Source organism: Cervus canadensis, chromosome 21 (genome assembly GCF_019320065.1).
Source record: "Cervus canadensis isolate Bull #8, Minnesota chromosome 21, ASM1932006v1, whole genome shotgun sequence".
In the NCBI taxonomy this organism is placed as follows: Eukaryota; Metazoa; Chordata; class Mammalia; order Artiodactyla; family Cervidae; genus Cervus; species Cervus canadensis.
In genome coordinates, this window is record NC_057406.1 from 2,491 (window position 1) to 70,177 (window position 67,687).

The 67,687-nt window shown below is 45.0% G+C and overlaps 3 protein-coding genes and 1 pseudogene across 15 annotated transcripts in view; 1 reads left to right on the forward strand and 3 right to left on the reverse strand.

Annotated features, from left to right (window-relative positions):
- Nucleotides 1-29,785: 29,785 nt before the first annotated feature.
- Nucleotides 29,786-47,326, reverse strand: RABL2B (RAB, member of RAS oncogene family like 2B). Of its 13 annotated transcripts, none has more exons than XM_043440792.1 (9): nt 47,031-47,326; nt 45,215-45,373; nt 35,524-35,553; nt 34,344-34,423; nt 33,769-33,848; nt 31,773-31,869; nt 31,338-31,465; nt 30,909-30,992; nt 29,786-30,718 (listed from the first exon to the last, which is right to left on the reverse strand). In XM_043440792.1, the coding sequence occupies exons 2-9, from the start codon at nt 45,319-45,321 to the stop codon at nt 30,635-30,637; spliced, it is 690 nt and encodes a 229-aa protein (XP_043296727.1). In that variant the 5' UTR covers nt 45,322-45,373; nt 47,031-47,326; the 3' UTR covers nt 29,786-30,634. The 13 variants fall into 13 exon arrangements, with proteins under 13 accessions (XP_043296727.1, XP_043296725.1, XP_043296724.1 ...); XM_043440790.1 differs by having other exon boundaries at nt 31,773-31,884; nt 47,130-47,325; XM_043440789.1 differs by having other exon boundaries at nt 31,773-31,884; nt 47,095-47,325.
- LOC122423836 lies at nt 46,300-54,899 on the forward strand (annotated as a pseudogene).
- A 1,328-nt stretch (nt 54,900-56,227) lies between these two features.
- LOC122423452 (mitochondrial import inner membrane translocase subunit Tim8 A-like) lies at nt 56,228-57,463 on the reverse strand. Its single transcript, XM_043440533.1, has one exon. The coding sequence runs from the start codon at nt 57,410-57,412 to the stop codon at nt 57,122-57,124; it is 291 nt and encodes a 96-aa protein (XP_043296468.1). The 5' UTR covers nt 57,413-57,463; the 3' UTR covers nt 56,228-57,121.
- A 6,643-nt stretch (nt 57,464-64,106) lies between these two features.
- Nucleotides 64,107-67,687, reverse strand: part of ACR (acrosin) — a 7,451-nt gene continuing 3,870 nt past the window's right edge. The window contains exons 4-5 of the mRNA XM_043439784.1: nt 65,273-65,418; nt 64,107-64,747 (exon numbers count right to left, since the gene is read on the reverse strand). Of these exons, the coding sequence (XP_043295719.1) occupies nt 64,208-64,747; nt 65,273-65,418 (686 nt within the window). The 3' untranslated portion in view covers nt 64,107-64,207. The remainder of the gene's footprint in view (nt 64,748-65,272; nt 65,419-67,687) is intronic.

Here is a 67,687-nt window from a genome sequence, read left to right on the forward strand (position 1 = left end):
AAATATCCTGGAGACAAGTAACATTTCCTACATTGTACTCATGCTCTCCTGCAAATTAATGATACTAGAGTCTCTCCCAAAAGGAGGTTGGATATGAAGGAGAAGGAGAAAGCATAACAGATCTGAGTGTTTAAACGGGGCGAGTGACAGGGAGGAGCCAGCCCTTCTCAGAAGGCAGCACCAAGACCGGTTGCCCTTTTTCCCCTGGCCTGTTAGAAAGGATGGACCGTGGGAGTCAGGTTTTATACTGAATGTATGTTCTAAAGTCAGTGTGAAATCGCGTCCAGTGAAAATCACTTTTGAAAATCACTTTAATCTCCCATTAAATGCAGTTCTCTTCCATGTCTGAAGAAGTCCAGCATCACTGTGCTTCTTCAAGCTTTTCAAAAATTTTTATTTAATGGTTCATTTTTATTTTGGCTGTGCGGGGTCTCCGTGGCTGCTCTGGGGCGCCCTCTAGTGCGGGAGCGGGAACTGCTCTCCCATTGCCGCTCCGGCTTCTGCTGTGGGGCTTCTCTCGTTGTGGCGGCCGGGCTGCAGGCCTCCGTGGTGTGGCTCCCAGGCTTAGTTGCCCCGAGGCACATGGGATCTTCCTGGACCAGGGGTCGGATTGGTGTCTTCTGCAAGGCAAGGTGGATTCTCGACCACCAGACCCCCAGGGAAGCCCTCTTTTTCAAGCTTTACACAGACACACAGATTGCTACTTCTTTAGCTGAGTCCCATGGTTGTCTGCTGCTTGCATTTGGAGACTGAGTGCATGAGAAAGGCACACCCAGAAGTACATTTCTCTGCAGCCAGATACTCCAGAGTACAAGAAAAATGGTGTGTGTGGGGGCGGGGGGAGGGAGCTAAATCCAACTCAGAAAACAACAGATTTCCTTTCTTGTCTCACGCTTGTGCTGGGTCATATGTATTAGCGGTGGGGGTGGGGGTTACACACCATTTAAAACTGTTCTCTCAGTCCTTTCCGTATCTTCTTTTTTGGTCTAAGTGTCTGCACAGTCAACCGATGCCCAGCTCTTGGCCGCTGTATTCATCTCCCTCCACCACGGGTGAGGACCTGAGTGAGGAGGGGGCAGAAAACCATTGTGAACGTTAGGGTATCCTGGATCCTCGGGTTCCAGATCAGAAAAGTGAGAGCAATTCAAGCAAATCACCAGCTGGAGCTTTTTCTCAAGTGACGTGTCAGGTGGATACCGTAGCTTCCATTTTGATCATTTCTCCCTCTTCTTCTCAACAGGCTGGTCCATTCCGGTCCAGGAAAAGGATCACCCCAGGCTGGTGTGGATCTGTCTTTTGCAACGCGAACTGGTACTCAGCAGGGAATTGAAACGCATCTCTTCAGGGCCGAGGTCAGCAGGGACCTCTCACACTGGACACGGAGCATAGTACAGGGGAGTCACAACTCGGCGGAACTCACTGCGGAGGTCAGCACAGGTGCGCACCCGGCTTTGGGCTCCTGATGTCACAGCCTTATGGGAGGGGGCACCCTCCACTGCATCATGGCCTCATTGTAGATTCCATTACTGGCTCCTCTTGGGGTACTTAAAATTCCAGAGGTAAACTTAAATTTCAGAGATACATTTCAAATTCTTCTAAATTAAGACACTAGTAATGCCCTACTAAAATGGGACCTAGAGAGCAGTCCCTCTCACCACATCTAGAGAAAGGCCAAGAGTAGCAATGAAGACCCAGTTCAGCCAAAAATTAATTAATTAATTAAACTTTTTTAAAAGCTTAAAAAAGAACAGTGATGCCAGGCTTCTTGAGACATGGGAGAGAACTACACTTTATGGGAGATTAAAGGGATCTTCATGAGTGATTTTTACTGGATGTTATTAGTACATTTAGTAATGCTCTACTAAAATGGAACCTAGGGGTTTGATTATGAAAAGTCTTATTTCATCTTCCTACAGAAAAAAGTCATCCACTGTTTCCACTGTTTCCCCATCTATTTCCCATGAAGTGATAGGACCAGGTGCCATGATCTTAGTTTTCTGAATGTTGAGCTTTAAGCCAACTTTCTCACTCTCCTCTTTCACTTTCATCAAGAGGCTCTTTAGTTCTTCTTCGCTTTCTGCCATAAGGGTGGTATCATCTGCATATCTGAGGTTGATATTTCTCCCAGCTTGTGCTTCTTGATTCCAGCTTGTGCTTCTTCCAGCCCAGCGTTTCTCATGATGTACTCTGCATATAAGTTAAATAAGCAAGGTGACAATATACAGCCTTGACGTACTCCTTTTCCTATTTGGAATCAGTCTATTGTTCCATGTCTAGTTCTACCTGTTGCTTCCTGACCTGCATACAGGTTTCTCAAGAGGCAGATCAGGTGGTCTGGTATTCCCATCTCTTTCATAATTTTCCACAGTTTGTGGTGATCCACACAGTCAAAGGCTTTGGCATAGTCAATAAAGCAGAAGTAAATTTTTTTTTTTTCTGGAACTCTCTTGCTTTTTTGATGACCCAACGGATGATGGAAATTTGATCTCTGGCTTCTCTGCCTTTTCTAAAACCAGCTTGAACATCTGGAAGTTCACGTATTGTTGAAACCTGGCTTGGAGAATTTTGAGCATTACTTTACTAGCGTGTGAGATGAACTTAAAAGTAAATAAATAAAAGACGGGTTACACATCAACATGCAGCAGGGTTTCTCCACATTTCCTTCATTTGTGCAAACATGAAAAACCAGGTATTTTGTAGACTTTCTACTGCAGCATCTCTGAGATGATCAACATCTTTTAAAAACTATCCTGGGGCCTCCCTGGTGGCTCAGTGGTGAAGAATCTACCTGCCAATACAGGAGACATGGGTTCGATCCCTGGTCCAGGAAGAGTCCATATGCCAAGGAGCAGCTGGGCCCATGCACCACAATTCCTGAGCGTGCGCTCTGGAGTCCGGAGGCCACAGTCCTGAGCCCCGTGCTGCACCTACTGAAGCCACGAGCCCGCGAGCCTGTGCTCGGCAACAAGAGACGTCCCGCGATGAGAAGCGCTCATGCTGCCAGAAGGAGCCCCCGATGAGAGGCGCGCAGGCTGCAAGGAGGAGGAGCCCCGCTCACCGCGACTGGAGAAAAGCTTCTCAGCCGCGAAGCCCCCGCACAGCCAGAAATCAAGCAATCAATCAATAAAGTTATTTTTAAAAGTTATCATGAAGATGGTTAGTACTCCCAATATTTTCCAGCATTTTTGAAAATGTTTCTTGATGTGTCACTGAAGTTTTCATTTTTGATACGTATTTTGTCTGGCAAGCAAAACTAGAGTTTTGAACCTGAGAAATGGTAAAGGCTCAAGTCACCTGAAAACGAAATTTCCTGAAGTTGTATGTATGCTAGCAGAGAAGTCCAGACTCCTAGCAACAATCAGGAGTGTTCTAGGAAAGAATAAAGTGGCCAGAGGGGGTTGGTTTAGTTTACAGTCCACACATTTCATAAAATTCTCTCTATAAGCTGAAATCTACTTTGACAGAAAAACAATGAGACTGTTGATCGACCAGCCCAAGGAAAACAACAAAGAATTGTGCAGCTTGAGCTAGCGGAACGGTGTGAGAGGAGTTATGGAAATGACCAAAGCCCAGTTTCAGATGCAAAGATGCCTGCAGGGAGCTGGAAGGAGGGGCTGGCGTTTTCATCAGAGCCTCAGTTAGCTTGATAATGCGTTCAATTTATCCTGTGTAGATTAAGAGCGCCTTTAGATAACCGATTCCATTATCTCAAGGCCACAAATACCACTTTGGGTCAATTAGAATTAAAAGGAATCACGATCAGTTAATTAGACCATCCAGTGGCATAGCTTTAAAGTTCAAACATAGAGGAAAGGGGAAAAACACGTTTAGAGCCCAGTTGCCCACATTCTGCAACGTTAAACGGTGTCAAAAATGAAGATTCAAAGCAGGAAGCCGTGTATAGATGAACCTGTGCGTAGGGCAGGGACAGACACACACGTGGAGAACATCCGTGTGGACACAGCGGCGGGGACTAGCCGGGAAAGCGGCTCTGACACATGCGCGCGCGCACACACACACACACACACACACACACACACACACACACACGACTGTGTGCACGCCGGGGCCGCTGAGAGCCTGCGCTCTGCTCAGGGAGCTCAGCTGCGTGCCCTGCAGTCAGCCAGGCGGGTGGGATGGGGTTTGGGGGTCGGAGGAAAGTCTCAGAGGGAGGGGGGTGTGTGTGTGTATAACTGATTCACTGCATTGTACAGCAAGAAAATAATGCAATGTAGAGCAGTTATACTCCATTAAAACAAACATAAAAAGATGGGAAGCCATCACTGTAGCTGTGCTGCCTCCGCGCTGCGGGCTGATCATCTGTGAAGCAGACGGGCGGTGGAGGTCCAGGGCCCCCGAGAGGACATGTGGGAGCTGCCACGGGCCTGTGCCCAGGACTCGCAGCTCCATTAGAGAAGACGTCTTCGGAAAATGTCAGCCCTTAGTTACAAGTTGAAAGATGGGCTTGAAAGGAAAGGGTATATGTTTTAACCAGTTAAAAGCCTCTTCATTCTGAGAGCGGAGAGATAGCCTGTTTGTCCCACCGCGTTAAGACCCGGAGCGTCTCTCGCGGGCATCCCTGTCCGGCCCCTCCGCATCCTGCGCCGGAGCAGGACACCGGCGTGGAGGGAAGGGCTGGATCCGGCATCGGAACCGCCGGGCTGGGACGTGCTCACCTCTCTGAGCTTCGCTTTTTTCACTCATACTAAGCTTCCCAGGGGCGGTAGGGTGAAACTCACTTCGGTTTATAAAGCTGAGCTAGTGATGGTGTAGAGTAATCAATACTGTCTTCATCTTTGCGCCTCCCTCAGAAAGACGTGTCTTGGTTTCCCTAAAGAGCTTTCAGATGTATATGAAGGCCAGAGCCAGTTGAGTTACCAGGGTCTGTTCAATGTGGTGTTTTGTAAGACAAAAAAAAAAAAAATCCAATCTGCTCCTTAATCACCTTTCCCAGAACTCTCTGCTTTATTTTGGGGGCTGTGCGTTTTGAGGGATCTTATTTCCCCAATCAAGAATCGAACCCTCAGCCTGACAGGAGACCTAACCATCAGACTGCCAGAGAATTCCCTCCAGAACGCTTTGGTGGAGGGTTTTAACACTCACAGGTCTCCCTAACAGAAACTTGGAATTGGGAGGCAGGCCCGCTGCTCTTAATCGGAAAGGGCTGGTCTCTTTTCCTAGAGGCAGCGTGGGCCACGGATGAGTGCTGGCGCATGACCTGATGGGGAGGTTCTGTTGTTCTCTGGGATCGGGGGCCCCTGCGCACAGCAGCCGAGGCTGACTGCACCCTGGGCGGTGGGGGACGCGGCTCCTTCTAGAAGCTGCTCCTTGCACCGCGATCTGCAGCAGACTCCTGTCAGCTTGAACTGAACACCACAATGTCCCAAAGCCGAAGCCCCAATGAGTCCTCAATGGCCAGGTTCCCATATCCCTGAACTGAACTCCAAAAAGTCCCAAAGCTGAAGCACCAGCAGGTCCTGAGGAGACCAGACACCCACTCAGCCTGAACTAACCCCACAATGTCCCAAAGCCGGAACACCAATGGGTCCTGAGGAGACCCATCTCCTGTCAGCCTGAACTGAATCCCACAACGTCCCAAAGCTGAAACCCCAGTGGGTCCTGAGGAGACCAGCCTCCTGTCAGCAGCCACACGCAGGTGCTCAGTCAGAGCGGGATTTCCGCTTGGGGTGGGGGTGGGTCAGGGAGGCGGGCTCCTCGCTCCCTGCCAGCCAATGAGAACTGCAGGTCAAGCCTCCCTCACTCGCGCAGGCACAGCTAAGCGGAGACTCCGCCCCTCAGGGCAGTTCTGCTAGGTTCATTAAACTATGGAAATTCAAGCTGAAATATTGCCAATATCCAAAACTTCTCCAAAATAGTTAAGGAATAATTAACTTGAAACTGTATAGAATGAAATGTAGTCACCAAATTCACTCAAATTTATTAACAAACATTTAAATTTTGAAACTGTCAAAATTGTGGACATAAACATAGAAAATCTACATGACCCTGGGTTTGACCTATATGTCATGAGCTTTGAGTTTAAACACACAAGTTATCAGTCCACAAAAGAAAAATATCGTGGACTTTATAGAAATAAAGATGTCTATTCTGAAAGACCTCATTCAGAAAATCAAAATACAAGCCACAAACTGGGAGAAAAATATTTGCAAATTTTATATCTGATACAGGATTTGGACACAAAATAGACAAAGACCTCTTGAACAACCCTATAAACAAGAAGTAAAGATCTGAATAGACACCCAGCCAAAAAAGTTATACAGATAGTACAAAACAGAAACACACTCAACACCATACACAATTAGAGAATTACAAATTAAAGTCACGAGCTATCACACTACACATATTAGGGCACATTCCTGGGGGAGAAGGTGGGCCCTCACATGATTGCAAGGAAACCCTAGAAGAAGTTTATGCCAGCAGATCTGACTTGAGAGACCAGCCAATCCCGGACCCAGATTGGGTCCTGTACCCCAATGGCACCAGCCTGGTGAAACAAGGACAACGACTGCCGGGATGTGCAGTAGTCATGGAAGAAACCATCGTTGAAGCTAGCTCTCTGCCATCACACTGGTCCGCTCAACAGGCTGAACTATATGCTCTAACCCGGGCCCTCCAGCTGCCAAAAGGTAAGAAGACAAACATTTACACAGACTCCAGGTAGGCTTTTGCCACACTACGTGTACACGGGGCTCTGTATAAGGAGAGAGGCCTTTTGACAGCTAGTGGAAAAGATATTAAAAATAAGGAAGAAATTAAGACCCTATTAGATGCTGCCTGGGAACCAGAAAGGGTTGCAGTCATATACTGCTGAGGACATCAAAAAGAGGATACCCCCTGGGCTCATGGAACAGACTGGCAGATGAGACCACTAAACAAGCAGCCAAGGGCTTGGGGGTGACAAGTGAGGCCCCTAATAAAGCTCTCATATTGGCAGAGCTGCCTGAGGTAGCTCTGGACTCTCCAAAACACGCTGAAGCCCAAAACCAACTAGCCAAAGTGGAAGGGGCCATTGAGACTGAAAAGGTATGGTGGGAATTGCCAAGTGGCAAATTATTGGTACTGGAGGAGCTGGCACCCACTCTGGTAAGCCAAACACACCAAGCAACCCACCCAGGCCATGATAAACTGGAAGAGCTAATTCAAAAATATTTCTTGGTTCCCCGCCTGTCTTCCCTATGCAGGACAAAATCTCATGGGCACATTCCTACATGGACTTCCACAACACCTCCAACTGCTGGGTGTGTGGGGTTATGCCTCTGTCTGTGGTGGATGGACTTCCTTGGTGGGTGTCACCACTCCGCCAAGATTTTAAATCACTCTACTCTTTTCTGGGACAACAAAAAGAGACTTTCCTTTCTCTTATCAATCATAATCTCTCTCTGCTCTCTTGGTGTAAGCCAGACCTACAGTCAATAGACTCGGGTCATGGGGTTACATTTGATGGAAACACCAGTTTCATAGGAGTAACAAAAGCCTATACCTCATATTTAAAGAACAAAAGGAAAAAAGCTCCCTGACCAGCAAGGGAGGACAGGCCTCTAGGTATGTTGAACAATTCTACCAAGTCTGGGATGAATATTTCTGGATGACCCCAGAAAAGGGTCAATTAATTATTCCTGCCACTATATGCTGGGAACATAAAGAACAAAGGGTAGGGTTTGGTGACCTCCATTAGACCCAAAAGAACTAAAATATATGGGGTACCTATCCTCCAAACAATGTAAATGAACATTTGAGGCCACATACCACCCCAACCAGTCCATTCACTGGCCAGGCTCTGATTGGAAATATAACCCTGGAATCTGCTGGATGGCACCCAATGGAACCCAATGGCTTTGTGGGCCTAACCTTTGGCCTTGGTTACCAATCGGCTAGGTAGGCCACTGCACAATGGGATTCACTTTTGCCCATGGCAACATAAAGCCTAACCTACAACAAGCCCTGGTAAATCTACCTTATTTACATGCTAGGTGGACAAGGTCTGTGTTTCAATGGTATGAGTATATTGCTGCCTTATTCTTACCTTCTATAGGGACAACAGATATTATGATTTAAGTAGAAGCTTTGACTAATTTCACAAAACAGGCCCTCCTAGATGGTGCTAAAACCATCCAAGCCTTAAATGAAGAACAAATCCAAATGAGAAAAGTGGTAATTCAAAATAGAATGGCTTTGGACATGCTTACAGCTGCTCAAGGAGGGACCTGTGCTATAATTAAGGTTGAATGTTGTGTATATATTCCTGATTTATCTGGCAATGTATCAGCTGCTTTAGATGACATGAAAAACCAGGTAAAAGCAATGTCAAATGAAAACATTCCTTTCTGGACTTTGATCCTATCTTGGGTGAAGGGTAAGCGGTGGAAAACTATATTTACCATTGTCACAGTTGCCTTGATAGTTCTGCTTTGTGGACCCTGCATTTTACAATGTATTATGAACTTTGTAACCCAAAGGTTGGTGTCGTTCTCCCAAATTGGTGGTCAGAGAGCCAGGGTGCAATATATCCCTATGAGTGATGCTCATACTATGAGTTAAGAGCATCAAGAGGGGGGAATGAAGGAGGACACAGAACAGGCTCTATCTTGAAAGCAGGACTCCATCTGGGGCCGGACTGTGGACTCTGAGCTCTATGCCCAGTATCTATGGAAACAACATAGCAACTGGAAAACCAGACCCCCTCCCCATGGAAGAGCCCCAGGGCTCGTAGGTAGACTCTCCATCTCTAACCCTAAGAGAATACCCTAATTATCTGTGTAACCAAATAGAATCATACATTCTATTATGCTTATTGGGGTATGACCACAGGCCTATTGATAATTGTCCACTGTTAACTACCTTGGCTTAAGGCACATGAATCAGGGGTTAACTTTGACTGTATATTTCTTTTCCTTTGTTTGGACTAGTTTCAGAGAATTTGGGGAGGTGGGTTTGAGCACGTATACTTAGGGATATAAGGTTTTCACAAAAACTGGTCGGGGTTCTTGGCTAACAGGAGACTCTGCCTTGGGCCCGCTGGTGTGATAAACTGCCCTCCACTATCTGCATTTTCCTTCTGAGTGAATTTGTTTCCTGGAATGCATGGCTACAACAGCATCTCCTGCACTGCAGACAGATTCTTTACTGTTGAGCCACACCAAGGAAGATCCACTCATTATTAAATCAATGCTAATCAAATCTGCACTGAGGAATCCCCTCCCACCAGTCAGAACAGCCATCATCAGAAAGATCTCCAAAGAATAAATGCTGCAGAGGGTGTAGAAAAACTGGAATCCTCCCACATTCTGAGTGGGGATGCACAGGCATGCAGCCACGATGGAAAATAGCATGGAGGTTCCTGGGAAAAGGAAACAAAGAGGAGCCATGGGACCCGGCAACCCCACTTCTGGGCTCAGATCTGGAGAACATCACAATTTGAAATGACACGTGCACCCCTGTTTTCAGGGAAGCACTATTTACAACAGCCAAGACATAGAGTCCACCAAAATGTCCAGCAACAGGAACATGAAGACTGAGTGGTCCATCTATACCCTGGACTACTCCTAGGCTCTGGGGGTGGAATCAGGATGGGAGAATGTGGCCTCTGACCAGCAGCTGGTTGGAAGAAAGGAAACTCCTGAGGGCAGAGGGTTCCCTGAAGTCTGTGGGCCCCAGGGCCCTGATGGGTTTCATCCCCAGTGGGGACATGGGCAGGGCCTGAGCCCCTTTGATGAAGCCACAGCAGCACTGGGCTCAGAGGTCTCCTGAGGGTGTCTCAAACTCTGACACTGTGTTTTACAAAGGAACAGGAGAATGAAGCTGAGCTCCTAAGGGCCAGTTCTGGCTCTGACTTGCTTCCAAAAGACCACTATCACCTGCATGGGGTTGGCTGTGATCCACCTGCCCCCTCCTGGCCTTCCCCCTTCCTCCCTGTGATAAGTCCAGTGACATTTCCAGCCTGCACCCCTCTCCCAGGCCAGGTGCATCTATCCATCCATGGCCTCCCCATCTCACCCTGGGGGCTAACAAGCCCCTCGAGGACTGCGATCCTGCTGCTCCCCATGCCCAGGAGGCAGCCCCAACTTCTCCAGCTGCTGAGCCCAGACACCTGGTGTAACCAAGGAGGAGCCTGTGGGGCCCTCCCAGGACAGACCACACCCTGTATCCTCTGCTGCAGCTCCTCTCTGAAGTATGGAGATGACAGCATCTGATGCACACTCTAGGAGTTGTTTTACAGATGCTAAAACCCCCACTGAGTGTAAGAAGGTAACTACTTGATGAGCATGAACACGTCACCCCCAGAGCATCCAGTGCCTGAGGGTTTGTGAGGTTCACCACCTGTCACCTCACCAACCAGAGAACCGTGTACAGTGGATCACACAATCTGTGACCCGCCCCCCCACCCCCACCCCCACCCCCTGCCCTCATGCAGCCTATAAACTGCTTTCCTGAACCCTTCAGGAAGTCCAGGATTGAGAGCTCTGTGACCCCCTCCCTCATGTGGCCTGTAAACTGCTTTGCTGAAACCCTACAGGGAGTTCGGGGTTGAGATCACAAGCCACCTATCCTCTTTGTTTCGGTACTTTTATAAGTATCACTTCCCTTTCCTTCACCACAACCTGGTGTCGTAGACTGGCTTTATTGCACTCAGGTGTGTGGATCCAACTTCGGTTCAGTAACACGGGGGCCTCCCAGGCTCCCACTTCCTTGTGCCCCAGTGACTGTCAGCACCTCCTCCAGAGCCCACGGCCAGTCCCCACACTAATTCACCTCTACCCCTAATCCCGTATTACTGGTTACATCATGGTATTGATGATGACATCTAGAAGAGCCAGCTTTGTGAGGTAGACACTTCTGGACTTGACACTGGGCCCCTTCCCATGGGTAGGATGGAGTGACTGCTGTCACAGGTCCTATGGTGGAAGAGCTCACCTTCTGATGAAGCCAGGCCTTGATCCTTTCCAGGTGATTCCATGGTCCTCATTCTCCCCAGAACCCCACACATGGCTGCTTCTGTGTCAGTTTATATGGGACCTTGGTAATCTCCTAAAATAAGCATGATTTTGGAGGAGCCAAGATGGCGGAGGAGTAGGACGGGGAGACCACTTTCTCTCCTACAAATTCATCAAAAGAATAACTGAACGCAGAGCAAACTTCGCAAAACAACTTTGGATCGCTAGCTGAGGTCATCAGGCGCCCAGAAAAGCAGCCCATTGTCTTCGAAAGGAGCGCAAGCCCATCCCTGCCCCGCAGAGCGACGGAAGTAGCTACCTGAATAAGAGTGCACCTCCGCCCGCCTGTGTCAGGGCGGAAATGAGGCTCTGAAGAGACCGGCAAACAGAAGCCAAATAAACAAAGGGAACCGCTTCAGAAGCGACTGGTGCAACAGATTAAAATCCCTCTAGGAAACACTGACTACACCGGAGGGGCCTGTAGATATCGAGAAGCGTAAGCTGGAACGAGGAGCTATCTGAAACTGAGCCGAACCCACACTGACCGCAACAGCTCCAGAGAAACTCCTAGATATAATTTTACTTTTTTTCTCTTTTTTTTTTTATTTTTTTTCCTTTTTTTCTTTTTTTTTCTTTTTTCTTTCTTCTCTTTTATTTTCCTTTAAAATCCCCTATTACTCCCCCATTGCTCCTTAACTTTCATTTCCACAGACTTTTACGATTTTTTAATTAGGGGGAAAAAAAAAATTTTTTTTTTCTTTTTTCTTTTTTCTTTTTCTTTCTTTTTTTTTCTTTTTTTTCTTTCCTTTTTCTCTTCTATTTTCTATTTTTCTTTTTCTCTTATTTCTTTTAAAGTCCTCTAGTACTCCTCTACTACTCCTTAATTTTCATTTTCAATACACTATAACCTTACAAAAAAAAAGAAAAAAAAGAAGAGAAGCCCTATTTTTAAACCGAAGATTATTCTCTCCCAATCTTGACTCTCTGTTTTCTACCTCAGAACACCTCTATTTCCTCCTTTCCCCTTCTCTTCCCAATCCAGTTCTGTGAATCCTTGTAGGTGACTGGGCTACGGAGAACACTCTGGGAACAGACAGCTGCATAGATCTGTCTCTCTCCTCTTGAGTCCCCCTTTTTCTCCTCCTGTTCATCTCTATCTCCCTCCTCCCTCTCCTCTTCTTCATGTAACTCTGTGAACCTCTCTGGGTGTCCCTAACGGGGGAGAATCTTTTAGCCATTAACCTAGAAGTTTTCTTATCAGGGCTGTATAGTTGGAGAGTCCTGAGACTACAGGAAGAAGAAAACTGAAATCCAGAGGCAGGAGACTTAAGCCCAAAACCTGAGAACACCAGAAAACTCCTGACTACATGGAACTTTAAGTAATAAGTGACCGTCCAAAAGCCTCCATACCTACACTGAAACCAACCATCACCCAAGAGCCAATAAGGTTTAGAGCAAGACATACCACGCAAATTCTCCAGCAACGCAGGAACATAGCCCTGAACATCAACATACAGGCTGCCCAAGGACACACCTAACACATAGACCCATCTCAAAACTCATTACTGGGCACTCCATTGCTCTCCAAAGAGAAGAAATCAAGTTCCACGCACCAGAACACTGATGCACGCTTCCCTAACCAGGAAATCTTGACAAGCCAATCGTCTAACCCCACCCACTGGGTTAATCCTCCACAACAAAAGGGAACCACAGACCTCCAGAATACAGAAAGCCCACTCCAGATACAGCAATCTAAACAAGATGAAAAGGCAAAGAAATACCCAACAGGTAAAGGAACATGAAAAATGCCACCAAGTCAAACAAAAGAGGAGGAGATAGGGAATCTACCTGAAAAAGAATTTAGAATAATGATAATAAAAATGATCCAAAATCTTGAAAACAAAATGGAGTTACAGATAAATAGCCTGGAAACAAAGATTGAAAAGATTCAAGAACTGTTTAATAAAGACCTAGAAGAAATAAAAAAGAGTCAATTAAAAATGAATAATGCAATGAATGAGATCAAAAACACTTGGAGGGAACCAAGAGTAGAATAACGGAGGCAGAAGATAGGATAAGTGAGGTAGAAGATAAAATGGTGGAAATAAATGAAGCAGAGAGGAAAAAGAAAAAAGGATCAAAAGAAATGAGGACAACCTCAGGGACCTCTGGGACACTGTGAAACGCCCCAACATTCGAATCATAGGAGTTCCAGAAGAAGAAGACAAAAAGAAAGGCCATGAGAAAATACTCGAGGAGATAATAGCTGAAAACTTCCCTAAAATGGGGAAGGAAATAGCCACCCAAATCCAAGAAACCCAGAGAGTCCCAAACAGGATAAACCCAAGGCGAAACACCCCAAGACACATATTAATCAAATTAACAAAGATCAAACACAAAGAACAAATATTAAAAGCAGCAAGGGAAAAACAACAAATAACACACAAAGGGATTCCCATAAGGATAACAGCTGATCTATCAATAGAAACCCTCCAGGCCAGAAGGGAATGGCAGGACGTACTGAAAGTAATGAAAGAGAATAACCTACAACCTAGATTACTGTATCCAGCAAGGATCTCATTCAGATATGAAGGAGAATTCAAAAGCTTTACAGATAAGCAAAAGCTGAGAGAATTCAGCACCACCAAACCAGCTCTTCAACAAATGCTAAAGGATCTTCTCTAGACAGGAAATGCAGAAAGGTTGTATAAACGTGAACCCAAAACAACAAAGTAAATGGCAACGGGACCACACCTATCAATAATTACCCTAAATGTAAATGGGTTGAATGGCCCAACCAAAAGACAAAGATTGGCTGAATGGATACAAAAACAAGACCCCTATATATGCTGTCTACAAGAGACCCACCTCAAAGCAAGAGACACATACAGACTAAAAGTGAAGGGCTGGAAAAAAATATTTCATGCAAACGGAGACCAAAAAAAGCAGGAGTCGCAATACTCATATCAGATAAAATAGACTTTCAAATAAAGGATGTGAAAAGAGACAAAGAAGGACACTACATAATGATCAAAGGATCAATCCAAGAAGAAGATATAACAATTATAAATATATATGCACCCAACATAGGAGCACCGCAATATGTACGGCAAACGCTAACGAGTATGAAAGAGGAAATTAATAGTAACACAATAATAGTGGGAGACTTTAATACCCCACTCACAACTATGGATAGATCAACTAAACAGAAAATTAACAAGGAAACACAAACCTTAAATGACACAATGGACCAGCTAGACCTAATTGATATCTATAGGACATTTCACCCCAAAACAATCAACTTCACCTTTTTCTCAAGTGCACACGGAACATTCTCCAGAATAGATCACATCCTGGGCCATAAATCTGGTCTTGGAAAATTCAAAAAAATTGAAATCATTCCAGTCATCTTTTCTGACCACAGTGCAGTAAGATTAGATCTCAATTACAGGAAAAAAATTGTTAAAAATTCAAACATATGGAGGCTAAATAACACGCTTCTGAATAACCAACAAATCATAGAAGAAATCAAAAAAGAAATCAAAATATGTATAGAAATGAATGAAAATGAAAACACAACAACCCAAAACCTATGGGACACTGTAAAAGCAGTGCTAAGGGGAAGGTTCATAGCATTACAGGCTTACATCAAGAAACAAGGAAAAAACAAATAAATAACCTAACTCTACACCTAAAGCAATTAGAGAAGGAAGAAATGAAGAACCCCAGAGTTAGCAGAAGGAAAGAAATCTTAAAAATCAGGGCAGAAATAAATGCAAAAGAAACTAAAGAGACCATAGCAAAAATCAACAAAGCTAAAAGCTGGTTTTTTGAAAAAATAAACAAAATTGACAAACCATTAGCAAGACTCATTAAGAAACAAAGAGAGAAAAACCAAATTAACAAAATTAGAAATGAAAATGGAGCGATCACAACAGACAACACTGAAATACAAAGGATCATAAGAGACTACTACCAGCAGCTCTATGCCAATAAAATGGACCACTTGGAAGAAATGGACAAACTCTTAGAAAAGTACAACTTTCCAAAACTGAACCAGGAAGAAATAGAAGATCTTAACAGACCCATCACAAGCAAGGAAATCGAAACTGTCATCAAAAATCTTCCAGCAAACAAAAGCCCAGGACCAGATGGCTTCACAGCTGAATTCTACCAAAAATTTAGAGAAGAGCTAACACCTATCTTACTCAAACTCTTCCAGAAAATTGCAGATGAAGGTAAGCTTCCAAACTCATTCTATGAGGCCACCATCACCCTAATTCCAAAAAACCAGACAAAAAAAAAAAAAAAAAAGAAAACTACAGGCCAATATCACTGATGAACATAGATGCAAAAATCCTTAACAAAATTCTAGCAAACAGAATCCAACAACATATTAAAAAAATCATACACCATGACCAAGTGGGCTTTATCCCAGGAATGCAAGGATTCTTTAATATCCGCAAATCAATCAATGTAATACACCACATTAACAAATTGAAAGATAAAAACCATATGATTATCTCAATAGATGCAGAGAAAGCCTTTGACAAAATTCAACACTCATTTATGATTAAAACTCTCCAAAAGGCAGGAATAGAAGGAACATACCTCAACATAATAAAAGCTATATATGACAAACCCACAGCAAGCATCACCCTCAATGGTGAAAAATTGAAAGCATTTCCCCTGAAATCAGGAACAAGACAAGGGTGCCCACTCTCACCACTACTATTCAACATAGTGTTGGAAGTTTTGGCCACAGCAATCAGAGCAGAAAAAGAAGTAAAAGGAATCCAGATAGAAAAAGAAGAAGTGAAACTCTCACTGTTTGCAGATGACATGATCCTCTACATAGAAAACCCTAAAGACTCTACCAGAAAATTACTAGAGCTAATCAATGAATATAGTAAAGTTGCAGGATATAAAAATTAACACACAGAAATCCCTTGCATTCCTATATACTAACAATGAAAAAACAGAAAGAGAAATTAAGGAAACAATACCATTCACCATTGCAACAAAAAGAATAAAATACTTAGGAGTATATCTACCTAAAGAAACAAAAGACCTATACATAGAAAACTATAAAACACTGATGAAAGAAATCAAAGAGGACACAAACAGATGGAGAAACATACCGTGTTCATGGATTGGAAGAATCAATATTGTCAAAATGGCTATTCTACCCAAAGCAATCTATAGATTCAATGCAATCCCTATCAAGCTACCAACGGTATTTTTCACAGAACTAGACCAAAGAATTTCACAATTTGTATGGAAATACAAAAAACCTCGAATAGCCAAAGTAATCTTGAGAAAGAAGAATGGAACTGGAGGAATCAACCTGCCTGACTTCAGACTCTACTACAAAGCCACAGTCATCAAGGCAGTATGGTACTGGCACAAAGACAGAAATATAGATCAATGGAACAGAATAGAAAGCCCAGAGATAAATCCATGAACCTATGGACACCTTATCTTTGACAAAGGAGGCAAGGATATACAATGGAAAAAGACAACCTCTTTAACAAGTGGTGCTGGGAAAACTGGTCAACCACTTGTAAAAGAATGAAACTAGAACACTTTCTAACACCATACACAAAAATAAACTCAAAATGGATTAAAGATCTAAATGTAAGACCAGAAACTATAAAACTCCTAGAGGAGAACATAGGCAAAACACTCTCCGACATAAATCACAGCAAGATCCTCTATGACCCACCTCCCAGAATATTGGAAATAAAAGCAAAACTAAACAAATGGGACCTAATGAAACTTAAAAGCTTTTGCACTACAAAGGAAACTATAAGTAAGGTGAAAAGACAGCCCTCAGATTGGGAGAAAATAATAGCAAATGAAGAAACAGACAAAGGATTAATCTCAAAAATATACAAGCAACTCTTGAAGCTCAATTCCAGAAAAATAAATGACCCAATCAAAAAATGGGCCAAAGAACTAAACAGACATTTCTCCAAAGAAGACATGCTGATGGCTAACAAACACATGAAAAGATGCTCAACATCACTCATTATTAGAGAAATGCAAATCAAAACCACATGAGGTACCATTACACGCCAGTCAGGATGGCTGCTATCCAAAAGTCTACAAGCAATAAATGCTGGAGAGGGTGTGAAGAAAAGGGAACCCTCTTACACTGTTGGTGGGAATGCAAACTAGTACAGCCGCTATGGAGAACTGTGTGGAGATTTCTTAAAAAACTGGAAATAGAACTGCCATATGACCCAGCAATCCCACTTCTGGGCAAACACACCGAGGAAACCAGATCTGAAAGAGACATGTGCACCCCAATGTTCATCGCAGCACTGTTTATAATAGCCAGGACATGGAAGCAACCTAGATGCCCATCAGCAGACGAATGGATAAGGAAGCTGTGGACATATACACCATGGAATATTACTCAGCCATTAAAAAGAATTCATTTGAACCAGTCCTAATGAGATGGATGAAGCTGGAGCCCATTATACAGAGTGAAGTAAGCCAGAAAGATAAAAAACATTACAGCATACTAACACATATATATGGAATTTAGAAAGGTGATAACGATAACCCTATATGCAAAACAGAAAAAGAGACACAGAAATACAGAACAGACTTTTGAACTTTGTGGGAGAATGTGAGGGTGGGATATTTCAAAAGAACAGCATGTATACTATCTATGGTGAAACAGATCACCAGCCCAGGTGGGATGCATGAGACAAGTGCTCCGGCCTGGTGCACTGGGAAGACCCAGAGGAATCGGGTGGAGAGGGAGGTGGGAGGGGGGATCGGGATTGGGAATACATGTATATCCATGGCTGATTCATATCAATGTATGACAAAACCCACTGGAAAAAAAAAATAATAATAATAATAAAAAAAAAAATAAGCATGATTTTATACACAGATAATGGGCTTCCCTGGTGGCTCAGATGGTAAAGATACCTGCAATGTGGGAGACCTGGGTTTGATCCCTGGGTTTGGAAGGTCCCCTGGAGAAGGGAACGGCTACCCACTCCAGTATTCTGGCCTGGAGAATTCCATGAGAATCCTGGCAGGCCCATGGGGTCACAAAGAGTCAGACATGACTGAGTGATTTTCACTTTCAATGGGTCGAATGTAGGCCCCAAAAGATGTGTCCCCGCCCCCGCCAGAACATGTGGACAAGGCCGTATCTGGGAAAAGGGTCTTTGTAGTTGCATTTGAAGATGTTGAGGTAAGGTCATCTTGGGTGTGGGTGGCCCTCAATCCAATTAGCAGGTTCCTTGTAAGAGACAAAAGAAGGGAGACAGACACAGAGGACAAGCTGCATGAAGACAAAGGCAGAGATGGGAGGGAGGGGGCCGCAAGCCCAGAGACCCCTGGAGCACCAGAAAATGGAAAAAGCAGGAAGGACCCCATCCTGGAGGCCCACACCACCTTGATCTCAGACATCTGGTGTGCAGGACTCGGGGAGAATGAACTCCTGTTGTTTTAAACCACCCAGCTTGTGGTCATTTGTTAGAGAGGCCACAGAGCAGCCTCACAGACCCTGCTCTGTAGGATCCTGGAAGTGTGGGTCTCAGTAAAGGCAGATGGAGGCTGGATTACTGAACCCTTACAGTCAGCCCTGGGCCCTCAGGAATGCTAAAGCAATGGCTGGACCCCAGAATGTTAAGGGGTCAAGTCTGAAGCCTGTCCCTAGGGCTGCACACATCTCCCCAGGTTCTTACACCTGAACAAGTGGTGTAACATCTCAGTCCTGACAGGACTTTTAATGTCACTGTTCACACTGCTAATTTCAGAAGTTACACAGGTGAAAACCCAGTTAGGATACTTGCTACACTAATCAATTCTGAAGATGGTCAGGGGGGTGGGGACTCACATGCAGCCAGCAGCCCTTCCACCGTCTCCACCCCCTTACCCCACCCCTTCCTCCACCCCACCCCCCAAGGAGCATCCTCAGTGGGAAGGTGGGGGACCCAACGGAGGCCTCTCTAAGTAAACCTTGGCTGAGCCCCAGGTGAGCTGCTTCTGAACCTCATCCATCATTCCCAGATAAAACACCCAAATATGAGCAAAGACCTCACAGGCTCGAGAAAAGGGCTTGGGGCCACCTCAGCCACACTGTGCTTCCCAAGTTGGTCCTGACCCAGGGGCTCTTCTGGAAGCTTTCTGTTCCCCTACCTGAGTTACCTCTCCAGTCCTGCTCCCACTGCCTTTTCTCTTACTTCCTTACCACCACCACCACCCCACCCCAGGGAGACGTCCAACAGCAGGTATGGGTGACACACCGCTTCCTTACCTGGTCTAGAGAAGACCTGATCACAAACAGCAACCGCAAGGCCGTCTCGCCAGCCCAGCCCACACACCCCGCAGAGTATGGCATCGAGTCCAGCTGCAGGCACTCTTCACCTGCTTACAGAGACCTCAGCCCAGGCACACCTGGAAGGGCTGGCCGGTGGCTCAGGGGAGCCAACCCTCCCCCACCAGGGACTCCCAGTTGCAGAAATGGGCCTTGCTGTGCCCGCCAGGTGCAAGGAACAGGAGTGGGTCCTGAGGGTCAGGATTCACCCAGGCTGGAGCTCTGGCTTGTTTTCTAATCATTTTATCTGGCCCACAAGCGGGAGGTAATTTCAAGAGGACCTTCTCCTAATGTGTCAGGGAGGGGAGGGGTGGGGTGTGAAGACAGGGCCCAGTGCCCAGGTGCAGTGGAAGTCTCTGGAAGACTCAGTGGAGGGAGACTGCATAGTGAAGCCCAGGGTAACTGAACTGTCCAGGAGCAGCTGTTTGTTAGTTCAGGTCCTGCTCTGAGGGGCTCAGGGTCAGACCTGACCAACAGGTGGACTGGGGGTGCTCTGCAGTGAGGGCACCCTGTACTGTTTCCTGGGTGATGAGCCCTGCGGGTACTGCCCAGGTGAGCCCCATGCCCTTGGAGGAGCCTGCCCACCAGAACCCTGTGCTCCTGGGAGGGGCGTGTGAACGAGCGCCCCCTGTGCAGCAGGCGCAGAGTGCTCCCCCGCCGGCAGTGCCAGGATAAGATGAGCACCAGGGGCCCTGTGGCCACCCTGGGCCCATGCAGAGTGAGGAGGTCAGGAGGCGGGTGTGGCCGCTGTGCTGTGTGAGGGAGGCCCCACCTGACACCACGGAGGCCTCCCCAGGACAGAGCAGAAAGCCTGCCCCGGGCAGTGGGAGCTCCTGGAGACCCTGCAGGAGGGGCGGTGAGAGGGAAGGGCCAGGCCGGAGGGGAGTGAGCACGCAGGCGGAGCCAGGGGGCGTGGGGCCCAAGGGGGCCTTTCTGGTCTGAGCGCGGAGTGGGTGAGCAGGTGGTGAGTGTGACCGGGAAAGCGGCCCTGCTGACGAGAGACTGAATCCACCTCAGAGGGACAAGCCTTCCGGATGATCCCAGGACAGGATGTGAGACAGGAGTCCTGGTAAAAGACGGTGAGTGAGTCCCCCTAAGAGGAGGCTCTGTGAGCTGCCCCGGGAGGGGGTGAAGGGGGCACATGTGAACCTGCTGTAAGTGGGCACTCACCCTGGGCAGGGGTGAAGGGGGTACATGTGAACCTGCTGTGAGCAGGGGGGGTCACCCTGGGAGGAGGTGAAGGGGGCACATGTGAACCTGCTGTGAGCAGACACTCACCCTGGGCAGGGGTGAGGGGGCAGTGAACCTGCTGTGAGCAGGCACTCACCCTGGGCAGGGGTGAGGGGGCAGATGTGAACCTGCTGTGAGCAGGGGGGGGTCACCCTGGGAGGGGGTGAAGGAGGCACATGTGAACCTGCTGTGAGCAGGCACTCACCCTGGGCAGGGGTGAGGGGGCAGATGTGAACCTGCTGTGAGTAGGCACTCACCCTGGGCAGGGGTGAGGGGGCAGATGTGAACCTGCGTGAGCAGGGGGGGTCACCCTGGAGGGGGTGAGGGGGCACATGGTGAACCTGCTGTGAGAGACACTCACCTGGCGCGGGTGAGGGGGCAGTGAACCTCTGTGAGCAGGCACTCACCTGGGCAGGCGGTGAGGGGGCAGATTGAACTGCTGTGAGCAGGGGGGGTCAACCCTGGGAGGGGGTGAAGGGGGCACATGTGAACCTGCTGTGAGCAGGCACTCACCCTGGGCAGGGGTGAAGGGGGCACATGTGAACCTGCTGTGAGTAGGCACTCACCCTGGGCAGGGGTGAGGGGGCAGATGTGAACCTGCTGTGAGCAGGGGGGGGTCACCCTGGGAGGAGGTGAAGGAGGCACATGTGAACCTGCTGTGAGTGGGCACTCACCCTGGGCAGGGGTGAAGGGGGCAGATGTGAACCTGCTGTGAGCAGGGGGGGTCACCCTGGGAGGAGGTGAAGGAGGCACATGTGAACCTGCTGTGAGTGGGCACTCACCCTGGGCAGGGGTGAAGGGGGCAGATGTGAACCTGCTGTGAGCAGGGGGGGTCACCCTGGGAGGAGGTGAAGGAGGCACATGTGAACCTGCTGTGAGTGGGCACTCACCCTGGGAGGAGGTGAAGGAGGCACATGTGAACCTGCTGTGAGTGGGCACTCACCCTGGGCAGGGGTGAAGGGGGCACATGTGAACCTGCTGTGAGCAGGCACTCACCCTGGGCAGGGGTGAGGGGGCAGATGTGAACCTGCTGTGAGTAGGCACTCACCCTGGGCAGGGGTGAGGGGGCAGATGTGAACCTGCTGTGAGCAGGGGGGGGTCACCCTGGGAGGGGGTGAAGGGGCAGATGTGAACCTGCTGTGAGCAGGCACTCACCCTGGGCAGGGGTGAAGGGGGCAGATGTGAACCTGCTGTGAGCAGGCACTCACCCTGGGTGGGGGTGAAGGGGCAGATGTGAACCTGCTGTGAGTGGGCACTCACCCTGGGCAGGGGTGAAGGGGGCACATGTGAACCTGCTGTGAGCAGGCACTCACCCTGGGTGGGGGTGAAGGGGGCACATGTGAACCTGCTGTGGGTGGGCACTCACACTGGGCAGGGGACACACACCCCATTCCATGGCCACACGTCTATCTTCTGGGTGGGTCACTTGGCTTTTCAGAGCCTCAGCCTCTCAGCCTGCTTGTGGGCTGATGGTAGCACAGACTGACTAATCATTTGCTCGGAAAAGGGCAGGAAGGGGCCTCATGGAAATTCCACAGAACACCACCAGGATGGGACTCACTGCAGGCCCCGGAGAGCAAAGGCAAGGAGACTTGCAGCAGAGCCTGGGACGGGCTCAGTGTGGTGGTTGGTGGAGTGACTGCTCCCGTCCCCAGGCCCTGCCAGCATTGGCCCTTCAGGCTCCAGGTCGGGGAGCCTGTGGGGTGTGGGTCCAGCTGTGCCCACCAGGGAGGCCTGGAGGACCTGGTGAAGAAGCACTACTGTGGCCCTCACCTGTCCAGAAGCTTCCAACCCAGGGTCCAGTGGGAGCTCTTGCCCTGCACGTGGGTTTCAATCCCACAGCGCACATGAGCTTCTACGGCTCTGCTTGTTTCCTGCATACCAAGTCCTGACACCCAGGACACCCACTGCCCATGAGGAGGCTCAGCCGACCTGGCTCCAGCTGCTGCTTCTGGGCCCCTCCTGACCGCGCGCCCGGTAGCCCCCATCACCAGGTCAGACCGTCGGGTGCCGTCAGGGTGTGGGGACGAGAGCACAGTCCAGGCCTGGGGGGCCGCGCTGACCACAGCAGTGCTGGGGCTGTAGGTGCGCCCTCCACCTGCCGCCCCAGGTAGAGACTACCGTCCCCTTACAGACTGTCACCAAGTCAGTCCATGGACCCTGCTCGGGCCCTAGCTTGGCCAAGGCTCTCTGCCTCAACAAGGAAGGTTTCCTTTTTCCATTCGGGTTCAAGTAGGTGATTATGAAACCAAAGCTGAGGCGAACACAGAACAGACTTTGTTCAGAGGCCAAAACTGAGAAGTGGGAACAGAGCTCACAGCTCAACTTCTCACCCACCTGGAGAGACTGCTTTGATTTTAAACAGTGAAGACAAAGGGAGGGGGAGTGAGGCTAATCCTAGGGAGGCAGGCACATTTAGGGGGAGGGCGGGGTTTTTACGAGGTAGTGGGGTGCCACCTCCTTTTTACCTTTTTTTGGTTCTTCCTGTTGGTTCATGGCCAACGGTTGGTGTGTCACTTAATATAATAATCAAGTTAGCAGAGAGCAGTGATGTGAAGTGAGATCTTAATTCCCTGCTCAAGAATGGAGCCTGGGAAGCCTGGATGAGAACCAGGAATCCTAGCCACCAGACCAGCAAGGGTTATTTTTTCCCAGATCCTTGCCCCCAGTGAAAAATGTATAAAATTTATTATTAGACACATAGCATAACAACAAGTGGGTGAGCACATCGAGAAATGGTTTGTTAAGATAGAAGCAAGGCAGAGAAAGGGTGAGGGTGTCCCCCACCACCCCCAGTGAGGGGGAGCACAGTAAAGAGGTGGTTAAGTCATTTATACAGGGCAGCTCTTCTGGGCATTTGTCATCCTTCAACCCAATTATCTGGTTTCTTTTCCCACACCTGACCTACCCTGGGACCCTCCCCTGGGTGCACACTCACCCCTCAGCCAAGATGGATCTCGAAGTGAAGGCTTCTGGGAGGAGCAAGACTCGTATGGCCTGGCATTCTCTCTTCAGTTCTGACCCACAAGAAGCCTTGCTGTGTGTGTGCAGTGCCTCCCGTGTCCCAGAAGAGTGGGGGGCAGAGCTCCCTGAATCCTGTACTCACACAAGCTTTCGCCCTCTCTCTGTCTTTGTCCTTGCCGTGACTCTTACCTTAATGTGTTTACAAAGAGACAAACACTGGCTATTTACTCTCTGTTGTGACTTCCATTTCAAAGGGCAAACAGGAGGCTGACTGTAAATACCTAGACTGAAGCCCACTTATCTCTTCTCTCAGAAATGCTAACAGTTGTAAGCATCCAGCCTGAAGCCCTCTTCTTCATGTCCCATGAAATGCAAACAGGAGGCCAGTTATAAATGTCTAACCTGGAGCCCATCTATATCCTACATCAATAATACACTAAAATCAACATACAATGAGACTCAGGATCTGCTGGAGGTCAGATTCATCTAGGTCCTAGCGAGATAGAAAAGTATCAGGTAGTCAGTGTAGGGCCAAAAGAAAAAAAGCCTGTTTCTTTTTCTAAAAACCTAATTCCAATCTCCACTTATTTTTCACATAAGCATTTCACTCCAGTGATCTATAACTACACAGGCTGTTCCATTTTCTTGACTTTCAAAGAGAGTGTCTTCATGTCCCCTTGACCTGAAGGCCATGAAACACCCAAACCCATGACAGGACAATCAGAAACTGATCAAGGTGAAAAACACCAGGTGGTCCATTAACTTTAGAACATACATCTGGTCCTTAGACAATGGTCTGAAGTCATGAGAAAAGGTCAGGGGATGGAGACTCAATATCATAACAAAATTCAACAGCTGGGAGATCAAAAAGAGAGCCATAAATATTGGCAGGCTGACATGATTTTTAAACTGATTGGCCAGGGACTGCATACATCAGGACTCTAGTTCAGTTCAGTTCAGCTACTCTGTCGTGTCTGACTCTTTGTGACCCCATGGACTGCAGCATGCCAGGCTTCCCTGTCTATCACCAACTCCTAGAGCTTGCTCAAACTCAGGTCCATTGAGTTGGTGATGCCATCCAACCTCTGTCGTCCCTTTCTCCTCCTGCCTTCAATCTTACCCAGAATCAGGGTATTTTCCAGTGAATAATTTCTTCACATCAGATGGTCAAAGTATTGGAGTTTCAGCTTCAGCATCAGTCCTTCCAATGAACACCCAGGACTGATCTCCTTTAGGATGAACTGGTTGGATCTCCTTGATGTCCAAGGGACTCTCAAGAGTCTTCTCCAACACCAGAGTTCAAAACCATCAGTTCTTCGGTGCTTAGCTTTCTTTATGGTCCACCTCTCACATCCATACATGACTACTGGAAAAACCAGAGCCTTGACTAGACAGACCTTTGTGGGCAAAGTAATGTCTCTGCTTTTTAAAACGCTGTCTGGGTTTGTCATAGCTTTTCTTTTAAGGAGCAAGCGTCTTTTAATTTCATGGCTGTACTTACCACCTGCAGCGATTTTGGAGCCCAAGAAAATAAAGAAAAAAAATAAAGAAAAAAAAATGCCACTGTTTCCATTTTTTCCCCATCCATTTGCCACGAAGTGATGAGACCAGATGCCATGATCTTATTTTTCTGAATGTTGAGTTTTAAGCCAACTTTTTCACTCTCCTCTTTCACTTTCATCAAGAGGTTCTTTAGTTCCTCTTCGCTTTCTGCTATAAGGGTGGTGTCATCTGCATATCTGAAGTTATTGATATTTCTCTCGGAAATCTTGATTCCAGCTTGTGCTTCATCCAGCCCGGTATTTCGCACGAGGTACTCCGCATATAAGTTAAATAAGCAGGTGACAACATACAGCCTTGACGTACTCCTTTCTCAATTTTGAACCAGTCCGTTGTTCCATGTCCAGTTCCAGCTGTTGCTTCTTGACCTGCATACAGATTTCTCAGGAGGCAGGTCGGGTGGTCTGGTATTCCCATCTCTTGAAGAATTGTCCACAGTTTCTTGTGATCCACAGAATCAAAGGCTTTGGCATAGTCAATAAAGCAGAAGTATATGTTTTTTCTGAAATTCTCTTGCTTTTTCTATGATCCAATGGATGTTGGCAATTTGATCTCTGATTCCTCTGCCTTTTCTAAATCCAGGTTGAACATCTGGAAGTTCTCGGTTCATGGACTGTTGAAGCCATGAGCATTACTTTTAAACATTACTTTGCTGGCATTACTTTACTTAGAGAAAGGCAAACTGGTCCAATGAGATACCAGTCTGAATGGCCATCTCAACAATCTCCAACCAGAAATGCTGGAGCCGGTATAGAGAGAAGGGAAACTTCTGCACTGTTCTTGGAATTTAAATTGTTACATCCACTAAGGAGAACAATATTGAGGTTCTTTTACAAAATTAAAAGAAGTACCTTAGGACCAAGCAATCCCACGCCTGGGTATAGAGCCAGAAAAAATCAAAATTTTAAAAGACACTGGTACCCATGTTATTATAGGGTAGTAGTTACAAGGACAGATGAATGGATGAAGAAGATGAGGTACATAAACACAATGTAACATTACTCAGCAAAAAAAAAAAGGAGGAAATGTAGAGATGATCATACTAAGTGAAGTAGGAGAGACAGACAAGTATCATGTGATATTACTTCTAGATTGAATCTAAAAATGGATACAAATGAACTTCTCTACCAAAGAGAAACAGCCTCACAGACTTAGAAAAGAAACTAAGGGTTACCAAAAAAGAAAGGTGTGGGGCAGGGAAGAATGAGCTGGTTCAGACTAACATATGCATGTTACTATTTATAAAATAAGCCACAAGGACCCACTGTGTAATGCAATCCTACACAACATCCTATAATAACCTATATAAGAAAAGAACCCAAACAAGAAAATACATACATCTCTGCATAAGGGAATCAAGTTGCTATAGATCAAAAAGGAGGGAAAAAAAAAAAAACCCAACCACCCACAGCATTGTTCTATATCTATATAGAAAACTTCATCTTAAAAAAATTCAAACTTTTTTAAGGTAGAAAAAGAAAACACACAAGAAATGCTAACTCTATTCCTTTAGGCCATGGTGACCTGGGCTGGTATCACATCCCTGGAGCCAGAGCAGGCTTTGGTACCAAGGCTAGAGTGGAGCTGAGGGAGCTGGGAGGATGAGGCAGGCAATGTGTCCTCATGATGGACCTGGAGTGCTTCTTACTTTGAGACTGAGTCCCCAGTCTCTGGATCCAGGCGGGCCCTCTGGCAGAGAAACCAAGCCTACTGCATCCAAAGAACGGTGGAGCCTCTGGGCTGGAAGAGCTTTGAAAAGTTCCCTGGGATCCATGTGCCCTCTGGGCTGGGGATCCCCCCGCCAGCCCCCTTCCTTATGGTCGCCCCACCTACGGTGATAGCACCCTCCACAGAGTGGTGTTCCAGGAACTGGGATGTGCTTTGGGGAATAAAGGGGAAGGGGAAGAAAGAATGAGATGAGACACAAGCCTTGAGCGTGTCTTCCGTCGCGCTGCCCTCCACACGATCGGGCCACAGGATCTTCCTTAAGGCTCTGCCTGCGAGAGGAGCCAGTTGGGCATGAAGAAATGCTGCCGCCTAGTGGCCACTCTTTGTAACAACTTTAAAATCTCGATGAAAGTGAAAGGAGTGAAAAAACTGGCTTAAAACTCAACATTCAGAAAATGAGTATCATGGCATCCGGTCCCATCACTTCATGGTAAATAGATGGGGAAACGATGGAAACAGTGACAGACTTAATTTTCTTGGGCTCCAAAATCACTGCGAACGGTGACTGCAGCCATGAAATTGAGACACTTGCTCCTTGGAAAAAAAGCTGTGACCAACATAGTGTATTAAAAAGCAGAGACATTACTTTGCCCACAAAGGTCTGTCTAGTCAAAGCTATGGTTTTTCCAGTAGTCATGTATGGATGTGAGAGTTGGACCATAAAGAAAGCTGAGCGCCAAAGAACTCATACTTTTGAACTCTGGTGTTGGAGAAGACTCTTGAGAGTCTCTTGGACAGCAAGGAAATCAACTCTGAATATTCATTGGAAGGGCTGAAGCTGAAGCTGAAACTCCAATACTTTGGCCACCTGATGCAAAGAACTGACTCATTGGAAAAGACCCTGATACTGGGAAAGATTGAGGGCAAGAGAAGAAGGGGACGACAGAGGGTGAGATGATGGACATGAGGTTGAGCAAGCTCTGGGAGTTGGTGATGGACAGGGAAGCCTGGCGTGCTGCAGTCCATGGAATCACAAAGAGCTGGACATGACTGAGTGACTGAACAACAAGCCACGCAGTCAATGGTATTTTGTTACAGCAGCCTCAACAGTCTCTGACACCCCAAAGAATTGAAAACTGCTCATATAAGCACCAATGAGTATATATGCACATGTATAAGCATGTTCATAGCAGCATTATATACAATAGCTAAAAGATGGACACCACAAATATCCATCAACAGATGAATGGACAAAAAACCTTTGTTACATAATACAATGGAACACTATTCTGCCATAAAAAGGAGTGAAAGAATAAGACAGATACAAAAGGTCACATCATGTTTTATTCCATTTATATAAAATATCCAGAATAGATAAAATCCATAGATACAGAATGTAGATAGTATTTGCAAGGGGCTGAGGGGAGGGAATATTGGAAACTACTTACTGAGGAAGGTGTTTTAATTCAGAGTGATGGAAATGTTTTAGAATTAGAGAGAAGTGATGGTTGGGCTCCAAAATCACTGCAGATGGTGATTGCAGCCACGAAATTAAAAGACACTTACTCCTTGGAAGGAAAGTTATGACCAACCTAGAGAGCATATTAAAAAGCAGAGACATTACTTTGCCAACAAAGGTCCGTTTAGTCAAGGCTATGGTTTTTCCAGTGGTCATGTATGGATGTGAGAGTTGGACTGTGAAGAAAGCTGAGCACCGAAAAATTGATGCTTTTGAACTGTGGTGTTGGAGAAGACTCTTGAGAGTATCTTGGACTGCAAGGAGATCCAACCAGTCCATCCTGGGGGAGATCAGTCCTGGGTGTTCATTGGAAGAACTGATGCTGAAACTGAAACTCCAATACTTTGGCCACCTCATGCGAAGAGTTGAGTCATTGGAAAAGACCCTGATGCTGGGAGGGATTGGGGGCAGGAAGAGAAGGGGATGACAGAGGATGAGATGGCTGGGTGGCATCACCAACTCAATGAACTTGAGTTTGAATAAACTCTGGGAGTTGGTGATGGACAGGGAGGCCTGGTGTGCTGCGATTCATGGGGTCGCAAAGAGTCGGACACGACTGAGCAGCTGAACTGAACTGATGGTCGCCCAACAATGTAACTGTTCTAAATGGCACTGCCTTGTGTACTTTAACAGATAACTTTGTTATGTAAGTTTCAGTTCAGTAACATATTAAAGAAGATTCAAGGGTGGTGTTCCTGTGTGTCATAATGAAATGACCTTTAAGAGGCAGGTGGATCTGAGCAATGTGGGGCTATGTGGCCATGGATGTTGTTGACACCCCACCTGAACACTTTTCCCCTACCTGCTTTGAGTGTTGAACTCATAGCTGCCTTTTCCCCAGAGACCTGCCCTTGCTAAAACAGGAGCCACTTTGAGCTAGACACCACACCTCATCCCTTCTACCTGTTCCTCTTCACACACTGTGCTAACTGGCACAAAAATCCCCCCGGTCTCAAAGTGGGATCAACCCTGCGGAACAGTCTGCCCTCAGAGTTCCCTCAGGGAGACGCAGGCTGAAGCTGGTCCCTAGCAGAGACAGAGAACTGCCCCAATAATTCATCTAACCAAGATTTGTCGTCTTCTCAGGCTTTGCTTCTATGAGAACTGACTCAAAATGGTTATGTAAGCGCAATACTCATGGTGAATCTTATGGTATTTGAATCATATCTCAACGAAGCCATTATTTTCTAAACACATTATTCATTTATAATAAAGGTTTTTTTTGTTGTTGTTCTTGTTTTTAAAAGCCCATCTCACCAGGGTAACACATTCCTGAATTCAGGTTACATTTCTTAAGTTGAAATTGTAAGCATCAATAATTTAAAAATGTTTGTTCTTGATCCCCAAACAAATACCCATTCTTTTAAAACCCTAAATTCCACTGAAATGATCTCTGTGTCAATAAACACAGTGAACCTGGTCACCCCTGCTTGACAAACACAGCTGTCTCCCCCATCAATGCGGCTGTTGGTCCACTCATTCCTTTGTGACTTTTTGCTTAAAAAAAGAATCCATACCCACAAAGCAGGCACATTGACTCAATGTTTCTGTAATTCAATCTTTACTGTAAAAAAAATTTTTAATGAAAACGATGTACAAGATGATCATAAAAGCATTCTAGTGAGCGACAAGTCCTGGAGATAAATGGAAAAGGCAGCACAACAGTTCTCAGCAGCCCTTGCCACCCAAGGAGGTTCAGTGCCCACACTAGTCCTCAGAAAAATTAAAAGCCTATGTTGAAATGTGGATTTTAAAAGCTTCCAAGTCAATTTCTTATCATGCATGCCTTGTGATGTGGCTGTATTGACCCTTGATGCTCACAACAATGATGTTTGTGTTACTGTGTGGCCAGACCGGTCACCTGCTTTCACTTGATGTTAACAGCAAACTTGGGCCTGTGATCTTAGCCTCACTGTTCATCAAAGTACTGGCCATATCCAGAAGAGCTCTAGAAAAACTTATGGAACAAACAGCTCTCTGCTCAAAATCATTCTTAAAATGACTTGTTTAGCTGGGAGCCTAAAGAGGAGAAAAGTCAGGAATTAGAAATCATCCTCTTGGTGGAAATGCAATGAATAGGCCCTGACATCAGCTCTTGAGGAGGGGGCAGGGGGAGACACCTAAATATCCTTGATGAGACAGACAGAGAATATTCCGATTCTCTTTACTGTCCCATATGACCTGGAGGGTCCATCCCTAATTTGGCTTCAGGGTCTGGTATGGGCCTTACACCTGTTAGTGGCATGTATTGAAGGATCAGGTTTCCCGGGCCATGGTTGGAGGGTGCAAATGGGACAGCTGGGTTTGTAGGTGTAGCAGGGGACGGCCTGGGAGAGTGCCTCCACTGAGAGTTGAAGGGCTGCCAAGGGAGGTGGGCCGTGGAGAGGCCTCCCGTGGTCAGGAGGGAGACGGGCTCTGGATGCGGCCAGGCTGCTCTTTGTCCGGTATCTCCTCCTCCTCCTCCTGCTTCAAGTCGATGTTCTGTGAACAAGGCGGCAGATGAGGCCTGGCCTTGCATGTGCCCAGCTGAGGCTCTGACACCTCTAGGGACCGTGCCCACGAGAATGTGCTGCCTGCCAAGTCGGGTCTGCCGGGTTAGCTCTGCACCCCTATGGACAGAACCCGTTTTCTCAATGCCACCTACCAGATGCCACCTCGATGCCAGACCTACCTCAAGCTCCTGCAAAACCTCATCCATGAAGTCCCGGGAGTTCTGTTTGTAAGATACAGCTAATCGAATTGCATCATTGAAGAGCTGGGGTGGTGGGAAGGAAAACAGGGCTATGGGCACCGGTGGCTGGGCCTCTGCCTGCCCTGCACCACTGGCCCATCAGCATCACGTGTCCACACAGTACTCCACCCTAGAATCATCACCTCCCCGTCCCCTGACCCCACGCTGGTCAATATGCCTTTTCTTCACCAAGCCCAAACCATCACCTCCCCTACCGTCAGCACTCACAATGACCCCTTCCTGTTCACCAGGGCCCCCAGCAATGCTGTCCTCACCAACAGCCCTGCAGCCAGCCCTTCTCTCCACCACTTCCCCAGAAACGCCAGGCCTTCCCCACCTCACTAGACCATCTCTGCAGTCTCCTATTACCTTCACAACGTTGGTACCATCAGCAGCTGAGACAAAGTACAGAGGCAAGGAGAACTTCCTGGCAAAATTGAAACTTTTTTGGGTCATCTTCATGTCTGCTGTAGAGAGAAGGTAGGACATTGGCCTGTCTACCAAGGAAAAAGGAGAGTTTTGAAGGGTAGGTCACTGGAGGTCCCCATTCCAGGAAGTGGGACAAGCAGGGACAATCAGCAGACAAGTCATAGAAACAGCTCAATTCAACTGGGATCTGTGTCTCAAGGAGGAAGGTTGGCTCACGTGGATATTACTGGAAGGGGAGTGATGGCAAGCTGCCAAAGGATCTATTTTGGGAGGAACAGATCACTGATGGTTTGATGGCCCACGAAAGGAGGACGACACGTGTGATGGTGGGTTCCCCCATGATTTGCTGGCACCCAGATGTAGGGGTGGCCTCACCATCGATTTTATTGGCCACCACAATGCACGGAATCTCTGGCCTGAACTCCCGAAGCTCTGTATACCAGGTGCTGAGGTTCTTGTACGTGATTTTCCTCTGCACGTCAAATACCTGAATCAGCAGAGGAAAGAAGACCGCCCAAGTGCATCGACGTCTCTTCACACCCCCCCACCCCCAGGTGACACACATACAAGCAAGCACACACAGGCTTGGGAACTCAGACCACGAACCACTCTGAGCTGCGGCCCCTCTAACCACAAGCCTCACCCACACTTCTGAGCATCCCTCCAGAACCTTCAGCTTCTCACCTAATTTACCTGTTTTAACCAGAGTATCATTTTACTTATTGTACCATTGATAAATCTGTGAACATTTAAAGTTTTTTGGTTTTTTTCTTAGTCTAATTACTGCCTATCCATTTTTTTAAAACTCCTTTATGATAATCTTAAATGTTTGTAGAATACCCTTTCAGTTGTTTTACCTTTAATTACAAACTTTTAATTTTATATTTTAAACTTTTAAAAAGTAACTTTTATCTATTATTTTGCAGCTTATCATTTTATGAACTGTTCATAATTTATACTGCTTACCTATTAAAATATCAGCAAGACGCATGAACACTGACTAGCTCTAAGGACGAGCAGGCCAGAAGCCCTAAGATGCTTCAAGATGCCGCTACAAGCATCCTTCCAGCTCCTCAGAGGAACTCCCCAGAGGTCAGCTGCTTGCCACTAAGCCATCTCCCAGGACAGACTCGCAGGTCCAAACTGCCCCCAGCACAACAGTGGGTTGAGAGGGATGGCCATGTACCCTGCTGCAACGGCAAGTCTTACTTCAAGACAACGCAGCCCTTTGTGGGAGCAGCTGTGGCCAGGACAGGGGCTCCCCCTGCACAGCTGCGGGCTCCAGTCAGCAGCTGACCCGCCTGAGGCAGCAGCAGGTCTACTGAGAGGCTCTTGTGTGGTATTCCCCAGGCCCAACTTCAATAAATGACCATGTTTTATTGAATGCCCAAAAAAGACTTCTTCTAAAATATGCTTGCAGTGAAACCTTTGGAATCTGCTTCACTCCTGCCATGATCACCATCAGACCTTTTACCCAGGTCTAGTTTCCTGAGCTTCCTTTCCTTGTTTTGAGCTGAGGAGGAGCTGGTTAGGCTGAGCAGCACAGCCTTCGCTGTTTCAAAGTAGCGGGCAGACGACCTCCCTCCGGGGCGATCAGGTCCCCACGTGGCCAAGGCCCCTACAGCAGGCTGGGGCTGGTGAGAGGCGCAGGCAGACACAGGTTCGTGGGCAGGCTGACAGGACAGAAGAGGGCCACAGGGGCTGACAGATGCGCGTCACAGGCCAGAGGCCACGCCCGCGGGCGCCAGCCCGCCCTGTCTGCCTCACCCTCACCCTTCCATTTCATTTCGTCCATGTACAGTTTGTTGCTGTTTAGTCACGAATCATGTCTGACTCCTTTGCGATCCCATGGACTGTAGCCCAACAGGCACCTCTGTCCATGAGATTTCCCAAGCAAAAAGACTGGATTAGGTTGCCATTTCCTTCTCCAGGGAACCTTTCCGACCCAGGGATCAAACCTGAACCTCTTACACTACCACTGGGCCACCAGGGAAAACCCCCCTGTATAGGTACTAGCATTAAATTCTGGAAGGTTTGATGAGACTTTGTACCTTAAGCACAAGGGCAGGACAGGAGCACCTGAAAATGCAGTCCGTGGCTCCACTAGGGAGGGGCAGTGTTTGGCTCTGAGACGGCTGACAGGCCCTGAACCTGCTCCTCCTGAAGGAATGGAGGCGCCACAAACCCCCTTCACCCTCACCCCAGATGAGACGCTGGCCCGGGCAGGCTCTCACGCAGAACCTCTGCAGTCTGAAGCCTGCCCTGATCCTTCCCCCGGCACCCAGCCCTGGTCAGGAGGGCTCAGGCCCCCATCCCTTCACCCCTCAGGCCAGACCTGCGCAGAGCCTCTGCCTCCCGGCTGGTTTCATACCATGATGCAGGCGTGGGCCTTGTGGTAGTAGGAGGCGTGCATGCTCTGGAACCGCTCTTGGCCTGCTGTGTCCCAAAAGTCTGCAACATGAACACAGCTCTGACTGCCTGACGGGGGCGGAGAGGCAGAGAGCCCGGACACTGAGCATCTCTGCAGCGGCGGGGAGGACGGCCGAGGGAGACGGGGGCCAGGAGGAAGGAGAACGCAGGCAGGAGACCCCACGAGGGAGAGGTTCAGCGCCCGGCCTCCCCCACCCAATAAGATGCAGGACCCTCCGAGGTCAAAACCAGACCCAATTCCCATGAGTGCTGGGCACAGAGACAGATGCGTGGCCTGGCCAAGGAAAAGGCCGTAACCCCACTTAAAGCCAAACCTTTGTGAAAGACAACATTTGGACAACACCTGTTATTTTCCTGACTGAAGAGAACTGGAATAGAGCCCTGCGTGCTTCTTTCCACCTACCCTTGCTTCTCGGCTGTGGGTTGCACCTACCACCCCTCACCTGAGCCTGACTCTCCCCCCAGCCCCTCTCCTCCCGCTCGTGCGCCGCTGCAGCTCAGCGCTGTGCTGCTCACCCACAAGGACGGTCTTGCCATCCACCACGGCCGTGTGCTTGTACAGGGTCAGGGCGTATGTGGACAGCTGCTGGGGCTGACTGCATTTGGGTTAAGGAAAACAATGAATAAAAAGAAGCATAAAAAAGGTGCTAGGGGGTGGTTGCTGGTATGACGGAATGGAGACTCTCTCTCCTTCTTTAGAAAGTTATTCAGATTTTAAATTGAATGAGTGTTGCAGACAGAGGACCAACCTCAACCTCAAACATCACAGGCACAATCTCCACGGAAAGTGAGGGGCAGGAGAGGCTGGGATTATGTCCTGGCCACCTGAGTACAAGGGAAAACGTGGAATGGACTTTTACAGAGCAGCTGTCCGAAGCAGCATCACGTAGTCGGCAAATACCACTGTGGTTGCCCCAGCTCTTTATGGATGGGGCTCTTGCAGACATAGAGCAAACCCAGTCATAAGAAGCAACATAACAGTTCCAGGGAAAACAAGCCTCCTTCTTAAGACAGCTAGCTGACAAGCTGTTTATGAACTGCAGTTTGTCTGTGTATGAAACCATAACAAAAAGCATGGGGAATACGACTTTCTGAAGTTGCAAGTTGTCAGAGTTGGGACAACACAGGTGGGTGAGTGCAAAGAACTGAGGAGAAGGTGAAGAAAGTTAGACTCTGCGTGGGAGGCTGAGGCCCAGGGCTCTGCTGACCCATAGTTCTCAATGGACTCACCTGGGAAGATTTTTACAAATCATCCCAGTTGTCTCATTCCAAACCTGCGTAGCAACGACAATTCAGGAAAGGAGGGTGGGGCTGGCAGATCCTTCTTCAGAAAGTTGATGCAAACCAGAGAATTTTTAAATTGTAGAGAGTTCAAGCTCTGAGGTCAGAGATGTTAAGTGACTTAGCCACTGCCAGAGCTACTAAGGAGGAGGTGAGGTGTCAGTCCAGGCATTGGACGAGGTACGGTTAGCCATTCCACTGCCTTCCTAATATAAGGCAAATCCAGATGTGAGTAACCTTCAGAATATACTGCAGCATGCCATGTGGGTCAGCTGGTAAGAAACCAGCATGAATGAACCGTCTCCGCGCGCTCAGCTGCCCCTCCCTGGACCCCTAGAGCAAAGCAGGGGCAGGGGCGCTGAGTTGGCATGGGAGTGGAAAGGGCCACAAGGAGCATTTCAAATTTGAAGGATACAATCCATCCATGAGGAACCTCTCCATGAGTCTGTAGGGAGAACATGCAAGGTGGTCAGCCGCATCCCTCAGCACTCCTGCTTCCTCCTCGCCCTGCTGAGCCACCCAGGGGTGGGACACTCGGAAGCCAGCTGTGGCTACCCCTCTAGTTCCTTCCTCAGCTACAAGCTTCCTTTCAAAGACAATGCCCAGGGACCACCCATCCACTCTCCTCATGACTCGGGGTAAGTTCTTGACACCCTTTGGCTGTAACACTGACCAGCACCCACAGGTGCCTTTCCTGTGAGCAGGGACCCCAGTTTACTCCTTTTAGGGAATAAACAAACTGTGGTAGTCTACTACAGGAACTACCACCCAGCAATGAAAAGGAACAAATTACTGATCTACCCAACAGTTTAAATGAATCACAAGGGTATTAGCTGAGTGAAAAAGGTCACATGTTATATAACTCCTTTTATACAGTGTTGCCAAGATGACACCACTACACACATGGAGGATGTTAGCGGAGGCAGGGCTGGGCTGGTAGAGGACGAGGTGGGATAGGCGTGGCTACAAACGCGCAGCACGACCTCGGCCCCCGCTGTGCGGGGACAGCTGTGTATCTCGACTCCAGTGATGCTACACAGGTCTACACATGATGAAGTGACACAGAATTATACACAGGCATTGAACAAACGCTGATTTCCTGCACTTGATCTTGTACTCTGGTTATTTAAGAGAGAACCAATGGGGACACACAGGAGGTGAGGGATACACAGGCCCTCTCTGTATTCTCTTTGCAACATCCTGTAAATCTGTTATTTCAAAATGAAAAGTTAAAGAAAAAACAAACAAACAAACAGAAAAATCCCCTCACAGACTGGGAGAAGCCATGGGCAATGCCAATCACTGACAAAGAATCAGTATACAGAGATCATGAACAGCTCTGATACATAAAAGAACACACATACAACCTGGTTCTAAGAATATGAATAGGCAATTCAGATGAACAGCTAACAAACATGAAAAGATGTTCAATCTTATAATGATTTTATGCAAATTAAATAAAATGAAGTAGCACACTCATCCGTTAGAGTAACAAAATTGAAAAAGTCACATGATAGGCATAAAGTTAGGGACTTTGTGAAGCAACAGAAATTCCTATACTGTGCTGTAGGAGTGAGAATCTACCATACTACTTTGGAGAGAAAACGGGATAACTCAAAATTTGAGCTAATGCTAAAACTGGGCAGTTTCACCTCAGCTCTTAATAGAATTTGTGCCCAAGATGATAGGCATAAAATATTCACTGCAGTACTGTATCTAATATCATAAAAATGATAATTTTCATAACTGTTCTTCAACAGGACAGATAGTTTAGTACAAAAAAGTAAAAAAAAATTACTGAGTGCTTGCCATATGCTAGATGCTAGGCTAGGCACCAGGATATAACACTGAACAAAACAGATGAAAATTCCTGTCTTTGTGAAGCTTACATTCTAGTGGGGAAGACAGACAGACAATAAACACACTCTTAAAATATGTATAGCCACATGTATGGTCAATGGATTTAGACCAAAAGCATTACTGCAATTCAGTGGGGCAAAGGATTGTTTTTGAAGAAAGAAATGGCAACCCACTCCAGTATTCCTGTCTGGATAATTCCATGGACAGAGGAGCCTGGTGAGCTACAGTCCATGGAGCTGCAGAGTCGGACATGACTGAACAACTGAGTGCATGGACACACACAAAGGACTGCTTTATCAACAAATGGTGTGGAGACAACGGAATACCTGTGTATGGAAAAAATGGACCTTGAGGACATTACACAAAATGGTGGGGTAGGAAGTTCAAGGGGTCACTCCCTCAACTGGTAACTGGGAAAAATGATCAGAATCAACCATTTCAGAGCTCTGGAACCTGACTGGACTCAACAACCAGGAGAGTGCTAGATGAAAGGAGAGTGTTGGCCTTGTGCAGAAGAACAACACACACAAACCAGCAACAGCTACACACACCACAGGCCCACCGAAGCCATACAGTGAGCGGTGTTCCCCATGTCTGGAGGGCAGTGGAGACACTGTCCTCAGAAAGTTTGTCTTGCAATTTGTGATCAGCTGGTAGATCCCCAAGGAGCCAGATCTGAGCTCTCTCAGGCTTCAAAGGCTTCCCCTGCAACTACTGGAAATTTAACAGGATAGGACTATCCCTTTTTTTCTTTCCCATTTTGGAGCCAAATATTGAAAGAAATTTTTATCAGGTCACTGTCTGACCACAGATGATGGAATAGAAATATCAATGACCACACACAAGGAGGAATAAGCACTTTGTAAAAAGTATGGAAAAGTTACAAGTAGACACTCCAGCCCTAAACAGGCAGAAATCAGCCATACCCAAGGAATGGGAATATCTGAGTTCCAAAGTCACCACTGCAGAAGGAAATGGCAACCCACTCCAATATTCTTGCCTGAGAATCCCATAGACAGAAGAGCCTGGAGGGCTACAGTCCACGGGATTGCAAAGAGGTGGACACGACTGACTGACTGACACACACAAAGTCACCGCAGTAAAACACTCAGAACGTCTAATTCTAAACCAGAAAATCACAAAGCATACAAAGAAAACAGGAAGGTATAGCCTATTCACACGATAAAAAAGAACTCAACAGAAATAATACCTGAAGAAATCCAGATACTTGACTAGTCAAAGATGTTAGATCAATTATCTTAAATATGCTCAAAAAGCTAAGGGAAACCAAGGCCAAAGAACTAAAGGAAATTAGAAAGCAACACATAAACAGAATGAGAGTATTAATAAAGAGACAGGAAATATGTAAAGAAACAGATATTCTGGAGCTGAAAAGTACAATAATTTAGGTGAAAAACTCACTAGAGGGTTTCAACACCACTTGAGAAGGCAAAAAACAGTTTATCTTCAGCAAACTTGAAGTTAAGGCAACCGAAATCATCCAGTCTGAGAAGCAGAAAGAAAAACAAGTGAAAATGACCAGTGCCTAAGGATCCACGAGACAGCATTAATCATCCTGACACAGGCATCATAGATAGAAGACAGGAGGGGGCAGAGAGGTTATTTGAAGTAATAACGGCTAAAAACTTCCCAAACCTGATGCAGGACATGAATATACACACCTGAGAAGCTGAACAAACCTCAGGCAGGATAAACTCACACTGTTCCACATTACAGGCAAATTGCAGGAACTGAAAGACAAAATCCTCAGTAAAATAAACAGCCGATTTCTCATCAGATGCCACTGAGATCAGAAGGCAGTGGAAATATATTTGAAGCTGAGGGGAAAAAAACTGACAACAAAGAATTCTATGCACAGCAAACTATCCTTCCAGAATGAAGGCAAAATTGGGACAACTCCCAGATAAACATAAGCTGATGTGGCTCATAAGCAGATCTGTCCTAGAAGAAACAGTGCAATGAGTCCTCCAGGTTGAAATGAAAGGGCTAAACAGTAATTTGAAGCCATATAAAGAAATAAAGATCTTCAGTAAAGGTAGTTACATAGGCAAATATAAAAATAGTACTCTCATACTTTCAGTTTATAACTCCTCTTTTTTCTCCTATGTGATTCAAAACACATAAAATTATGGCTATAAATCTATGTTAATGAACAATTAATGTATAAAGATGCAATATGTGACAAAACAATATAAAGGGAAGGGACAGAGTGTTTGTATACTATTATAATTAAATTGATATTCAAATACGCTGTTATAAATTTTAGATATTAATTATAATCTTCAAGGTAACTATTAATAAAAAATTTTTAAAATTATACATGAAAGGAAGAGACTCAAAACAGTATACTACCAAAAATCAACTTAAAAAAAAATGTAATGGAGTAACTGAGAAATAAAACAGGAGACATATAAAACAAATAGTTAAATGGCAGAAGTAAATTCTTCTTTATCAGTAATAACTTTAATTACTGTTGTTGTAAATGGGAATAGATAAAACTCTCCAATTAAAAGTGAGAGACTGGCAGAGTATATTTAAAAAATATGTACCAAGTATGTGCTAACTGTAAGACACTTGCTTTAGATACAAGGTCAAAAAGAGGCTGAAAAACAAAAGGATGATAAAAGATATTCCATGCAAACAGTATTCAAGAGAGAACTAGGATGGCTATACTACAACCAGAGAAAACAAACTTTTAAGTGACAGATGTTACAAGAAATGAAGGACATTATATATCGATGAAAAGTTCAATCTGTCAAGAAAATAGAAAAGTTAAAACATATATGTGAAGAACAAAAGAGTTGTTCCAAAATATATGAAGTTGTTCGAAAATATATGAAGTCAACATTGACACAACTAAAGGAAGAAATAAACAGTTGCACAGTAATACATGAAGACTTCAACATCCCACTTTCAGTAATGAATAGAACAATGAAACAGAGGACTTGAACTACACTATAAACCAAATAGACCTAACAAACATATACAGAATACTCTATCTAACAACAGTAGAATACATATTCTTCTCAAGTGAACTCAGCTTAGGCTACAAAAAAAAGTCAATAAGATTTAAAAGACTGAGATTATACAAAGTATCTTCACAAATAAAATGGAATGCAACTAGAATAACAAAAGGAAAACCAGAAAATTCACAAAACAGTGCAAATTAAATAAACAACGTAACTGTACATTTTAAAGTAGTAGATATGAAAGACCAAACTAAACTCAAAGGTAGCAGAAGGAAAGAAACAATACAGATTAGAGTGGAGATTAGCAGAATATGGAATAGAAAGACAACAGAGAGTATCAGTGTAACCAGAAATTAGTTCTTTGAAGAGATCAACAACGTCAACAAACCTTTAGCTAGACTAAGAAAAGAGAGAGGACACAAATGATCAAAATCAGAACTGAAAGCTGGGAGAGTAACATCAGTCTTATAGAAACAAAACAATTACCAGTGAACACCATGAACTACTGCACACCAATAAGCTGGATAACCTAGAGGAAGTGCACAAATTCCTAGAAACACATGAACTACCAGATTCAAAATGAAATAGAAAATCTGAGTAGACCTATACCAAATAAGGAGATTACATCAGCATTGAAACACTCCCTGTAACTAAAGGTCCGGGACTGAATTACTTCCCTAGTGAATTCTACCAACCATTTCATAAACAAATACCAGTTCTTCTCAAACTCTTCCCAAAAACTGAGGGGGGAGCACTTTATAATTCTTTCTATTATTTCTACCACAGGCCAGTGGTACCCTGATTCCAAGACCAGATGACACTATCAGAAAAGAAAACTACAGGCCAATATTCCTCATGACTTTAGTTGTAAAAATCCCCCCAAAATCCACTAGCAGACTTCCCTGGTGGTCCAGTGGTTCAGAATCCACCTGCCAATGCAGAGAACACAGGTTTGATCCCTGGTCCGGGAAGATTCCACATGCTGTGGGACAACTAAGCCTGTGCACCACAATGAGCCTGCATTCTAGACCCCATGCTACATAACAAGAGAAGCCACCGCAAGCAGAAGCCCGTATACCTCAACTAGAGAGTAGCCCCTGCTCGCTGCACTAGAGAAAGCCCATGCACAGCAACTAAGACCCAGAACAGCGCCAAAAAAAAAAAAAAAACCCACTAGCAAACCAAATCATATTAAAGGGACTATACATCATCACCAAGGGAGATTTATTCTCAGAATATAAAGGTGGTACAACTTAAGAAAATTAATCAAACATATATAAATAGAATGAAGGAAAAATTCCACATATTCATCTCAATAAATGCAAACAAAGCAACTGACAAAAACCAAACACCATCTCATGACAAAAACACTCTATAAGAAGAGAAGGCAATCACCTCTAGGATAAAGGCCACATATGAAAACCCCAATGCTGTAAAGAACAATACTGCCTAGGAACCTGGAATGTCAGGTCCATGAATCAAGGTAAACTGGAAGTGGTCAAACAGGAGATGGCAAGAGTGAACATTGACATTAGGAATCAGTGGATTAAAATGGACTGGAATGGGCGAATTTAATTCAGATGACCATTATATCTACTACTGTGGGCAAAATCCCTGAGAAGAAATCGCATAGCCCTCATAGTCAACAAAAGAGCCCAAAATGCAGTACTTGACTGCAATCTCAAAACCGACAGAAAGATCTCTGTTCGTTTCCAAGGCAAACCATCATCACAGTAATCCAAGTCTATGCCCCAACCACTAACGCCGAAAAAGCTGAAGTTGAATGGCTCTGTGAAGACCTACAAGTCCTTCTAGAACTAACACCAAAAAAAGAAGTCCTTTTCATCATAGGGAACTGGAATGCAAAAGTAGGAAGTCAAGAGACACCTGCAGTAACAGGCAAGTTTGACCTTGGAGTATAAAATGAAGCAGGGCAAAGGCTAACAGAGTTTTGCCAAGAAAACGCACTGGTCATAGCAAACACCCTCTTCCAAAAACACAAGAGAAGACTCTACACATGGACATCACCAGATGGTCAATATCGAAATCAGATTGACTATATTCTTTGCAGCCAAATATGGAGAAGCTCTATACAGTAGCTGACTGTGGCTCAGATCATGACCTCCTTATTGTCAAATTTAGACTTAAATTGAAGAAAGTAGGGAAAACCACTAGACCATTCAGGTATGACCTAAATGAAATCCCTTACAATTATACAGCATAAGTAACAAATAGATTCAAGGGATTAGATCTGATAGACAGAGTGCCTGAAGAACTATGGACAGGGGTTAGTGACAATGTACAGAAGGCAGTGATCAAGACCATCCCCAAGAAAAAGAAATGCAAAAAGGCAAATGGTTGTCTGACGAAGCCTTATAAATAGCTGAGAAAAGAAGAGAAACTAAAGGCCAAGGGAGAAAAGGAAAGATATGCTCATTTGAATAGAGAGTTCCAAAGAACAGCAAGGAGAGATAAGAAAGCCTTCCTCAGTGATCAATGCAAAGAAATAGAGGAAACCAAGACAATGGGAAAGACTAGAGATCGCTTCAAGAAAATTAGAGATACCAAGGGAACATTTCATGCAAAGATGGAACAATAAAGTACAGAATTGGTATGGACCTAACAGACGATATTAAGAAGAGGTGGCAAGAACACACAGAAAAACTACACAAAAAAGATCTTCATGACCCAGATAACCACGATGGTGTGATCACTCACCTAGAGCCAGACATCCTGGAATGTAAAGTCAAGTGGGCCTTAGGAAGCATCACTACGAACAAAGCTAGTGGAGGTGATGGAATTCCTGTTGAGCTATTTCAAATCCTAAAAGATGATGCCATGAAAGTGCTGCACTCAATATGCCAACTCAGCAGTTTGGAAAACTCAGCAGTGGCCACAGGACTGGAAAAGGTCAGTTCTCATTTCAATCCCAAAGAAAGGCAATGCCAAAGAATGTTCACACTACTGCACAATTGCACTCATCTCACATGCCAGCAAAGTAATGCTCAAAATTCTCCAAGCCAGCCTTCAACAGTATGTGAACCGTGAACTTCCAGATGTTCAAGTTGGATTTAGAAAAGGCAGAGGGACAAATTGCCAGCATCCGTTGGATCACTGAAAAAGCAAGAGAGTTCCAGAAAAATATCTACTTCTGCTTTATTGACTATGCCAAAGCTGTTGACTCTGTGGATCACAACAAACTGTGGAAAATTCTTAGAGATAAGAATACCAGACCACCTCACCTGTCCCCTGAGAAATCTGTATGCAGGTCAAATAGCAACAGTTAGAACCAGACATGGAACAATGGACTGGTTCCAAATTGGGAAAGGAGTACGTCAAGGCTGTATATTGTCACCGTGATCGTCTAACTTCTTTGCAGAGTACATCATGCGAAATGCTGGGCTGGATGAAGCACAAGCTGAAACCAAGACTGCTTGAAGAAATATCAATAACTTCAGATCCGCAGATGACACACCCTTATGGCAGAAAGCGAAGAACTAAAGAGCCTCTTGATGAAAATGAAAGAAAAGAGTGAAAATGTTGGCTTAAAGCTCAACATTCAGAAAACTAAGATCATGGCATTTGGTCCTATCACTTCATGGCAAATAGATGGGGAAACAATGAGAGACTTTATTTTCTTGGGCTCCAAAACCACTGCAGATGGTGACTGCAGCCATGACATTAAGATGCTTGCTCCTTGGAAGAAAAGCTATGACAAACCTAGACAGCATGTTAAAAAACAGAGAAACATTACTTTGCTGACAAAGGTCCATCTGGTCAAAGCTAGTTGGACCATAAAGAAAGCTGAATGCCGAAGAATTGGTGCTTTTGAACTATGGTGTTGGAGAAGACTCTTGAGAGTCCCTTGGACTGCAGGAAGATCAAACCAGTCCATCCTAAAGGAAATCAGTCCTGAATATTCATTAGAAGGACAGATGCTGAAGCTGAAACTCCAATACTTTGGCCACCTGATGCAAAGAACTGACTCACTGGAAAAGACCCTGATGCTGGGAAAGACTGAAGGCAGGAGGAGAAGGGGACAACAAAGGATGAGAAGGTTGGATGGCATCACCGACTCAATGGCCATGAGTTTGAGCAAGCTCCAGGAGTTAGCGATGGACAGGAAAGCCTGGCATGCTGCAGTCCGTGGGAGTCACAAAAAGTCGGACATGACTGAGTGATTGAACTGAACTGAACTGATGAAAACCCCAGAGTTAGCACCATACTCAGTTGTGAAAGACTAAAAGCTTCCCCTCAAGGTGAGAAATAAGAGGATGCCTGCTTTTGCCACTTCTATTCAACACAGCACTGAGAGTTCCAGCCAGAGCCCTGTGATGAGAAAATCGTTAGTTTGAGTTCCTTCCTAGGCATTTTACAGTGACAGCCCTGCTCCCACCTAAAGTCTGGGCACTGAGATGAGGCTTAAGTTTAGGACTCCTGCTACAAGTTTCTGCTTTGCTTTTCCCAGGGCATCTTTTAAAATAAACAGAGTTGAGGTTGAGAAAAGTTAAGTTACCACTGTGCCAACCAGCAAAGCCCCTAGGGAATTATTCACAGCTCCCTGATTCCAAGGATATGTTAATAAAAGATAAAAGTGGAAAAGAAGGTGGAACTGGGGCTCCTGGGATATAAGACTAAACAAGGTATCTGGTCAGGGGCAGAAATGGATGAGTGCCCCACAGCCCCAGAAACTGACAAACAGGCTCACACCTTGTGGAGACAGGCTGCTGCACTGCAGAGCCTCCCTTAGAGTCTCAGGGGAGTCCCACCTGTGCACAGAGGCACTGCAGTTATGATCGAGCCAATCTTTATGCTGATTACAGTCAGTCATCATTTCTATCCACTCTTCTCAGTGAGTTCTTTGAAGAAAGTTTCCTCACCACCTTTCTTCAACATGCTGCTGGTTGTGCTAGTCACTTTTCACACCTTCCTTTCCCCGTTCCCACTGTCTGCACCTTGAAATCCCAGCCCACACACCACACACAGGAAAACACAGCTTTCACCTCACCAGAACTGCTCCAGCAGTCTCTGCCAGGACTCACATGTAAAGCTCACCTCTCTCAGTCCTGACTCAGCCCTCTCTGACCCTCCTCCCCAGACACACACAGCTGCTGATGGGAGGCTCCCTTGTTCCCCCACACCTGGGCTCCCTCACCACACCCACAGAAGCCATGCTCCTCTGTGCCTCTGGAGGGTTTCTCTAAGACCCCAGATCTGTTCTGGGCCTGGCTTTGCTCCCCTAATCCTCCAACATACTTGGACTTGCCCACAGCACTGTCTCCCAGGCAGATGATTTTCACATTGTCATCAGCATCGTATTTCTCCTGGTCCAGCTCACAGGGTTTGGCTTTGTCCCTAGCCATTGGCTTCTGGCTATAGAAACGGCATCAGCTCAGGGGAGGGGGGATCTTGTCACTGCAAAGATCAAGAAGAGGCTGTTGGTAAAGAGATGAGAAGTGCCCTCAACCAAACTCCTTTCCTCTTCCTGGACAGGGGAGACTGACCTGATGAGAGAGGAGCCCCAGGAAACACTGATATCCTATTCTATTCACTACCAACCTGGCTAGCACTTGCTGAACCACAGCGTTGTAATCTTGTCCCCAACAAGATCTTCTTAGAGTGGTTTACCCTGCGTCACCTCTTTACTACAGCTATGCTCAGGACCACAACTCCCACTCCCATCTGGAGAGACTATTCTAAAACCATGTTGAAGTTTTACAAGTTTATGTACAAACATTTGCTCACTTGTAAAGCAGGGGCAAAAATCAGTGCTTATACCACATAATCAATTTGAGACATTGTGTGGGCCTGAATTCTCACCGCTGAATGATAGACCACACAACCAAAGATGTCTCTTCCCAATCCTCTACCTCATGCTTCTCACCTCCACCTCATTTTCCATCCTACTGAAATCAGTAGCTGTTTTTTCCTTTCCCAAACCTGGCATTCCCAGGCCCTCTTCTCTAGGCCCTCTTCTCTAGGGTACTTTCAACCTCTACTAGTTTCAAGGATCTCCTAAATGCTGATGATGCCAAATCTGCATCTCCACAGAGACCGCGCAGCCTTCAAGTATGCAATTGCCTACCAGGTTTTGACTAGCAAACTACTGCACACAGGCAAAAATGACCTGTGAAACCTAAGCCCCGCCCACTCCAAACTCACTCTTCACATCCCTTGTCTGTACAAGACATCACCAGACACCCAATGCCAGCATCGAAGTATAACATAATCTTTAGATCTATTCCACTATCCTCACGTCATCACGCTCAAATATATTAATAACTTCACAAACATTACTGAGAATGTGCCACAGTCCACACACTGAGCTCAACGATGCAACAATGCAGCAGCAGAGCCCGCACTTACTGAGCCTTAAGTACGGGCAGATCTTGCACCAGGACACAAGACACGAAGGAAAACTCTGCTGTTGCAAGAGCTATGACAGAGATGCACACAAGGGTGGAAAATACCAACAGGACCCCTGAGTTTCCCTGGCCGCAATGCTATTGCTTCTGCTCAGGAAGGGAATCAGCCTTATTCACCGAGGCACCCTCAGCCTCAAGAGCAGTGACCGGGAAGTGGCAGATGCTTGCTAAGCATAATAAGGGGCTGCCCCTTCCACCTCCACCCTGCAGCTGGAGCCAAATCTATTCTCGAAGACCTTCAAGGCTTGTCGATAGTCTCGCGACCCACTGGATAAGCTCTCTTTCACTCAAGTAGTTTTCGAGCACCTCAACCTCTTTGCCAGAATGGGCTGCCTTCACCTCCCTCCTCCCACCGTTGCCAGAACCACTGTCTCGTTCTTTCCCCCCACCGGGCCCTCCGTCCAGCTGAGGGCCCGAGGACAGCCTTGAAGGGGCGCTTCCCACAGGCGAGGCCGCCACTCGCGCGGTTTCGTCATCTCGGCTGTTCCCGAGCGAGGACTGGAGACTAGCGGCGCCGCAGGTCGGTCCGCCCACGGCCAGCCGCCCTCAGGGCCCCCAGTCGCCCTCAGGGTCCCCAGCCGCCCTCGGAACCCGCCAGTCCCGGATTCCCTCCAGTGTCGGACCCCGACAGTCAGCCCAAGGCCCACCGCCCCTCAGTCGGCGTCCAGCTCTGCCCGCGTCCCCGCAGCTGCTACGCAACCGCTCAAGGACCTCAGGAGGGCTGCCCGGCCGAAGGCCTGAAGGACCTCGGGAGGCTGGCTCGTGCGATGCCGGGCCGGGGTACCGCCGGTGAACGAGCATCCGGATCAGGCCGGCCTGGGGTTTCCAACTGCCAGAGTCTGCGTGGGCTTCGCCTGGGGACTGAGCCAGGATCCAGGCGGCTTAAGATCCCGGGAAGTTGCTGGAAAGCGGGAGTCTGGAGTCTAGGGAAGTGGGCCTGAGGCGCGGGGCGGGGCCTGAGTCGTGGGGCGGGGCCTGGGGCGCGGTGCGGCGCGGCGCGGGGGCCAGTCGTTGGCCCCTGGTAGGCGGCTGAGGTTAACAACCGGAGTCTCCTGCCTTGCAGGAGGACTCTTTACCACCTGAGTTATCAGGGAAGCACTGAACAACCCTAGAATCTCTATATCCGTATAGAGATGACATCTCATATACATAGAGGACTGATTACACAATGGATAATGCAAGAGACAATCTTATAAAATGGGCAAAATAAATGATACAGATCAAAACAATGATTAGTATAGCTAGTTGTCATCCGGTCGAAATAAACCATCAAGTCCACAGGAGAGCCAACTGGAGAATCCAAATTCTGGAAGGATCAGGTAGTTAGAAAAACGTTTCATCTTTGTTTTCGAAAATATACTGTAGCGATTTGTTGATACCTACTTAAGTATGTATTAGCCTATACATACTCATGTGCAGGGGTCTAGCCTATTTCAAGTCCAATCATTCCAAGCATAACCCTCCAGTTTGCTGCAATTCTATCTAGTCATTTGTCTCAGTTTTATAGCAAAAGGACAGAAGCCCTAGTGCATTCATATAGACCAGTCAAAGATGCTAGGATGGCTCAGTCTAATGGGTTAAAAGTACTTATTTTGTCCAAATTTCACAAAATTTTATGCCAGTGTCCATTATTTGTTTTCATATCTTATTCAAGATTCCGTATTGTATTTAGTTGCATTGAGTAGCCTCAGCTGCATGCAACAAGTTCTGATAAATGCTTTTTTCATTTTTATTCTGTTACAAATATTTTCTAATTTTCCTTGTTATGGCATCTTAGATACACCCATCATTTAACAGTGGACATTTAATTTCCAAATACATGGGGTCATTTTGGTATTTATTTCTCATTTAACTTCTTTCTTCTCTGCAGTCACTCTCTGTGTTTTTTTAGTCTTTTAACTTTATTGAGACTTTCAATGGCTGAGTCAAAGATCTCTCTTGGTAAATGTCACCTTGCACTTGAAAATATGTGGGTTGTTTTCAAATATCTTTTGACATTAATTTATAACATAATTGCACCATGATAATAGAACAGACTTTATATGATTTCAATACCTTTAGACCATGAAATTTTTGCGCCCGACTTTATGTCCCTGTACGTTCCAGCGTCTCCTGGTTTATAGTCTTTGGGAACTTGAATAGAGTTTGTATCCTGCTGTTGTATGCATGCATGCTAAGTCGCTTCAGTCATGTCCAACTCTTTGCAACCCTATGGCCTGTAGTCCGGCAGGCTCCTCTGCCCGTGGGATTCTCCAGGCAAGAATATTGGAGAGGGTTGCCATGCCCTCCTCCAAGGGATCTTCCTGACCCAGGGATCAAACTCCTGCATTGGTAGATGGACTCTTTACCACTAGCACCACCTGGGAAGCCTGAAAATTTTATCTGTCTGGGTGCATCAGGTCTTAGATACAACATGTGGGATCTTTAGTTGCAGCATGCGAACTTTTAATTGCGGCATGTGGGATCTAGTTCCCTGACCAAGGATTGAACCCAGGCACCCTGCATTGAAAGCAAGGAGTCTTACCACTGGACCTATAAATCTTAATTATGTTGAATTGGTTCATAGTGCTTTTCAGGTCTATTGTATCCTTCTACTTTTCTGTCCATGCATTCTGTTAAATTTTGAGAGTTTGATATTGAAACTCCAAATAATTATCTACTTTAAAAATAATTTTAATATACTATGGAATTGTGTGTAACTTTGTTCTGTATGTTCCAAGTCTCCTGTAAATGTGTTTCATAATTTAAAACATTTAAAAAATACATTTACCAAAAAAAAGCAATTGAAAAGTGGGCAGAAGAACGCAATAGACATTTTTCCAAGGACAAAACGCACATTTAAAAACTGCCATCAGGCATGTAAAAAGATGTTCAACATCACTAATGCGGGAAATGCAAATCACAACCAGAGTGAGAAATCACCTCACACAAATCAGAATGACTATCATCAAAAAGAACACAAATAACAAATGTTGGTGAGAATGTGGAGAAAAAGGAACTCTTATACACGTAGGTGGGAATGTAAAATTGGTGCAGCCACTGTGGAAGACAGTATAGATCTAAAAAACCAAAAATAAACCATATGACCTAATGTTTTTTCTTTTATGAGCCTTCTCTGTTTAGCAGCACAGTCTATGCAAGGACATACATTCTTGGTTTTACCGTGAGAATGGTAGGTCTCATCTCAAATTAGTGACTTGCCTTTACAACTATACTTATATTTATTTTATTTCCATATAAGGCACTTTAAAAATGACCTTTCTAGTGATATATTTTAGAAAATTTTGAAAGAGATTTTAATATAATACACTAAAATGTTTTATTTTTAAAGATAAAGTCTTTTTAATAATAGCTCATGATGAATTTAACTTGACAGTTGAAGCATGATGTGGTAACTACATTATACTGTTTAATTCACAGATTTAGGAAAATGTTTGATTTAAAAAAATATAACTAAGGTGAAAATAAAATTAAATATAACCAGGTGAGATTCATAGTTATGAGCAGTAAAATACTAGGAAACAGTGACTGAAAACATAAAATTATCTCTCACTGGTGGTCATTCATTATTTTGCTTTCAGAAGCCTAGAAGAAATTGTCTTCATTGTTTCACATCTAGTCTGGTAAATCTCGGCATTTCTTAGCTTACTCAGTATAACCTTGAATTGCTGAAATAAGTGAATCTAAAGAGCCAAAGGAAAAAAATAAATAAATAAATAAAGAGCCAAAGGTTTTTTCCTGTCTGAGACAGCCAAAGATGAACATATTGAGGATTTCCCCATAGAAGTCTACCTTGATAGACTATCAGGTATGCCTGAAATCAGTTTCCATGGGCATTTTATATTCTTGTAATATGAGTTCCAACCTATGCTCACCACTGTCTAATGGACATCTCGACTTCCAACACTGGTCCAATACTGACAAATGTCAGTAGATACATAAGAATGCTGCTTGTTTAGGAAGGTTAACTGTGGAGATGCCTAGCTACTTGGGGCTGCAACCAAAGTCCCACTCTACTTAACCATGGCAGAAATATGACAAGCACCTCAGAACACCTCCTGCTCAGTGCTGGGGCCCTGTCCCACATTCCAGACTAACCCGGGGACACATTGTGTGGAGCTTGGCCACGAAACCAAGCCAGCAGTGCCAGTAACAAGCCGGTCTTGTACTTTTCTGCCCCTGCTTTTCTCCATTCCTGCATTCTTTTGGATTTAGCTGATTTTTTTTGTACTATAATTTTTTTTCACTTTTTAAATGTTAAAATGTATATAACGAAATTAACCATTTTAACTCATTTCTAAGTGTGCAATTCAGTGACATTAGGAACATTCATATGTAACCTTCACCACTGTCAATTCCAGAATTTTTTGTGATCCCAAATAGAAACCCTAACCATTAAGCAATCGTTCCCCATTCTGCCCTCCCCTAAGCACTGGTAATGCTAAAAAAGTAATGCTCAAAATCCTTCAAGCTAGGCTTCAGCAGTATGCGAACAGGGAACTCCCAGATGTACAGGCTGGATTTAGAAAAGGCAGACGAATCAGAGATCAAATTGCCAATTTGATCAACTGGACCATAGAGAAAGCTAGAGAATATCAGAAAAACATCTGCTTCTGCTTCACTGACTACACTAAAGCCTTTGACTGTGTAGATCACAACAAACTGTGGAAAATTCTTAAAGAGATGGGAATACCAGACCATCTTACCTGCCTCCTAAGAAAGCTGTGTGCAGGTCAAGAAGCAACAGTTAGAACTGGACATGAAACAATAGATTGGTTCCAAATTGGGAAAGCAGTATGTCAAGGCTGTATATCATCACCCTGCTTATTTAACTTCTAGGCAGAGTACATCATGCGAAATGGCAGGCTGGATGAAGCACAAACTGGAATCAAGATTGCCAGGAGAAATATCAATAACCTCAGATATGCAGATGACGTTACTTTATGGCAGAAAGCAAAGAGGAATTAAAGAGCCTCTTGATGAAGGTGAAAGTGGACAGTGAAAAAGCTGGCTTAAACCTCAACATTCAAAAAGCAAAGATCATGGCATCTGGTCCCACCACTTCAAGGCAAACAGATGGGGAAAAAATGGAAACAGTGAAAGACTTTATTTTCTTGGGCTCCAAAATCACTGCAGATGGTGACTGCAGCCATGAAAATAAAAGACTCTTGCTGCTGGGAAGAAAAGCTATGACAAACGTAGACAGTGTATTAAAAAGCAGAGACATTGCTTTGCCTACAAAGGTCCATGCAGTCAAAGTTATGGTTTCTCCAATAAGTTCAGTTCAGTCGCTTACTCGTGTCCGACTCTTTGCGACAACATGGACTGCAGCATGCCAGGCCTCCCTGTCCATCACCTACTCCCAGAGTTTACTCAAACTCATGTCCCTCGAGACGGTGATGCCATCCCACCATCTCATCCTCTGTCATCCCCTTCTCCTCCTGCCTTCAATCTTTCCCAGCATCAGGGTCTTTTCCAAAGAGTCAGTTCTTCGCATCAGGTGGCCAAAGCATTGGAGTTTCAGCTTCAGCATCAGTCCTTCAGTAAATATTCAGGACTGATTTCCTTTAAGAAATCTCCTTGATGTCCAAGGGACTCTCAAGAGTCTTCTCCAACACCACAGTTCAAAAGCATCAATTCTTCAGCACTTAGCTTTCTTTGTGGTCCACCTCTCGCATCGATACATGACTACTGAAAAAAACTATAGCCTTGACTAGACAGACCTTTGTTGGCAAAGTAATGTCTCTGATTTTTAATATGCTGTCTAGGTTGGTCATAACTTTTCTTCCAAGGAGCAAGCATCTTTTAATTTCATGGCTGCAGTCACCATCTGCAGTGATTTTGGAGCGCAGAAAAATTAAGTCTGTCACTGTTTCCACTGTTTCCCCATCTATTTGCCATGAAGTGATGGGACCAGATGCCGTGGTCTTAGTTTACTGAATGTTGAGCTTTAAGCCAACTTTTTCACTCTCCTCTTTCACTTTCATCAAGAGGCTCTTTAGTTCTTTGCTTTCTGCCATAAGGGTGGTGTCATCTGCATGTCTGAGGCTATTGATATTTCTCCCGGCAATCTTGATTCCAGCTTGTGCTTCATCCAGTCCAGCATTTCTCATGATGTACTCTGCATATAAGTTAAATAAGCAGGGTGACAATATACAGCCTTGACATACTCCTTTTCCTATTTGGAACCAGTCTGTTGTTCCATGTCCAGTTCTAACTGTTGCTTCTTGACCTGCATACAGGTTTCTCAGGAGACAGGTCAGGTATTCCCATCTCTTTAAGAATTTTCCATAGTTTGTTGTGATCCACACAGTCAGAGGCTTTGGCATAGTCAATAAAGCAGAAGTCGATGTTTTTCTGGAACTCTCTTGCTTTTTTGATGATCCAGCGGATGTTGGCAATTTGCTCTCTCATTCCTCTGCCTTTTCTAAACCAAGTTCAAACATCTGGAAGTTCACAGTTCATGTATTGTTGAACCCTGGCTTGGAGAATTTTGAGCATTACTTTACTAGCGGTGAGATGAGTGCAATTGTGTAGTAGTTTGAACATTCTTTGGCATTGTCTTTCTTTGGGATTAGAATGAAAACTGACCTTTTCCAGTCCTGTGGTCACTGCTGAGTTTTCCAAATTTGCTGGTATACTGAGTGCAGCATTTTCACAGCATCATCTTTTAGGATTTGAAATAGCTCAACAGGAATTCCATCACCTCCACTAGCTTTGTTCGTAGTGATGCTTCCTAAGGCCCCCACTTGACTTCTCATTCCAGGATGTCTGGCTCTAGGTGAGTGATCACACCATCATGATTATCTGGGTCGTGAAGATCTTTTTTGCATAGTTCTTCTGTGTATTCTTGCCACCTCTTCTTAATATCTTTTGCTTCTGTTGGATCCATACCATTTGTGTCCTTTATTGAGCCCAGCTTTCCATGAAATATTCCCTTGTATCTCTAATTTTATTGAAGAGATCTCAAGAAAATGACCTTACAGTAAAACAATCAACACAGAGGATGCACAAATACCTTGAGAGATGCTGAGAAACTTTTTCTTTGACTGTTGGAGTCAAGTAACTAGCAGTTGCAGCAGTCAGAGACTTCCTAAGCCCACTGCTGCAGACTTGCTTGCTAAAGATGTTCCTGTGTACCTTTTTTCAAAATAACTTCCTACACCTCTTATATACCTTATGCAGTCCAGGAGCTCAAAGCAGTTGGAGGTGTGATGATTACTGCCTTTCACAACTGCAAGGAAGACAATAGACAAAGGGTATTGGGAAACTGGTGTTTAGATCACATCTCGTGATAATGTGTGAGTGCTCACTGTGTCCGACTCTTTGGACCCCATGGATTGTAGCCTGCCAGGCTCCTTCATCCATGGATTTTTCCAGGCAAGAATACTGGAGTGGGTTGCCATTTCCTTCTCCACCTCGTGATAAAGAAAGTCCAAAATGTGTAGGGGATTGTTTGGAGCCCTGGAATGGTTCTTGGAATGATAACTTGGTGGATGCCAGCTTACTAGAGAGAGACCCTCTACAAGACATTTAGAAGAGACAAATGGGAGATCTGAAAAACGATGATTTTTCACAGGGAATCAAACTCAAAGACCACCTTGAAATTTTCACATATATCATTTCATCCGTCAGACATGACTATTTGCAGTTGACTTTGCAAGTGTTTGGTTTAAAGTCTTCAGTTCCATGACCAGAACAAAAGATCCTGATTCTAAATTTTCTACCACTTAATGCCCAAATAGGAAGAAGGAGGATCTGTGCTGGAAATTTCTCTGAGACTGGCAGAGAAAAAAAATGCTCAGATATGCTATCCACAGCTTCTGATGCAGACCAGCTGGCAGAGGCAGAACGTCGGGAGGATGGTCAATGGAAAGTTTTCACAGGAAATGAGTTAGCAACTTTCTTTGGGGGAAAGGGTGAATATTTGGTTGCTGGAGGAAAAATCAATCAAGAATCTCTGATGTGAATAATTATATATTAGCCACCACAGTCACCTCCAAAATTTTGAATTCAATTGCACTTTTTAAAAAATTTATTATGAAAAAACATTACCAGATTTTAAATGGATTAGAAGTAGGATAAATGAGCTAGAAAATGGGAAAGAAATCATTTTTTAACTTTAAGAGTCTTCTGGTTTTCTGTGTGGAACTTCAGTTTTCAATAAAAATGGAGTGAGTACAGCTGTTGTTGTTGCTGAGATGTTATATTAACTGGAAACCATAGCCATAACATTGAGCCAGTAACCGACTAAGGTTTGTGAAAGATAGTCATATTTCCAAAACTTCATATTTCTTGTGTTATGCTCTGACTACCAACAAAAGTATATTTGAAAGTCTTCACAATATTGATTCTCCAAAAGAATATCTACTATATTGCATACATGGGACATTATTTCTTAATATGACAGCAGCCAGACTAGTAAGAAATCTGTGCCGCCTGGGAATAAAAATAACCAAATGATTACATTTGTTACCAAACTCAGGTTCGGCCATTCAATGTTCAAAAGACAATAATCAAGAAGCCAGTGTCAGCAGACAAGGTGTTTTAAAGAAAAACCAGCAATTGCGGAGAAGATCTGCAGAGTGGACTCATGTCCCAAGACCAAATCCAAAGATTCTACTTGGCCATGACAGCCTTTAAAGGGAAAGGATAGTCTTTCCTGAAGGGGAAATAATCTCAGTGAGTCACTGAGGCAGGAGGCTGGGCTCCACAGTACTGAGTGCGGGCTGACTGACTCTGCCTTCAGCTCTTGTCTTGCCCACCTGATCTACCTGCAGGATCGCTCACGGAGTTTTTGGAGGTAGAGTTAGTCATTCTTTAACTACTTAATTCTTTATTCTTACTTCTCTTTATCTAGGAAAAGAATAAACAGGTTAATTAAGTGCTTTGCAGGTTAGAGGGGAACAGAAATGGGCAAAAGAACTGCTTTCACATTTGCTTTTCAAATGTCTTCAGACAAGGAGGAGAAAACCAAACGTTTCTGTGCAGAGAGGCGCACATCACCCAACCAGAGTGGCGTTGCCTTACTGAAAGAAGTATTGGAGAAACTCATGGAGGCGCTTCAATTAGTTACTCAAGTAATCAATAGAAAGGGACAATTTTACTTGAGCCAATTTCAGGATTATAACCCAGGAGAGAGTCTTTCAGAAAGCTCAGAAAACTATTCTGCCTATTCGAGGTCAAAGAACAGTTATATACATTTTTGAGACTAAGGGTTATATATCAGATGATGTGTTCATAGTTTACACAATCCAGATCTGCCTGTACAAGGCAGTAGTGGGTCATCGTTACTCAGCCAAGGCCTGGTTAATGCAGGTGCACGGCACACACTAAAGGGGAAGAAGATGCCCAGACTGGGAGAAATTTTAACTTTTTTTCTTGTCTTACACCAAAATGTGAATTTTATTTCATCACTCTGATTAAAGATCTATTGAACCCAGTGAGAATAAACCAGCCTGGCACCCCTTTTAGGTGTGAACAGTTAGTCGCTGCTTTCACTGGCACAGGGGCCAGAGCAACAGAGACGCCTGGACCTCGGGTCAGCATTCTGTCTCTCTCTCATCTGGCTGAGTGTCTTTTTTCATGTTATTTTATTCTGTTTTGGTCAACTAACCAAACAAACTGTGTAAATTTGAAATGAAATGATCTGGAGGGAAATTATTTAAACTTTTCATAATCTTGAACAAGAGTCACTACATTTGAAGTATCATAATAGCATGTTGTTCTTCCTTTAATAAAAACGTAACAATACAAAAGTGAGTTACTAATTAAAGTATGATTAAGCTTAGTTTCAGTCATGTAATTGTGTATAGCACACTTTAAAAGAGGTATGTGTTATGTATTTATTTATTTTTATTTTTATTCTTTTTTGAATCTTGTAGCTTTTATTTCAGTGATTAAAAGATGCAGTAAATGGAAACTGCACTGATTTACATTAGGCATGCACCTCGACCTGATACTGCTGTTAGTTTCTGACGGGCCCAAATCTTAATTTTTTTCATTGAGGCACATCGTTAAATTTTTTTGAACTCTGATACACAGGGTAAGTTAACTTCTTCTCTGTGGCAGTTTAATATGAAAATTACGTTCACTGGCTAGATTCCTTTAACTAAAGGCCTCTAGACTCTCAGGCAACCTGTACTAGCTCGAGATCATATGTCATATAGATATTTAAGTGAATCATGGTATAAGGGAGACAGAGAATCTAGAAAGTTGAAATATATTTTTTCCAGCACTGATAATTAAACACTAGATAAGGAGGCCTACAGTTGAGTACCAAATTACTCTTCCCCTACTGCTGCCATTTCTGAGAGACACAAAGATGTATACTGATCTCCCCCAAAATCTGAAATGGATCCACACAAATAACAGATTATTACCTATCTGGTCCCAGTATCAAATTATACAGCAATTCCACTATTAAAATTATAGGAAGCAGTTAATGGGACTACAAGAAAAGCATCATCCCACAAACAGTAATATGCATCTAGTAGAGTTTTTCATTCACCTGTCAATTGTTTTCACAAGATTAGCATTAAAAAAACACAACCCCAAATACATCTGACCCTCAAATCCCCCACATCAAAAATTGGTCTTTGTTCATTCTCAGATGACAGGATGTCCCAAGAGTGACAAAGGTGGGGGCCAATTCCCCCATAGCCTTTTCTTCAACTATCCCATCAACCGCTCTTCATCTCTTGAACTACCTTCCTTTTCCAAAGAGGTAATGCTGAGGTCAGTCAGAAAGGCTTTCTGAGAAGACTGGCTTGGATTTCTGCATCTGTTCCAGTCGATTCAAGATGAATTGGCTTGTGTCAATGAAGCGCTCAACGCAGTTCACAAAACAGGCCTCAGCCCGACTGTCCAACTTTGGCCCAGGCTTGTCCATGCACTTTTCCCAACAAAGTTCCGTCATCTGGTGCACCAGCTGCTGGAAGCGCTGCTTCTGAGTCTCCACCTCAATGAAATGCTGCAGCTGCGGGTCTACTGAGCCCAAACCCGCCGCGGAGGAAGAGGAAGAATCCATCCCAGCGCGGTCACGCGTGCGGAGACGAACTCCACAGCGACTCACCGACCTTCACGTGTGTTATGTATTTAATTGCAGAGTTAGTTAAGGAAATTAATCCAATTGGCAATTGATGCTTTTGAACTGTGGTGTTGGAGAAGACTTTTGAGAGTCACTTGGACTGCAAGGAGATCAAACCAGTCCATCCTAAAGGAAATCAGTCCTGAATATATCATTGGAAGGACTTGATGCTAAAGCTTAAGCACCAAAACTTTGGCCACCTGATGCGAAGAACTTACTCATTGCAAAAAATCCTGATACTGGAAAAGATTGAAGGCAGGAGGAGAAGGGGACGACAGAGGATGAGATGGTAGGATGGCATCACCAACTCGTTGGACATGACTTAGAGCAAGCTCCGGGAGTTGGTGATAGAGAGTGAAGCCTGGCATGCTGCAGTCCATGGGGTCACAAAGAATCGGACAGGACTGAGCGACTGAACTGACTGACTGGCAAGAAAATAGCACTGTTCCCAGATCACTGTGGAAGGGTGTTAATGTTACATCATAGGTATTTATTTACAAACGAGAATATCTACAATAGGGCATTTAGCATTTCTCTGTGTGGTTTCAGCACCATACAGCACCGATACAAAGCTGTATATTGTCACCCTGCTTATTTAACTGATATGCAGAGTACATCATGTGAAATGCCAGGCTGGATGAAACACAAGCTCTAATCAAGATTGCCAGGAGAAATATCAATAATTTCAGGTACGCAAAGGACACCACCCTTATGGCAGAAAGTGAAGAGGAACTGAGCAGCCTCCTAATGAAAGTGAAAGAGGAGAGTAAAAAACCTGGCTTAAAACTCAACATTCAAAAAACGAAGATCATGGCATCCTGCTCCATCACTTCATGGCAAATAGATGGGGAAACAATGGAAACAGTGACAGACTTTATTTTCTTGGGCTCCAAAATCCCTACAGATGGTGGCTGCAGCCATGAAATTAAAAGATGATTCTTGAAAGAAAAGTTATGACCAACCTAGACCACATATTAAAAAGCAGAGACATTACTTTGCCAACAAAGGTCTATCTAGTCAAAGCTATGGTTTTTCTAGTAGTCATGTATGGATGTGAGAGTTGGACCATAAAGAAAGCTGAGTGCCGAAGAATTGATGCTTTTGAACTGTGGTGTTGGAGAAGACTCCTGAGAGTCCCTTGGACTGCAAGGAGATCCAACCAGTCCATCCTAAAGGAGATCAGTCCTAGATAGTCATTGGAAGGACTGATGCTAAATCTGAAGCTCCAATACTTTGGCCACCTTATGTGAAGAACTGACTCATTGGAAAAGATCCTGCTGCTGGGAAAGATTGAAGGCAGGAGGAGAAGGGGACGACAGAGGATGAGATGGTTGGATGGCATCAAACACGAGTTTGAGCAGGCTCTGGGAGTTGGTGACGGACAGCCTGGAGTGCTGCAGTCCATGGGGTCGCAAAGAGTCAGACACAACTGAGCGACTGAACTAAACTTAACTGACATATTGCTCAACACTTGGCTCACAGGACAAATTCAGTACCCAGGCCAGCCAGGAGAGACAAGCTATAGCTAGCAAGTCCCAGCCTTGTTTTGTTTATATTTTTCTCTAGGAATAACACCACGGGAATGAATATGTTCTCCTTGATTGTGCATATCAGAACTCAACTTTCTGGAATTTGGGGGACAGGAATAATGAATGGGGCAAGATCAAAGCATATGTTGGAAAGTTACAGTGAAAACAAACAACAGAAAGGTCAGTGAGGCCATACAGGATATGCTTCTTGAGAAGGGTAAACCTACCAACCACCCAAATGCAGGGGACAGACAGACTGTGGGCAAGTTGTTGACTTGTGCTTATTTATCATTATAAGAGCAGATAGTGAGTCAATTGCCCTTTATTAGCAACCATTAAAGAGAGACCTGGTTTTAAGGGTGTTGTTTTCTGTGGCTCAGTCACATGGTCGTGTCGACCCTTGGCAGCCCCACGGACGGCAGCATGCCAGGCTTCCCTGTCCTTCACCATCTCCCAGAGTTCCCACTGAGTCAGTGATGCCATCCAGCCATCTCATTCTCTGTTGTCCCCTTCTTGTCCTGCCCTCAATCTTTCCCAGGGTCTTTTCTAGTGAGTCAGCTCTTTGCATAATGTGGCCAAATTATTGGACCTTCAGCATCAGCAACAGTTCTTCCAATGAATATTCAGGGTTGATTTCCTTTGGGAGGTCAGAAATGACTAATTCAGTCCCTGCTAGCATGTTGTCTCTTAGGGTCCTATAGGAACTCAGAAGGAGATTTAGGAGAAATAAAAAGGAATGAAATACAGATTGTAAAATAAGATCTCTGAGAAAAAAGATCAAAAAGTTAAGACCATTTTGTTCTGGAGAGGAAAAAGCTGTAGATGTGGTTTAGTGTCTTGTTATTGAGACTTCTATTTAAGGACTCAGAGTGAGAAATAGTAAGATAAGCTGTGCTCTATCTCCTGTGAGGACAGAAAATGAGGGAATCAGGATCTATTTTACAGGGCGGGGGGCAGGGAAAGCATGAAAATTTGAGATTTTGCTTAAGCGAGAATTGTTATGAAGTCTTCTATTTGAAGTCTTTTTTATTTTAAAGACAAAAAAAAAGAAATAAGAACTTTCCAGGTTGTCCATTGGTTAGGAATCCGCCTTCCAATGCAGAGGACACAGGTTCAGTCCCTGGCTGGGAAACTGAGATCCCACAGGCCACAGGGCGACTAAGCCTGCCTGCTGCAACTACTGAGCCCACACACCACAACTAAGAACTGACAGAGCCACAAACAAATGAGTAACTTTCTTAAAAAGCAAATAAAACATTTAAAACTTAAGAAACATACTGAATGACTTTTGAAGTTTCCTTTCAACACTTGCTTTTTTGAAAACTCATGTGGGAACAAAGATGATGTTATAAAGAGCACTGAATGTATTAATAAACTTCTAGCTCCATATCTAGAAGAATTAACCCACAAAATAGGTTTTGTATATTTTGTGTAGTAGATGCATGAGTGTAATGAATTATGACCTGCTTGGATGTTATTTTTCATTTAACCTGGCAAACTGAGACTTCAACACCATTGTGTTCACCTTGAAAAATGTGTAGCATTAAAAGGACACCTGAGGATTTAGTTTTAAATATAAAGTGTTATTTGGATGTAGTAACATCAGCAGACAGAGGTTCCAAGAGGTTGGATATTTTGGAATATCTTTCTTTATAAGAAATGGACCCCTCATTTCTTAAGCAGGTTGCTTCTGAAATTAGTGTTGTACTATGAACTGCTCCTATCATTATTTCTTTCAGTTTTCCACTGATGTTTGTGATGCTTGAAATATCCAAATTCTTCTTGGATATATTTATTTTATGCCTTTTTCTACCTACCTCTTTCCCTAGGAGTCCTTCCATATTTTGCTCTAGTATCAAGAGTTATTGCCATATTACATTACTGATAACAAATCTTAGCTGTGTTCATTTGGAATGCTTTAAACTTATTGATAGACTACATTTGTTTATGGGAAAAACTCTCCAAATGAAATATTACTACACATCTCTCAGAATGCCTAGTGCTCGCTTCGGCAGCACATATACTAAAATCAGAATGCCTAAAATTAGAAGGACTGGTCATACTGAGAGAGTTAACTTATGCAAGTTAATAAGGAGTCCAAGCCTAAGACCCCTTTAAGGAGGAGGTAAACATTCTTTCTTTTTCACGTTCTTTGCCTTAGACAAGTAGGCATTGTAGGCAACAGTATCTCTTGTTCAAAGGCATGCCTTTTTTTGAACTTTATATATGTTATGGGAAAAGCTCTGGGTAAAAACTTTCACAGCCTCGAGCTTGGGGTTTACCTGTTCCTTCTGACTAGTCTCATGCTGATGACATCCCAGTATGTATATTACAGGAAAGGGTTTGAACAAAATTCTCACAACCTTGAAATATTTTTCATATATTCTCAGCAACTAGTTGAGAAGTATAAGCCACTTAAAGAAGTGAGGCGGGGACTCTCCTGACCCCTTCTGAAGTCTATGTCAAAAGCTTTTTCTGTCACTTTCACTTTAAATAAAATCTACAAAAAAAAAAAAAAAACTCTGAATGACCAAGAATGCCTTTGGTCCCAAAGTTAAATCTTCTCTTTCAGAGACCACAAATCCAGTGACACTGCTCACCATTCACCACTAAGCTATCAAGACCAGGTGTTGGTGAGGAGCTCAAAAGCTGAAACTCTCTCCCACTGCTGGTGGAATGTGAAATGTTTAAACCATTTTGAAAAAACACTTTGGCAGTTTTTTAAAATGCTAAGCATACACCTACCATAAGATACAGCCATTCCACACACACTCGGCCAAGAGACATGAAAGCACATGTCCATACAAGGACTTGTATACAAATGCACGTCACTGATTATTTAACATGACCGAACACCCACCAACAGTGAATAGAAAAACTGTGGTATAGCTGTATGATGAAAAGGTTAGCAATAAAAAGGAATAAACTGGTGAACACACTGCCATATAGATGAATCTCAAAATGATTATGCTGAATGAAGCTAGACCAAAAGAACTACTTGATGTGTGATTCCATTTGTATAAAATCTTTAGAAATGCAACTTAATACATAATGAGAAAAAGCAAATTGGAAACTGTCTGGAGCCAGGGAGGAAAGGGCTAGAGGGATTACAAGGTCCCACAACGAAACTTTGGGGAGTGATGGATATGTTCACTACATTGATTGCACTGATGCCTTTGGGGGTGTAGTCATAGAGCAAAGCTTACACCTATCGTCCCCCAGCCATTCCACTCTGAAAGCACATCTCCATGCAAAGACTCATCTGTAACCAGAGGGGGTCATTGATGATTCTTTACCAAGAATGTAGTTTCTTCAGAAAACATCAATAAGCTAGCTTCTGTTTCTTGAACATATTAAAAATGAACTACCTACATTTTTTACACTTCCATTTAAAATTTACTACAATTATATTCATTGGCTCATTCAGCTTTTTCTTTGTAAATATTAGATTTCATGTACTGATCAAATTCACAGTTAGAACTTCTGCCCTTACATCTGTTATTCCTAACTTGCCTGGTTTTCCAGTGTCTGAGTTTTACCACGTGCAGGTTTAGCCATTGTGGAATCATTTTCTGCTATTCTTCCTAGCAGTGAGTTTCATTATGAATTCTAACTTTTGAGAATCTTGGTCATTTGCCTGACAATCCCATAAGGAAGTGAGCATGTTCCTCAGAGCCTGAACCGTCTTTGGCGGTTCTGCACACGGCTGTCCATTTCCTCCCTGCTTCTCCTGTCCCTGTGCAGAGGCTTCTGCTCTAGAATCTGTGAGCCGTTCTCAGGGCTGGAGTGTCCACAGGAACATGAAGGCGGATCAGAGAGTCTCACTTCACTTATAAACAGCTTCATTCATAAATGTAAAGATGAAAATTTAAGCATCAATTAGGTTGGCAAATTGATGAATTTGCTGTGAACCCGTGTTGGCTTAGATGTGGGAAAATGTGTTGAAAGACTAGAAGGGGAGGACGCTTGACACCACAGGCTCATAAATGCCCCTGCTGTGGAGCGCAGTTAGAGACAGGGGTCCACGTGTGCTAATATGGAAATGTCTGCATTTGATAAATGGAAAAGGAAGTCAAAGAGTAATACGAACAAGGAAAATAGAAGAAGGGGTTAGGTTATATTCGCGAGCACGAGAAGCTTGCACAAGGCGCACAAGAGCCCGCTGCCTGGACTCTGCAGGCTCCCGCCAGAGCGTTTCTTGAGCTTAGCCCTGTCTCTCCAGGAAGGAGACCCAAGCGTCAGCTGCAGATCACAGGCCCAGGGAAAAATTTTCCACCTCAAGGAGGAGAGAAGAAACAAACTAAGGACAGATTCCTCTCATGGGTCTGTCTCTCTGCACCAGGAGAGCATGGCCTCCAGCAGACTTGGACGCACATCCTTGATTTTCAGTCAGCTCACCTCAAGGGAGCTGTGCGGCCCCTTGATTTAATATGCAGATATACCAGCATTTAATAATTACCTGGACTATGACCCCAGTTCATCTTGTTCTAGTTAAAAACCACAACTGACTTTGTCAACTACAAAATGGCACTTGCCATCCACCTCTACAAGAATGAAATCAGGTGCTGCTCCAGCTGCTGACTTTCAACACCCTCTGAAAGGAGTTCAGGGTGGAAAGCAGGATTGAGGCTCTTGGTGCTCCAGGAAAACTAACAGGACAGGTCTTCAGACAGTTAGATATTTTCAGGAGCTGGCTTTACGAACCTAATTCTTCAATCTCCTCATATCTAGAAAAGCACTAAAATCCTTCAGGATGATGTCTGCTTCTCATGACTAGCAGTAATCTTCAGGAGACCAGCAGAAACCTCTTAAAAAAAAAAAAAAATGTGCTTGATTGCATGTATTCCCCCTTCACCAAAAATCTCAGTTACTGACCTTCCCCCACTGCCTCTTTGGAGCAGTTTCTCAGAGCTATCTGAAGCGCTCTTTCTCATGCTAGAGTCTTCATTTTGCCCCAAATAAAACTTAACTCACAACTCACGTTGTGCATTTTTTTTGTTTAAGTCAACATCATTAATACAATACAAGGGTGAATGGAGGCAGGGTAGATTTGATGAGGGATTAAGTTGGGGAGGGCATATAGGAAGAAGTCCAGAAAGCATCTGTTAGTGTATATATATTTATATTTGTATTTATATCCATTTATTTCATCTTTTTTTCCCTCAGGAGTGAGAGCTTCACTGGGTCCGTTGAGAATATGTTCAGATCAGGAGGAGGCATGTTGTTCTGGAAGGTCTGTGGTTTCCATTTCATAATTGCTCTTTTCATTAAGAAAGGTCTTTCCCTTCAAGACCTCTATGAGCTGCTGCAGTCGCTTGGCAAAAGAGAGTACCTGGGGAGGCCTAGTGGAAGGCTGCGGTGGGGGTGGTCGTGGGCGTGGGGGTGGAGGTGGGACTGAGGGTCGGGAGTTTGAGGGACGTGGGGGCTGGGCCACGGCAAGAGCTTGCTGAGAGGGAGGTGGTCGAGGAACGTGTTGGAAGAACCAAGGTGGGCGAATGGAAGGCTGAACGGAGCCAGGGCTCGCTTGGGCTACTGGAGTAGAAGCAGGGGGAGCGGTGGGCAACTGAATCATGTGCACCGCGTTAGAGCCTATCTTGGAGGCAATCCAGTTCAGATAGGACCAGGTAGACGTGTAGACTCCGGGGCGCTTAGCTCGGGCACAGCCTACCCCCCAGCTTGTGATTCCCACGACCACATAGCTGTTTTCCACGCTGTCTTTGCACATGAGAGGCCCGCCGCTGTCCCCCTGCCCAGAAGGATACAGAAGTCACACTCTGCCTGAGCCACTTTCCCTGCCCAGAAGGGCCATAGCCTCTGGGAGGGTAATTTCTGCAGTCACATGGTCTCCTGCTGCCATAAACGCAGGCAATTATGGCAAAGTTTGAGGTGGTGCCAACAACTTCTTTGTGGCTGTGAGAAGGGTATGGATTTTCATGGGTTTTCTTGCACTGATAGGGAAGACAGACAAACCCATGTGTCTGTGTATATGGTTTTACATGGGTACATGAGCGTGTGTATACAAGTGGATTTGACCCTTTTGCAGTCTGGTGAAGAGAGGTAAACATTCTCTTCTGGGAAGTGTTTGGATGATATGATCTCTGTGTGAGGGTGGAAGAAAGCTCTAAATATGGTGACTAAGTCTCTGTTGGGCAGCTTATGTGTGTCACCACCCAAGCGCACAGTTACTATAGATAGTGGAAGGCAGGACCAGGGAGATTTGCTCAGGGATCCAAAAGGAAAGTGTCCACAAGAGCACCCGGTGGAGAGTTACCTGGCAGGTGTCAATCTTGCCTTCAGGGTACCCTGCGCACACGTTGGTTGAACGAATGCGCCCATTGTACCATCTGGTCGAGTTACATAAGTCGAGGTCGATAAGGTCCACGCGTGCTTCCTGCAGTACAGGTGATGTCCTGCGGGCTACAGCCAGGTGACTCAGTGGTCAGTAATTACAGAAGATGTGTTCTGGGAAAGCCCTGCCTTCCTCCCTCCACTGAACCCCCAACGTCCTGAAATGCTCTATTTAAACCTAAGACCCACGAAAGTCTATGCCCCCAGCCTCTCCTTATCCACTCCTGGAGGGAGTGGATAGAGCACACGAGCCTTGGGAGATGGAACTGGAGGAGACAGGAAGGAGGCAGACTGTGGACAGACGACAGATGGAGGGTGGTGGATGCAGCTGAAGAGTCATATACGTTAAGGGTGGAAATCATGGAAGTTTGCCGTGATATTAACAATTATAACAAGGACATGCTGAGCACTTACTTTGAGTCACACAGGCTTCATCTCATTCACTCCTCACAGGCACTTCATGAGTTAGAAACTGTTATTCCCCTTTTCTCCAATCAGGAGATTGGAATACCACTTACCAAGGTCACAGTAGGGAACCTTGGACTCACACCAAGGATTTTCCTCTCTAGACTCAAGTCCAGAACACACCTTTTATTCTGGCTATAGGTCATCCCCTGCATTCTATCCTCCATCCAGCTGTGGACGGGACCCGCAGGACTTGGGCGGATGAGTCCCTCCCATGTGTCTCATATCTTTATTCAGATATGGAGGCAACAGACCTATGGTGGTGCCTCCACACACAGGCAGACCTGTCAGGGGCACAGGTGGTTGAAATGACCACTGAGGCCAGGTCAGAACTTCCTTTATAGTCTCAGATGCTTGGCCATGACCAGGGGTTAAGAAAACCCCAGCCTGCACTGTGGCTGGAGCAGCCGACATTGCATCTGGCCTGGAGCCCAAGCCCAAGGCCAGGTACTAAAAGATGATGCTGTTAAAGTGCTGTACTCAGTATGCCAGCAAATTTGGAAAACTTAGCAGTGGCTACAGGACTGGAAAAGGTCAGTTCTCATTCCAATTCCAAAGAAAGGCAATGCCAAAGAATGTTCAAACTACTACACAATTGCACTCATCTCACACACTAGCAAAGTAACGCTCAAAATTCTCAAAGCCAGCCTTCAACAGTACATGAACCATGAAATTCCAGATGTTCAAGCTGGATTTAGAAAAGGCAGAGGAACCAGAGATCAAATTGCCAACATCCATTGGATCATACAAAAAGCAAGAGAATTCCGGAAAAACATCGACTTCTGCTTTATTGACTATGCCAAAGCCGTTGACTGTGTGGATCACAACAAACTGTGGAAAATTCTTCAAGAGATAGGAATACCAGACCACCTGACCTGCCTCCTGAGAAATCAAGGTCAAGATATGCAGGTCAAGAAGCAACAGTTAGAACTGGACATGGAACAACAGACTGGTTCCAAATTGGGAAAGGAGTATGTTAAGGCTGTATATTGTCACCCTGCTTATTTAACTTATATACAGAGTACATCATGTGAAATGCCAGACTGGATGAAGCACAAACTGGAATGAAGATTGCCGGGAGAAACATCAGTAACCTCAGACATGCAGATGACAACACCCTTATGGCAGAAAGTGTAGAAGAACTAAAGAGCCTCTTGGTGGAAGTGAAAAAGGAGAGTGAAAAAGTTGGCTTGAAACTCAAGATTCAAAAAATGAAGATCATGGCATCTGGTCCCATCACTTCATGGCAAATAGATGTGGAAACAATGGAAACAGTGACAGACTATTTTCTTGGGCTCCAAAATCACTGCAGATGGTGACTGCAGCCAAGAAATTAAAAGACGCTTGCTCCTTGGAAGAAAAACTATGACAAATCTAGACAACATATTAAAAAGCAGAGACATTGCTTGGCCAGCAAAGGTCCGTCTAGTCAAAGCTATGGTTTTTCCAGTAGTCATGTATGGTTGTGAGAGGTAGACCTTAAGGAAAGCTGAGTGCCAAAGAATTGATGCTTTTGAAGTGTGGTGTTGGAGAAGACTCTTGAGAGTCCCTCGGACTGCAAGGAGATCAAACGAGTCCATCCTAAAGAAAATCAGTCCTGAATACTCATTGGAAGGACTGATGCTGAAGCTGAAACTCCAATACTTTGGCCACCTGATGCGAAGAACTGACTCATTGGAAAACACCCTGATGCTTGGAAAGATTGAAGGCAGGAGGAGAAGGGGATGACAGAGGATGAGATGGTTGGATGGCATCACTGACTCGATGGACATGAGTTTGAGCAAGCTCCGGAAGTTGGTGATGGACAGGAAAGCCTGACGTGCTGCAGTCCATGGGGTCGCAAAGAGTCGGACACGACTGAGTAACTGAACTG

Coding starts and splice junctions, on each gene's coding strand:
- RABL2B (XM_043440790.1), bottom strand. CDS start 45,321: ATGGCTAGGGACAAAGCCAAACCCTGTGAGCTGGACCAGGAGAAATAC. Junction 34,424..35,523: donor AGGTTCCTCATGGATGGATT/GTATCCTTCAAA, acceptor ACCCAAATGCAG/TCAGCCCCAGCAGCTGTCCA. Junction 31,885..33,768: donor AGGCCCACGCCTGCATCATG/GTATGAAACCAG, acceptor CTGCTGATTCAG/GTATTTGACGTGCAGAGGAA.
- LOC122423452 (XM_043440533.1), bottom strand. CDS start 57,412: ATGGATTCTTCCTCTTCCTCCGCGGCGGGTTTGGGCTCAGTAGACCCG.